General features: G+C 40.6%; 2 protein-coding genes and 3 long non-coding RNA genes across 9 annotated transcripts in view; all 5 read right to left on the bottom strand.

Moving 5' to 3' along the window:
* The window catches only part of LOC143415679 (uncharacterized), a 4624-nt gene extending 1461 nt beyond the window's left edge, over positions 1–3163 (bottom strand). The window contains exons 1-2 of the mRNA XM_076881041.1: positions 3054–3163; positions 1–275 (exon numbers count right to left, since the gene is read on the bottom strand). The exon at positions 1–275 is cut by the window's left edge and continues 88 nt beyond it. Of these exons, the coding sequence (XP_076737156.1) occupies positions 1–275; positions 3054–3126 (348 nt within the window). The 5' untranslated portion in view covers positions 3127–3163. The remainder of the gene's footprint in view (positions 276–3053) is intronic.
* A 10020-nt stretch (positions 3164–13183) lies between these two features.
* On the bottom strand, positions 13184–22226 carry LOC101468199 (ICOS ligand). 5 transcript variants are annotated; one of them, XM_076881048.1, is made up of 10 exons: positions 21880–22226; positions 20635–20994; positions 20408–20559; positions 17712–17793; positions 16040–16157; positions 15616–15651; positions 15201–15464; positions 14876–15121; positions 14604–14789; positions 13184–14480 (listed from the first exon to the last, which is right to left on the bottom strand). In XM_076881048.1, exons 5-10 carry the CDS (start codon positions 16071–16073, stop codon positions 14308–14310), a joined length of 939 nt encoding a protein of 312 aa, XP_076737163.1. In that variant the 5' UTR covers positions 16074–16157; positions 17712–17793; positions 20408–20559; positions 20635–20994; positions 21880–22226; the 3' UTR covers positions 13184–14307. The 5 variants fall into 5 exon arrangements, with proteins under 5 accessions (XP_076737163.1, XP_076737162.1, XP_076737164.1 ...); XM_076881047.1 differs by lacking the exon at positions 17712–17793; XM_076881049.1 differs by lacking the exons at positions 16040–16157; positions 17712–17793; positions 20408–20559; positions 20635–20994; positions 21880–22226 and having other exon boundaries at positions 13184–13296; positions 14397–14480; positions 15616–15887.
* An 8031-nt stretch (positions 22227–30257) lies between these two features.
* On the bottom strand, positions 30258–30802 carry LOC143415640 (uncharacterized). The gene is made up of 3 exons (XR_013096051.1): positions 30732–30802; positions 30407–30652; positions 30258–30320 (listed from the first exon to the last, which is right to left on the bottom strand). It is a non-coding gene; the product is annotated as an uncharacterized LOC143415640 (long non-coding RNA).
* An 88-nt stretch (positions 30803–30890) lies between these two features.
* Positions 30891–31684, bottom strand: LOC143415648 (uncharacterized). Its single transcript, XR_013096057.1, has 3 exons — positions 31581–31684; positions 31119–31154; positions 30891–30995 (listed from the first exon to the last, which is right to left on the bottom strand). It is a non-coding gene; the product is annotated as an uncharacterized LOC143415648 (long non-coding RNA).
* An 8186-nt stretch (positions 31685–39870) lies between these two features.
* On the bottom strand, positions 39871–42800 carry LOC143415686 (uncharacterized). The gene is made up of 3 exons (XR_013096115.1): positions 42552–42800; positions 40504–40842; positions 39871–39894 (listed from the first exon to the last, which is right to left on the bottom strand). It is a non-coding gene; the product is annotated as an uncharacterized LOC143415686 (long non-coding RNA).
* Between the last annotated feature and the right edge of the window lie 29289 nt (positions 42801–72089).

Raw genomic sequence — 72089 nt, 5'->3', positions numbered from 1 at the left:
ACGACACTCGTATGTTCCAGTGTCATTAACCGTCACATCCTTCAGAATCAGAGACACGTCTCCATCCTTCATCTGTCTGTCCTGCAGATCCACCCGGTTCTTAAAAGATGGATGCTGCTGATCTGGGTTAAGCTGCTTATCCCGGAACAGAAGCACATATTTCTCTCCCAGGTCAGCTCTGCTCCACTCGATAACTATGATGATGTTGTTATTTGGAGCTCGACATGGCAGAGTGACGTTTTTCTGTCCAGACTCAGCTGGGATGATTTTCTGATCTGAAAGAAGACAAAAAAAACCCAAAACAAAGCAGAGCAGAGAGGTTAAGGGTCACAGTACAATGTACAACTGTTCACTTCTACAGCAGCAAATCAGAGTGAAGGTCACTTATGTCAAACCTCATTTTTTTACTGTTCTAAAGTCCGGCTGTTTCACTTTGTAACCTACTTACAATAAATAAGGTGCTAATTTTGAACTGTAATAAGTGTTTTGGTGTTTGGTGCACTGGAGTTCTCTGCATTGTTTTTTTTTTTATGTATATCTTCCATTTTTCAGTAAGATACAGCCTCTCCATTTAAACCTATTCTATATCCATGTGTGTACAAATTCCTGCGTGCTATTTCTATTTATTCAAGAAAGAACAAAACCTGATCAACTAAACAAGTTTGTTCTTTAAAGTTTCAGCTTGTCTTAAGTTCTCTTGCAATAAATACATTTTAGTTGAGACTAAGAAACATGCAAATTACATGGAATCTAATTGTTCTACTCTTACTTGAAAAGTAAACTAAGGTTGACTGAATAATGTTCTATTATCAAAACTTCCTTTTTGCACTGTGCAATGTTATCTGCAATACCAATGCTTACATGGCATAATTTCCTTTGTGATCAATAAAGTTTTGGATTCAGAACAACTATTTAACAGGTTAAAGTAACAAAATGTTTTTACAGTGTTTAATCTGAGAGGTTTACTATAAGCCACTTCAACACAGTCAGGGTTTCTTCGTCAAACCTAGAACTCTGGTCAGAGACAATAAGTACCATGACAGTGATTATCAGCTTCCTTTGTTAACCCTTTCTGCTTCAGACTCAGTGTGTGCTCAAAAAACGTTGCTGGTTCACATGCTTTACTCTTCTTTTTTGTAACGTAGAACTATGACCACTGTCGGCTAGCTAGTCTTTCATTAATTTTAAGATTTTATTATTTATTTTGACCAGGCCTTTGCTGTTTCTACTCCTAAATTGTGGCACAAACTGTCCCTTCACATCAGGACCTCCCCAACATTGGACACTTTCAAAACCCTGCTGAAACCAGTTTTTTTCCTTGGCTTTAAAATCAGAATGAGTTTGTAAGACTTTTATTTTCTTAATCAAATCTTCTAATTTTATCATTCTTTTTCTTAACTTTTATCATGTCTTCTGCTGTTTTTATTTCTTATGAATATCTTAATTGTACAGAACCTTGGCCAACAGTTGTTGTTTTTAACCTCCTGGGACCTGGCGTCCACATATGTGGACATCACATTTTGGGTTATTTAGACCAAAATACTGAATTTTGCTCTACAAGGGCCTGATATCCACTTGCGAGGACATTATACTGCTACTGTTCTATCAAAATTTTAAACGAATATCCTCATATGTGGCTCTGATTTTTCTTAAAAACAAAAATAATGCAAAAAAAATCTTTTAATTCTTTGTTTTTACATTCATTGGGCCCCAATATGTCCAAATATCAAAGAGAAATTAAAAATGCATGCAGTGGAAGAGTTCGGGTCTTAGGAGGTTAATGCGCTATATAAAGTTTGACTTTAACCATAGCTCACTCCAATCACAGACATTGTCAGAAGAACAGATGATACAATTCTATAAAGAATATAACAATAAAAAACAGTATTATTATTGCTACTGTTTGGTTCTTTTAAGGATATTGTTGAGGTAAACATTAATTAATATTCCTTCAGCAAATAATCAGCATCATACGAAGGGCTTATGGTAAAGAAAGTAGTCAGAGAAAACGGAGTTGTTTTCACCAGGTTTCCATGACGATTAAAAGAGCCACCCTTATGACACTAAAAACTGACTTTCAGCTCAAGTTAACTTCTTAACTTGCTTTAATTTTTCTTAATAAGCACATCCCTATCTACAAAACATACTGTAGATTGTGAGTGTGAAACATTATCAGTGCTGACTTGTGATATAATCCCATTTACACCTACAGGCCAGTGGACACTCTTTCAGTGATGAGGATGTACACATTCTGGACAGGGAGGAACGCTGGTGTGAGCGCGGAGTCAAGGAGGCCATTTACGTGAAAAGGGAAAGACCATCTCTGAATCGAGCAGGGGGCCTAAGGGTACATCTGTCACCATCTTACAATGCTGTGATTGCAGCCATTCCCCAACTCTCTGTGAATGGTGATAATGGCCATTGGTTAATGATTAGTGGCTGTGACAATCTGTATTATCATTTTTTATTAAACTGACCTCTCAGCCCATTGTTCCTTCAGTGAGCTGGCTTCAGTCATTATGCAAATGTACTGTTTATAAGATTTGGGGAAACCTGCAGTCAGCTGAGACTGAAGAAGTCACTTGGATGAGTGACGAAATGTTTCTCACACTGTAACCTTTTTGGGATTGCAACTTTGTACTTAAATTGTTGGGTGGTTTTGCTACCATTGGTAGTTACGGATGAATAACTAGCAGAATAACAGACTATGCCACAGGGCGACAAACTATCATGGGGTGTTAATGGGTGGGTCTCCGCTCGGGAGCAAAACAAATTGTGTTCTCCCTTCTTTTCCGATAACTGCTAATTAACAGTGGTTAGCTCAGGGGCTGCTTCCACCCCAGACTTAACATTGGCATTACAAATTTTAAACTTTCACTAATGTTTACAAGCACTGCTGCCATCTTGGATTGTGATCTCGGGCTTCGTTCACTTTCTAAAGTTGAACGTGATCACGAAATTTCCCACAGAAAAATAAAACACGCTTACAAACCAACACTCCTTCTGTTTATCTCTGTGGGGGATTTCTTTAGTTTCCAAAAGTTAAATCTCACCTGCTGAGACAAACACGAAGACGCCGACCAACAGTGGAATGGAGCAAAGCGGAACATATGTTCGAGGAGCCATTTCCGTATTTAGCTTCCAAGCTAATACGGAAAGGTGGGTTCTCCAGGTGATGAAGTCATGTGACTTACGTCATTTTAAGTCACGTGACTCAGGTACGACCCAATAAACAGTACAAGCGCTAAGACCCAAGTTACACAGTGGGCCACTACTGACCAGCTAACCACGGATCATCAGGCAAAAATCCCCACAGGTTCTGAGGAGCTCCTGCAGGTTGATGGCAGTAACGGGGGAATGTCTGCTACAGTGGGAGTCACACTGGCTGTTCAGCGACCCCCCTGGCAATCACCTGTTGCTAGGGAAAAATTCCCAAGTAACAATTTTCCGACAGGATGACAAAATTCTCCCAGTAATTATTGTGGTTGCTAGCATACTGCTGCAGCTGTATTTGAAAGTACGTAATATTTGTGGACAAACACCACGCAGTTACACCCGATCTGTAACGAACATGAAACATGACAGGAGGAGAAAATAGAGTTTCCTAAAAGTTGGACTTACTTAAACACATTGGGTGTAGCGCTGAGGCACAACATTTACTTTGAAGACAAACCGTGTTGATCCTTTGGTTTGTGGGTCACTTTTTTATAATTTAAGGATTGGGATTTGTGTTATTGTGTGGGAGTGTAGCCCCATCTTTATTTTAACTGGTAATTATATGAAAATGCGTTTCAGGTCACATGACAGAGTAACGCCTATCTATCTATCCTATCAAATAGTGGAACAAATTAGTTTCTCCAGTGAGTAATTAAGTAACATTACTGCATTACTATCCCCACTAATGGAGATTCTGAAAAGAATAAGCAGAAGAGACTAGATGGACTGATGGATGGATGCCCTCTTATTGGGCATTTGAAACAGAGCAGCATATTTCTGCCTGTCTCCACAACATGTACTTAGCACACAGTGATATAGTAGCAACATCTCCAGATCTATAAGTTTGCCTGCTGCTTTAAAAAGTAAACTGGAGATTTCCTGCTGACCCACCTTAGCAACTTTAAGTTTCCTGGTAATTAAAAGTTACTAAGAAACTGTACTACAATTAACATATGTGATGACATCGGCCACACATGGGTAAAATCATGTATTCTCTTCATTAGTGTGGTTTACAGTTATTTCAGTAATATAATTCAGTAATGTCTGTACTTAAATCTAACAGTGATATTATGAAGGGCATTGCGTGTTTTTTCTAAAAATGTTTCTGTTATATTAATATGTTTTTTTTTTCTTTGAGTTACCTGGTTTGGGGAGGTGGCTGTTTCCTGTCTGAGCAAAAGGTGTGGCCAAGGGCTGAGGACTTTGAAAACACAATGCCTGCTCAGCAGCACCAATCAAGTGCTTGTCATAAACTGTTTTTATTTTTCTTCTTTTTTAGGTTTAGTTGTGTTTTTTGTGCTTGTTTTGTATTGGAGTTTGTTTTTGTTTTGTTTTGTTTATTGTGTGTAAATGGTTTGGGCAAACCGCTATAAAGGTTACCCTGCTGTCTCTTTGTATTTAGGTCAGTGTTTGAGTGAAGTTGCATCTGCTTTGCTTAGTTACATTTCTGGAAATTACTTTTCAAGTAGAGTTATATTTAGTTTACGTCTTTCGGCCCACTACTTTGTCCTTCTGAATGCTTTTTTTGTTTGTTTGTTTGTTTGTTTGTTTGTTTGTTTTTTTTGGGGGGGGGAGTAAAATAAAAAAAAAATTTGAAGACATTTTTCCTGTGTCCTCTATGCCTCTATGTCATGTTTGATTTTCTCAGTGTACAATGATCAATGTGATTGAAAAGAGACTAAATAGTTTGTGACACATAGAAATTGATTACACAGCTGGAGAAAATTGGGTGATGGAAGACTTACATACAAGACAGTCTAAGTTATTTATGTTAATTATTTACTTTTTTTGATATTATGATGAAAATAGCAGTTGTAATCATTTATACACTTTTTTGTATGAGACATGCAGAGGGAAAGGGTGAGATGGAGGCAGATGTGATGACCCCTAAAGGGAATAGCTGTAAGCTCACTTTTACAGTAATGCAAATATAAATGATGTTTTTTGGTGCTAATGTCACTGAATATAAATTAAATTATTTTTTTGTTTCTCTTTGCCAAGATACAACACCTACTCTTGGAAACCACCTGCAGGTGACAAATCTACTGAACAGCTAGGGCACCCCATTAGTTGCTCAGTGTGTGGAAAAAGAATCAGATTTCCCAATAATTTCATGATGGGGTTTGGTTTGTGGTCTGGCTACAGAGCAAAGGTCCAGCAGCCGGTTCTGGACATGGTCTTAGGGTAATTTGGTTGTCACAGATGGCAAGCAATCCAAGCACACCTTCGCTACTTTAGTAGCTGCCAGGGCTAGAGCTGATGCAACCTTTAACTATTTGTCAAATGTACAGACTCAATATCTGGTTTAAAAACACAGGGACTTACATGTAGGGTAAAAATTTCCAGTTTATCAAATCCCACCAAACAGTCCTTACCTTTAAATCTAAGCTCTCTTCTTCCTCTCCCGTCCTGTCTTTCTTATCTTTCTCAATCTCTGAGTGAAGCTAGCTCTGTCTTTTCTCTTCCTGTGAAATACAGCAGCTCGACCTTTAGCTACAAGACACTGTGAGACAAACTGCACACAAACAGTTTGTGTGTGTGCTGATGTTTGTTGAGGTGATTTAAACAATGCATGTGAAACGACCTGACAAAACATTACTCCCTTTACGCTCCTCTTTTGTAGTGTTAGATAGATGAGGCTAGATGTAGCAACTACAAATGAAGGACGTCTGCACCCAAGTAAAACAAAAATCCACCAACCTACTTTAATCCCTGATATGGTACATGACTTTGCCTCTTTTACCTCTTTTTATGTGACATCCCCGAGTGATTAATACATGAATAGGATTGCCTTTCATGTGTTACTGTTTAGGCTCAAATAGGTTTGATTTTTGAAATAATGAGTCTCTTCTGAAACTATTAGGAGTACAGATATTTGTTTCAAAATGTAGGGAGTAGAAGTAAAAAGTTGTTGAAAAATGAATGCTCAAGTAAAGTACAGATACCTGACAAGTACAAGAACAAAATATTTGTACTTTCTACTTCCTACCTCTGAAAGTAATTGAGTAAAAGCTTAACCACTAAATGCTTTACGTGTTTTCGACATAACATTCATCTGTAACCAGTAAAGTGAAGATTTAATCCTGGTTCTTACAGATTCATTAACGATCTGTTAATCCATCTGAAGCTCACAGACTTCAGTCGACCTGCCAGATGACCTCTCAAATGTAATTTTAAACACTTACTGTTGTTGTGAGAAATCCCTGAAACCCTCAAACACTCTTCTGATCATCAGTGTGGAAATGGAAATATTATCCACTGAGAGCAAATAGACAAAATAAAGAAAAAAGTGACCAAACAAGGATAGTGACCTTGGTTTGGTCACTGGCTGCACTACAAAGCCACAAACAACAATCAAACCCGTACCTCCCTGTCAGCTGTTTTCTATGACACACCTTCGACCAGTTTGACTTCATAGCATCACCTTAGCAACCACATTCGCTGACTTCTTAAGTGATTGGCTCAGAGCCTGCACATTTGACAAGCAAATACCACAAACATACCTAAAGTAGCAGAGATTTGACAGTGACAGGAAGTGAATTTGTTTTTCAAACACAGGAGTAATGTGCTGACTTTCCCATCAACTCTGTCCATGGATTTAGATGAACTTGGTCTAATAGCAGTAAAAATTATGTATGAATGCTATAATCACAAGTTAATAACAATGATAAAAGTAAAATAAGTTCATGTTTTAATATTAAACATACACAACATAGGAAAGACATCTGTCACAAAGCAGAGCAGCAGAAAGTAACAACTTTTTCCTTTTATACCTTCATCTGTGCAAAGTCTCATTACAAAGCAGCTGATGTTTTTTTGTACTACAAATACTACAAATATTTTCAGAGAATCAGTCTTGAAATACACAGCAGTGGGGGTTCAAATGTGTTGCCTTACTTTTTCAGTATTTTAATTCATCATAAGCACAAGTCCATTAGAAATCCACGTAGAAGGGTTTCTGTTAAAAGCTGAAATTAAACTATTTTTAATAACTCCAAGTCCAAGAATGATGGATTTCAACTTTTTAAGGCTCGTATGACCATGTGTGATAGCTGGATGCTCAAAACTAGTTTTAATACATGAAAGCGCCCATTTTTAGCTGAATTTCATTAACAGTTGGATCTCTGTTTCCAAGTATTCTGAATACTGACATTTCCTCTAAAAAGATCTGAAGCAATCTATGAAAACAGTTTTGTGGTTGTGGTGAAGTGAGTCACATGAAGAGTGTCACATTTCATTAAGGTCAGATCATGACAGTGATTATCAGCTTTCTTTAGTAACCCTTTCTGCTTAATCCTCAGTGTGCGCTCAATAACCTTCTAATGTGCGTCATGGTCACATCCCTGTCTACAAATACATACTGCAGGTTGCCTTTCATGTGTTACTGTTTATGCTTAAATAGATTTGATGTTTAAAGGCTTGCAGTGATGTGAAATAATGAGCCTGTTCTGAAAATGTAAGAACTAGAAATTACAGATATTTGTTTAAAAATGTAGGAAGTAAAAGTGGAAAGTTGTCAGAAAAAAACTACATAAGTAAATGACAGATATCTGAAAATTCTACTTGCACACAGTGACAAAGTATATGTACTTCATTACTTCCCACCTCTGCGAGTACCCAAGTAAAAGCTTAAACCAGCCAACAGTAAATCAAATGCTTCACACTCACTCCACAAAACATTCATCTGTAACCAGTAAAGTGAAGCTTTAATCCTGGTTCAGATGGATTAACATGAACAATCAGTTAATCCACTGAAGCTCACAGACTTCATCAACCTGTCAGATTATCTAAAAGACTGAAAGACGTCATTTAAACACTTACTGTTGTTCTGAAGGATCTCTGAAACCCTCAAACACTCTTCTGATCATCAGGATGGGAAACTTTTCCACCGAGAGAAAACATGAAAAATAAGAATGAAAAAGAAAAAAATCTTTGAGGACAGTGACCTTGGTTTGGTCTGTGGCTGCACTAAACAGCCCAGTGAACAATCTAACCCGTATTTTCCCGTCAGCTGTTTTATACGACACACCTTAGACCTGTTTGACTTCATAGCATCACTGTTGCAACCACATTCCCTGACTTCTCAAGTGACAGGATCTGATGCTCTGTATTTGACAAATACAATAAATATACTTAAAATTTATACACAGACGAGAGGTTTAAATCTGTCTCCTCTCTTCTGATTCTTTTGACATTTTGATTCCTCATAACGGAACGTCCATGATAAAGCCACATAAAATTTTCAGGGCTGAAAATGGAATTTGAACTGAAACCAGATCAACTCCAAGTGCACGATGGGATATATATATGGGACAATATCATGTTTAGAGAAATGTTACTAATTTAATATCTATGACATAGACCAACAGAAACACACCCTGTTTGATGTTTTTTCTGATAATTCATTGGTGAAAACTAAAAAAAAACGGCATTTTGGGAAAATTATGAAGACTCATATCACCATGTGAGGTAGCTGGCTGCTCAAAATTAGTTATAATGCATGACGAGTCTCATTTTGACCTTAATTCACTAACAGTTGGATCTCTGTTTCCAAGTATTCTCAGCACTGACATTTCCTCTAAAAGGATCTGAAGGAATCTCTAAAAAGTTTTGTGTTTGTGGTGAAGTGAGTCACATAAAGAGTGTCACATTTCATAAAGGCCTGCTTTTGTTATATTGTGGTCAGATGGGTTCACCAGTCAGTGTTTGTTGTTGGTACAGCTGAAATCTGGGTGTGTCGTTTCATATCATGTCAAATGTCCTGCTGTAAAAGTAAATTCGTCAAGGACTAAATGGTTGAGTGAAAATTAATCAGCAGCTTCTCTGATTATAGTTTCATTATTTTCCTCTTTATTCTTCTTCCACTGAAACATGTCAGCATGATCAGTAAAAGGCAGCAAAACAAATGTGGTAAAACTCAGCAGGAGAGAAGAGAGGAGGAACAAAGTGTGACCAGGAGGGACCAGGTCTGTTTCTCTGAGCTGGCATTGACTGAACAACAGTTTATAGTCAAACAGTAAAAGCTTTGAATAATTTGATTTGAAAATCGAATCTAAGGAGCTTGGAACGAAAAGCGCCTGGACTTCTTTAAGTTTCTTGAAGACGTTTCACCTCTCATCATTTCATACACTCAACAAAAATATAAACGCAACACCTTTGTTACTGCTCCCATTCCCCATGGGATGGACGTAGAGACCTAAAATTCATTCCAGATACACAATATAACCATCCCTCCCAAACAGTGATCACAAATCAGTCCAAATGTGTGGTAGTGGGCACATCTGCTATATTGAGATAATCAGAATCAGAATCAGAATACTTTATTGATCCCTGGGGGAAATTATTTTTTTGTTACAGTGCTCCATTATAACCAACATTAAGACAAGACAGACAATACACTAACTAAGAATAGTACAATATATACATATATATATACATACATACATACATAAGTCACTCATAAATAAATAGCTGGAAAAGAAACATGTGTAGTTGTAGCAGTAAACAGTGTGTTAAGTGGATGCGTTGTACAGGGAGATGGCCACAGGCAGGAAAGATTTCCTGTGTCGTTCAGTGGTGCTTTTGGGTAATCTCAGTCTCTCACTGAACGAGCTCCTGTGACTGACCAGCATGTCATGGAGTGGGTGGGAGGTGTTATCCAACATTGTCTTTATCTTGGACAGCATCCGCCTCTCCGACACCACCTTGAGGGAGTCCGGCTCCATCCCCACAACATCCCCACATAATCCATCCCACCTCACAGGTGTGCCACATCAGGATGCTGATCTGACATCATGAGTAGTGCACAGGTGTACCTCAGACTGCCCACAACAAAAGGCCACCCTGGAATGTGCAGTTTTGTCTCACAGCAAAATGCCACAGATGCCACAAGCAATGAGGGAGCGTGCAATTGGCATGCTGACAGCAGGAATGTCAACCAGATCTGTCGCCCGTGCATTGAATGTTCATTTCTCAACCATAAGCCTGTTCGCACTAAAGTAAAAAGCACCATCACTTATGCAGATGCCCTTTCGGCGCCAGCTGCAAGGCTGGAGCTGAACAACAACACCCTGATAACGACTGTGTTTAGACTGTTCTTCCCATTCCCTACAAGGCCACCTGGGTTGGCTGGAAGACTGTTTACTTAGCCTGGCAGGGCAAAGGACACTGTCTCAGCTGAACTCTGGACACACACACACACACACAGAGACATATATATACACATGCAGATGTACACTCATCCCCCCTCCAAACGCCTTCGACACTTATTCCCTTCTGATGCTGATGGTGGATCAAGGAGACCAGCGCATGCAGGCCCGGATGTACTGTCTAAATCGGCTGTCTCTCACCCTTTACCCACCCCTGTTGCTTGTCATGTGTTTCTTTGGTGTATTAAGAGTTTTTTCATGTACTATGTGCAGAGGTGTTTTTTTCTGTTCTCAAACTGATCTCCCTGTTGGAGCTCAGTCTGGGGGAGTTATTTTTTCTCCTTATCTTTCCTCACGTGGTGCATTTTCCATTGTTATACCTCTCTGACCTGTCTACCCCATGTGATGTTTGTGTAATGTATGGTCGGAGGGTAAGATGGCGCCGCCATTGCGTGCAATAGGTCGGCAGCCTTATGAAATTTCCCCTTGTGGGACTAATAAAGGTATATGAAATCCAAGAAGCTTCTTCAGTTCTAGGGTCAAATGGTGGAGAGTCCCAGACTTAAGCTCTGTGGGAGTGTCCCACCAAGACAAACGTCTTCAAGCAACTTAAAAAAAGCATAGACACTTTTCTTTCCAAGCTCCTTAGGCTATGATGGCCTGGATGACTGAGAACCTTCACAGACATATTGGAAGTTAAGCAAATTAAGCAAAAACATAGTAAAGGTTGTGAAAAGTAAGGATATTGAGGGAGCTTCAGCGTCCCCTGGTGGATGAGCAAATATGGTAAATATGTGTGCAGAATTAAATAAATAAACAAACAGATAAGTGTTTCACTCTCCGATAGTGCAGCTCCACTGATGGTGGAACTGAACCATCAATTCCTTCAATTAGTAATAAGTTACTTATTACATGTGCACATTATCATGTTTTTACAGTGACTTATCTGAAGGGTGTGCTATGGAGCTAGTCCAACCTAACCAGGCTTTCTTTGTCGCAGGTGATGATCAAACATAACAGCCCAGTTGTGTGACAGTGATGATCAGCCTTCAGCTTTAGCCTCTTTGTGTGCTCTGACATAAAAGTGACTGTTTGACATGGTTCACTTTTCTTTCTCAGAAAATCAATGAAAACACAGCTTAACCAATCAAATATATTGTGACAAAAAGAGCTAATAAGGATGTGCAAAGAACATAAATGTAATAATAAAATTCAACATTATCAGTGTTATCATAATTTACACTACTATTGTGTATATATTACCTCAGTGCATTGACCTTTATCTGCATTTTTTCTATATTAAGTTTCGTTTTTGCTTCTTTGATGTCAAGCCCAGAGTTTGTAAACAGTTCTTATCCTTATTGGACAAATTATTTCATCTGTTCAACACTGTTGCTGCAAAAAACAGCAACAAAAAAACCCACCAACTCTGAAGAAAAGCTTGAATCTTGTGTATACGTATTTTTACGCTTAATGTGTGTTCATCACAAGTTACCATGATGATTTAAAGGGACCTTTTACCACTTTAAGCATGACTTAGCTAACCCTTAAATCTAGCGACACAGTTACACTCTTCTATACAACAATAGCAATATTGTCACTTTCATCTGAGATGGAAAGTTACAAATTTCTACTTCTTCTTATTTCTACTTCAAGTTGGACGTCAGCTTTAAAGAGTCACCTCCATCAACACACGCCTCACAGTGCATAAAAAGTAGGAAACCTTTAATCTTACACTTAGACTGTTGTGGATTTGTGCTACCATCGTGCTGTTCTGGTAGTTATTGATAACTGGCAGATTGGTGACCTGTCCAGGGTGTAACCTGCCTTTCTATATTAGCTGGGACAGGCTCCAGACTATCCCAGCTAATACAGCATGGACATTCATGGCCTCCACCAAACAAGGTTCAAGGCCATGGTTGGATTTTTTCGTGGATAATTTTCCACACAAACTTTAGAAAACTGATTTACATTAGAACAGAGAGCTAAAAAGAAAATCACACCATCTGTAATTTTAAAATTTTCAGTTTATCAAATGCCCTCGAGCACATTTAACCATTAAGTAGTTACGATGGCTCCCTCTCTTTTCCCTTCCTGGTAAAGCACCTTTTCAGTAAAGCTAGTTAGATGCTACATCCTGCAGGAAGCACTGGGAGACTGCACTTGCACTTGTTCCTGTGCACTTGCCTCACAAGTATAAACGCTATAAATGATACAGCTGAATCAAAGGTATCGAGCCTATTTTGAAAATGTCAGTACAAAGACAGGAAGTGGTCAAATGCTTTTCCACAGCAGTCACAAATTCATGAGTTTGAGGTTTATCAGATGCCAAAACCCTTCAGCTCTGTAATAATAAAACTGCGGTGGGTTTTTTGGATGTAGCTGCTGCTGGTTGGTTTCAAGGTGAGAAAAAAATCTCTGTCATCAAACAGACACCTTTACTCTACTGAAGCTGTTATAACTACTGCATGATCCTGCTATTTTTAGTCTGCAGCTGCTGACTGATGTTCGCTGTGCACTAAAGACAGGTGGGTGTCAGCCACAACAAAACAGCAACAAATCAGATTTTCCACAGGACATATTTTAGAAACCCAGAGACCCACGTGAGAAACACAACTGACACCGACATTTTATTGATGCTACAGAAATATGGCAAAAATACACACACACATATATACATATAAAAAGTTTATATTGTTGATTTTGCACTAAAAGACAATTTTTTAACTCAGAAGCACGAGTCTTATTAACTAGAAAAAAGACATAAAAATCTCTGTGACGTCTGGATGTCCTCTGGTCTGAGGTGCGGGGGGGGGGGGGGGGGGGGGGGGGGGGGGGGGGGGGCAGTCAGAGACCAGCAGCTGGATGTCAGTGGTTGGACTGGTGGACTACTTCAATGAAGAGTAGATCACGTCTGGCTCTGATTTAAAGTCTGAACACAAACACACACAGTTCAAAAAACAATATTTCTGGCAAATGTTCTTAATACCAGTGTAGTTTAGAACAGTGAAATAGAAATAGTTCCTCTTTTGCATGAAAGAAAACATTTTCCTTTCCAAGCAAGAAGACGATTTGATGTACTGGCTTTAGTCAGGATGTGGTTAGCTTGGCTTTGTCAAAAGCTGGAGATTGAGATCAGCTGTACATCCGGTCGTCTGCTGTCTGATTGTCCATAACTGACACTTCCTGTTCTCACTGCTGAATTGACTGCAGGTGGATCACTTTCTCCACAATAAAACACAGAGAAATTACTGCAGTTATAACAACAACAGTACTTTTACATTACCGCACTACTCATTACAGTTTATGCAGCTGCATGAGATTAATGAAAATCTTTTAAATAACAGCAGGTTTTCAGAGTTTCTTTTTTTTCCTTCACTATTGCAAAACAGGATTTGACGTCAGAGTTGGAAGATGTTTCTAAGAAAAAGTAGGTGGATGGTCTTTTGATCATCCTTTGATTCAGACAGGCACATTTTACAACAAACCAAACCTGCAACACGGAAAGGTCCTCACAACATGAACAGTACCATGTGCGTGACATACTGCAGTGAGAGCTTTCATCAGTGTCAGACAGCAGTTAATGGGAATAACAGGAAGCAGCTGCTGTGGTTTTAAAAACAGAATTTTAAAGAGGTCACAGTTGTTAGCAGGATTGGAAAGAACAATTTTGAAAATCATAAAGAGACAAACTGAACAGAGCACACACACATCTGAGCCCAACCTGATTTATTGCCTAATTGTGTCACAGAAAGATGGTCTGTGGGGTCCATACGAGGAGGACCACTGGCTAAATCTGCAACACCAGGCCAAAGGTGGTTGAAAGAAAATGATGCTAAACTGTATTTGAACCAAACAACACTGAGATATACAGTAACGTTCATCCAGGGACATGAACCAGGTCCTTATGACTCTGCAACGTTAGCTGTGAGAAGTAACTGGATTAAACGCCTGATTGGAACGGAACAACTCCTCTAGCAGGATTTTCACGCTCCCAGCAGCTCCTGAAAAATAACCAAAGCAACAATTTACCTTTGTTTTGCTGCTGGCGATGTGATATTTGGACGTATGTGATTTCAGTGTTGACGTCACTTCCCATGTTTGCCTCGTGTTCAGCTGCAGTGAATTTAAAATGAAAAAAAAAAGAAAGACTAAAACTCTGAAAGAACATTTAATCTAAGCTGTTTAAAAGAAAAAAAAAACTAACAAAAACACTAAAATTAGAAGTCTGAGTCTCACCTTCACGTTTCCTGTGAACACATCGTCTCACCAGCAGAACCAGTAACACCAGTAGAACCACAACACAGACTGATCCAACACATGACAACACAGAGAGAACAGGAGGAGAGAGTGATGGAGGAAGAGTGATGGAGGTGGAACCAGGAGGAGGTGTGGATGTAGGTGGAGGTGTGGTGGTGTGTTCCCCTAAAATAAAGCAAACACAGTCATTAAGTTGTCGTCACATTGTGCATGTTGAAAGCTGCAGAAACACAGACAGGTGAGTGTGTCACCTGTGACAGTGATCCAGCTGGATGGAGACTCTCCATGACCGCTGATGTCACACTTGTAGAGGCCTTCATCAGACCTGGAAACATGCTGGATGGTCATGTGACCTGTAGGCTGCTTCCTGATGAGGGAGCCATCTTTATAGAAAGCAGCTGGGAGGTTGGAGGGAGTGGTCTTTGTTTTACAGAGCAGAGTGACGTCATCTCCCTCCATCACAGGGAGGACAGGACTCTGCAGGATCACTGATCCACCTCAACACAGAGACAAACTACAGCATTTCATCCATTTACACACAGCTTCATCAACACTAACTCCACACACTCAGCTTACCAGTGACTGTCAGGTTAACCATGTTACTGATGGGACCCTCTCTGGACTCACACCAGTAAACTCCACTGTCTGACGGGATGATGTAGCTAATGTTACAAGAAGAATTAACAAGTTTTCCCCACCCATCTCCACACTGAGTTGTGTTTCCTATATTTGTGTTTCTCCTCAGAGTCCATCCAGCAGAGCTGTCGTCCTCCTCACAGCTCAGAGACACAAAGTCTCCTTTAAAGATTTGAGAGCTGCTGGGACTCACAGTCAGACGAGCTGTGAGGGTTAAAATGAAAAACTGATGATCTGTTAAGAGTTTTTTTTTCTTTCAAAAAGCAAAAAGAGAGTTTCTGCAAACATGAACCCAATCAGGTCATATCAGTGAGCATTTCTCAGGTTTAAACTGTGACAGAAGAAGGTTACTGACCTTGGTTTGTTGTGCAGCTCAGCAGTGAGATCAGAACTAAAGAGAAATGACACTCAGGTTGATTTGAGGTGAACATAAAGAACAACTCCACTGCACCACCTTTATCTTAAAACGCAGCTCTTTATGTGAACTGACTACACTGTTGGTATTCACCAAATATTTATTATTAAAGTGATATATTTGTGTCCACTGTGCAGCTGTGTTGATATAATGAGTGAATGATTTGATCTTTTCACTGCCTGCTGTGTTTCCTCGACTCCTGAGCAAAGATAAAGAGTCAGTCAGACCTGCAGTTGGTCCTCGTGGTGTTTTGAACTTGAATTCAGCCTGATTTGTTTTTCGTGTCTTCTCCTCCATCATCAGTTATCAGGAGAGCAGACAGTCAAAGTACAAGAATTCAAACAAACACAGAGATTCTACTTACAGAGCAGACACAGCACAGATGTTTCCTTCATCATCCTTCTCACTCATTTGAGCTTTTTTTTCATTTCTGTCACTGACACCAAGTAAAGCCCGCCCTCTTCCTCTGAGCACCAGCTTTTCTATTGGTTCAAACACAGAGGTGGGGGACTCACTTATTTTCCTCTTCATTTAAAAATGCCAGTGTTAAACTATTCAAACCCCCTGTAGTGTTCTTTATATAACATAAACCTTACAAAAATTTCTTAAAGCTGCTACAAAACAAGTAGTAAAACATGAATGCATACGAAATAAAATGTAAGGATTTATTTATTTTTTTAACAGAATCTGGGTTTAACCAACACACTGATGACCAAGGTTATTATCGTTAACGAAAACTAACGAAATAACGAAAACTAGAAGTGAAAAAACATTTTCGTTAACGGAAATAAAAATAAAAACAAAAAAAGGAAAACTAACTAAAACTGTAATGAGTGTTCACAAAACTAACTAAAATTAACTGAATTTATAGCAAAAATGTGTTTAGTTTTCATCTATGTGTGCGTGTCATACAATAGTCAAGGGTGAAAATGAAGTTTAGTTTCCAGATTTTTTCTTGCTGTCTCATTATGCCAGCAGGTGGCAGTACGTTAGTCGAGTCGTCTGTGTTGCTGCTCCGTCCACGCGCAGAATCATGTCAGGAAAAGTCAGAGAAAGCGCCAGAGTTCAATTTGGGATTACTTTGAATATGACTGTGTTTTGGATAAAGCAAGTGTCTTGTAGTGGAAAGAGACGAATTATGAGGGACATTTCTAAAGGGAAAAAAATCCCACAAACCTTAAAGTGCACTTGAAAAGTTCACACAAGAAGGCTAACCTAGCTTACCTTGAGAAGGGAGCACACTCAACCCTCATCCCCAGAAACAGACGCTAACCCCAGGCAAGGCAGCGTGATGCATCCCGAGAAAACAGGACGGGGATATCTACACAACTGTGTGAGTCAATTGTCTTCAAAAAGTTTATCAATTCACTTGAACCAAAATTACGAACACCCGGTGCTGCAAGAGTTAATAGTCTCATTGGGGCCAAGATATACATTTTATAGTTGCCTGGTATCAATGGTTGTTCATCTGCCTTTATTTATTTATTTATTTAAAGAACCCATAGGTGGAAATGTGAGTTGTCTGTCTCTGCATGTTATCCCTGCGACAGACAGGGTGCAGGGTATGGTAGCTGGAATAGCAACATACCCAAGGATGAGCAGAAGAGCATGACTGATATGATGAAACTGGGATTTTGTTACACTTAATTATTGCAAACAAAACTAAAACTATAACTGACACTAAGGATTTTCAAAAAAATAAAAACTAAACTAGCGAAAAATTGGTAAAAACTAATTAAAACTGATATAAAATTGAAAATCTGAAGTCGAAACTAAATAAAAATAAAAACTAATGAAAATTGCAAAACTATTAAAATCCTGCTGGTGACTGACTGGAACACTATGATTCACATTTTACATTAACGCCATCCTCACACATGTTTATATATGACCACTAGAGGGAGATGTTGGACTTTAAACACTAACATGGATACAAGCAGATCCCCAATGAGCTTTCATAGTTTGTTAAAGAACAAATCAGCATGTGCAGTTCTAATGAAATGTTTACATGTATATTTACTGTAGATAAAGATTACCTTAATCCTGTGTTTAGGCTGGAGATGAATGAGACTGTGGAAAGTGTTAAACGGGGTGTGCTTCTTGATCAGCCTGTAAACACTAAAGAAGAGCTCATTTATTTCCAGAGTACAGTGAACATATTCAATAAATACATCGGCTCTGATGTTCAATCTTCCCTCTATCCTGGACCTGTACACGTCCAGGGTTAGGAAACATCTCTGCTCACAACTGTTCAAACTGCTGCCTTCAGGATGGTGACACGGAGCACTGTTTACTAAAACCATCCACCACAGAGACACTTTCTTCCCACAGGCTGTCACTCTGGTTAACAGTGTGAAATAACCCACTGTTATAACATTAAATTCATATGCACACTGCATTACTCAATTTTGTATAATTTAAGACTTTATTTTACTTCACTTTGCATATTACAAACATTTGTGGGAATGTTTTGAGGAAAACACAAACCGAGTACATGGTAGCTATGAAAAATGTAATTGAGTTTGAACATGTTCGCACGTTCACACCCGTCAGAGTGAATCATGTCTCCTTTTCTAGGAAAGGTTTTTTGGCTTCAATCTGATTCCAGCCCCAACAGTCTTTGGCTCCTGCTCGAAAATGACATGCACAAAATAAATGGAGTATTACTCTGCAATTAAAAACTCTGCATAAACAGTCTTGGTATCAAAATAAAGCTAACACTTGTGAGACTTCATGAGAGGTATAAATATTACAGCAGACATTTCTGTGTTAAAGTAACTGAGCGTGGAACAAGGGAAAAATACATTTTTTTCCTTGTCTAAATTTTTTGTTTTTGTATTTTATAGCATTATACCTATTTGAAAACATGCTGCGGTGGACAATAATCTTCAGAAAATCATCAGTCAACATGTGGACATTATCTGTGCAAAGACTAATGCTGCTGAAGTGGAACAAAGCTGAGTTACAGAGGTTTTAGTCAAGACTGCCCGGCCTCCTGCAATTTAGCAGAATCTGTGGGAGTTGAAATGTCTTAAGTATTAAACAGCAGAAATTATTTAATTTATTTTCATGATTAAACTTTTACTCATTTGGGCCAATAGAATCACAGTAACATCACTGCATTAAGGTTAATCCTGCCAATCACAAATTGCAAGGCAGAAACATACATAGAGCAGATGCATGACGCTGGTCATCGTCCAATGAAATCTCTTGTGAAAACAGATGATTTAAGAATTAAAAATAATTTTTAAAAAAAGACACTATTAGCACAGTAAGACTTTATTAACAGTGACACAAACAAACTCGTAATTATCACCAATACTTAAGTCAATTAAAAAAAGACCAAAGTGCCTCCTTCATGGAAGGAAAATAACTATTTACGCTTCACCACTCACTCTAATATTTGCTCTCTTTGGTTTCAAAAATCGCTGCAGTAAAACTTTGTATATCTCACTCAGTAGTATTTAATTAACGGATGCTAAACACTATCAGGCAGATTCATTATTGCTATCAGCCACAGTAACCTCCCCCACGTTCAGACAGTCACATACAGTGTTGATGTTGTCTGCTGCTAGTGTCTGTGATTATTCTGTAACAGTTTGTCTTTGGGAGCCAAAACACTCAAACTCTACTGGCTGTTACAAGGAAACTATTTGTAAGTCACATTTGAGTTTCCTTTTCTTTTCAAGAGCAGAAGAAACGTCTGCAATTTAAGTCCTGTCAGCATAGTTAGACTAATGTAAAGTTGTATGAAATTCAGGAAGTGTTTGATGCCTCCTTGTTGGATGCTCAGTATCATTAGCGTCAGCCTGTACCCAGATCATCTGTTTGCCCCTCGATGTTCAATGACAACAGTGAGAAGACAGAGCAGATCGACTCTGAGATCAGCCAAGTTGGATCCCGGCCTGATCCGGTTTAAATCTGTGATCCTTTCAGTTTTAGATCCGTGCAGCTCTGCGAGTGAACTCGGACATGGTTTGTTGAACTTTTACAGAGTAACAACATCCTCAGGCGCTCTAGTTCTGAGTCGACCCACTGAGACATGTTAAGGTGACTTTCATTGAACAATCTGTTTAGACTCCGAACCTTTGAAATATTGTTTGACATCATTGAATGAGTGAATCTTATTCTGTAATCTGTCATTTCAGCCTCATCCTCACACAAGTATTTACATCCGAGGAAACAGACCCAGACTGTGTGTGAGAGAAAGGTGTGAGGCGTCAGCTGGAACTACCAAACTCTGCAGTTACATGAAACTGATTTCATTCTGTGTTTTCATAAGGCTGTAATAACACTGCTGAGTTAGTCATGTGACAGTTGGTAGAAGAGCTTTGAGACTGAGAGGTGGTGTCAGTACTGTATCATGGGAAAAAACTTGTGTTTGGTTTATTTGTTTTTTGTGCTAATCCTCTTTCTCAGTTTGTTGTTGGTGCTAGGCATGTTCTTAAATTCTTAGTAATGCCAAGATCACTGAGATCTTACAATTTTTTGGTTATTTGGGCCTCAGTTATAGTTAAATGCTAGCAGAGTACATGGTGGGGGATGGATGGATGGGGAAGTTAATGTGACTGATAGTGTCTTTGTTTTCTACGTGTGGTGCTAACTAATCCAGAAAAATCAAATCAAATTCTCAACATGCTTGATGTCTGGAGGAGTTCAGCATCATCAGCTTCTATGTAGTGTAGATCCTCTCTGTTTCTACACTAATATCAGCAGTAGGAGAATCACTCACACCAGGAGGCTTCTGTGAGCTGTGAGTCTGTCGTTGTTTTTGTCTTCTGTGGATGAAAGGAACAACTCCAAGAAGAAGCAGTGATGAAGTGAAGAGTAAAAGGGCAACGATCAGTCCAATATGTCTAAACCTCTCTTCTCCTCCTGGTGGTCCTGCAGGTGAGAAACAGGTGTGAGTGTCAGCTGTCAGGTGGGTGATCACAGACACACTGAACTCTAGTGACTCACCTGAAAGATCACAGACACTCAGGTTGATGATGCAGATAGGCTCAGTCTCCAAAATGGCTCTCTTCCTGCGGTTTGTCCCTCTCATGAAAACACGACACTCGTACGTTCCCATGTCGTTAATCGTCACATCCTTCAGGATCAGAGACACGTCTCCATCCTTCATCTGTCTGTCCTGCAGAGCCACCCGCTGCTTAAAAGATGGATGCTGGTTGTCTGTGTCAAACTGCTCATCCCGGTAAAACAGGACATGCTCATTCTTGAGGTCAGGTCTGCTCCACTCCACCACTATGACGGATTTGTTTTGAGTTCGACACGACAGAATGGCACTTTGTCCAGATACAGCTGGGATGTTTATCACAACTGAAAGAGAGGAAACAACAGCAGCTGGTTAGTGTGAGGAGCTAGAGTGAGACCACTGAGCTCTGCTGAACACACACACGTTTATTTTACATCATTGGGAACGAGTTCGTGATCAGAGGTGAAATATACGTGTGTGTCTAACTATGCAAATATTAACAACATTTCTTACATTTTAGAAAATACTACACCCACTAATAAAAGCATTTCTTAACATTAGTGAAAAAATAGGTTGTAGTTTTCTTTTTCTTTTTTTAATGGTTTGTTTATTGAACGCTGACAATTTATTTATATTTTGTGAATTAAATATTAATTGACATTTATGGGTTTTAATTTGTATCACATTTGCTACATCTGACATTTATTTTGGCTTAAAATTGGGTTTTGAAATTTATTTGTGTTTTTATGGGACAAACTCTTGAGGAATTAATCATGTAAAAGTCTCAAAACCCCACAAAAAATCATTCAACTTACCTCCAATAAACATATACCTCCTTATGAATGACAGCTGATATTATTTGTTATTATTATAATTGCAATATTACTTTGCAGCGTGTTGCACAGGTCCAGAAAGCGTACATCCATATTTCAGAAATGCCACAAATACAAAATAATATATAAATCCGCAACACGTCCCCGTCACATAGAAACATGAAATAATTGAACTAAATACTCAGGTCTCGATGCTCATGGCAGTCAGAATAAGTCATTAAAAAGAAAGCTACTCCTGAAACTTCAACACATCTCAGACACACTTGGACACACACAGTGACAAGTCCTAACAGACTGCCGCCAGCATCATGTCTTCACACACAGAGACAATAATTATTAATATGGCAAAAAGACAGATCAATTTAAAAAGCAAAAGGAAACACAGCTAAATCTCACCTGCAGAGTCGACCACAATGAGGATGACAAACAGCAAAGTCGAGCAGAGCGACGCAGTTACAGCAGACATTTCTGATGTCTTTCAATAACATAACCCAAGTTCAAAAAAACCTGACAGCATTACTCTTCACTGACTGAAATGCAACCATCCAAAGGAGTCATGTCACAACTGTGCAACGTTAATAACAGTTAATAACAGAGCAGACTTGATCACACCTGAGTTTTTAACGGTTTCAGTTCCTGAATAATTTTCACATGTGACTTATCTCCATGTTTAACTGCAGCCTCCAAAAAACAAGCTGTGTTGGAGCCACAGAGAGCAAATCTTTTGTTTGTTATGGAGCACCAGGGAGGAGTCTCTGTGTGCATCTGATTACAGGGAAAGAATGAACCAGTGGAAACGCCCGCATAAACGCGTACAGACAAGCTACATACCACAGCAGTGAGGCTGTGAATGCAAATGACTGAGATGGGGTTTTTTTTATATTGCATTTGATGAAGCCTGACAGCTTCTTCATATGAATTCATTTATCATGATGTGCTTCACAGAGTCGCTGTTACATGTCGCTTGTTGTAGTTCATCTCAAGTTGCATTTACCTCATTTTTAGACTTGCTGAGGCCTGATGACTTTTGGTTTTTTTGGCATGTAAAACATGGGAATTAAAACAGGCTGTGGTTTCTTTTGCTTGTGCCTGCATAATAAAACATTCACATCTACAAATAAAACCCTTTCCACTAGGACAAAAGATGGCAGTAGGTGAGTCTGATCTGATAACACCTTTGACTTTTCACCATATTGTGAAGGAGGCAATTAATACAATACAAAATATTACACAGAGTGCACTATACTGGTCATAGGATGGGCTATACGCCTTCCAACAACTGCTCACACTGCACAGCAAATACACCGAACAATTACATCCACGCTCTTTGGTTCTGTCCACCAGTTCAGAAGTTTTGGCGTGAGATATGTGAAGACTTATCAAAGTGTCTGAAATGTGACATTCCAGCCTCCCCTTTAGTATGCTTGCTGGGCAACTTGGATGAGGTCTAAATAAACACAGCCTACGTTGTTTTTACGGCCCTATGCATTGCCAAGAAAATGGTCCTCATTAACTGGAAAGGTAAAAATAATCTTAATTCTAACCAATATAGAAACCATCTAATAGATCACATTAGTCTTGATACAGCCTCTGCCATCACATTTGATCAATCCCTTTGGGCTCCTTTGATCGGCTTCATCACCTAGTGGGGGTGGGGGGTCATGGTTTGGTCCTGCCTTCGCTATTGTGGTTGATATGGGGGCAGGGATGGCCTCAGGGCGTCTGGGGAGTCCCTAGGGACGTTTTCCCTGGAGGGCTCAGCCCGGGGGATGTGGCCATGACCTGGTTAGGGGCTCTAGTGGCTCTTAGATGGTGTTTTCCTTGTGGCTGCGTACAACGGAGATGGGGGAGGGTCTGTGCTGGCGGACGTTGGTTACTGGTTTGGTAGCCTGGCTGCCCCTGGGTGGGTCCAGGACGGGCGTGGAGGCTTGGGAGTCTGGGGATGCTCCGCCCCCGGTCTGGGGTGCTGGCTGGGCCTTGGGGGCTTGGGTCCTGGGTGTTGTGTCGCGGGAGCTGTGGGCGGGTGGGTTGTCTTGTGTAGTTTGGGAGATGATTGGATGATGGGGTGGGTGCAGTTTTCTCTGGGGTGGAGTCGGGTGGGCTGCCCCGGACTCTGTGGGGCTGAGCGGTGCTGCTGCTGCGGGCCCCGGTCCGGATGGGCCTGGGCCCCCTTTCCCTGGTGGGTTCCAGAATGTGGGGGTGCCTACTGGGGTCAGTGGGGGAGCTGGCCCCTCCCTTTATTCCCTCCCCATCCTCAGCTGCCTCCCTATTCCCGCTCTACCACACCCACCCACACACGCAGGGCTTGGGGTGCAGGTACTTCACCAGGGTGCAGGGGAGGCACTCCCCCTCTGTCCCCTTCTGGCCGCCTGTGCCTCAATTTTATTCTGCAAGCTAGACATCCACATTACTCACACTCTCACATAACACACACATATAGGGCCTTGGGGGTGGTCACGTTTTACAGCATCCAGAGGATGGTCGGTGTACTCCAACCCACCTCTGGCGCTGGTGCCCTACCCTCAATTTTAAAGGCACATAGACACTAAGGGTTTTCGGGAGGAGCCGTGCTGCTCTCCTGAGTTTTAAATGCACTTTAGAACAGCACACAGCAACATATGAGCGGGCGGAGGGAGGTTTGGGGTCTTCACTCACCCCGGTTCTGTTAGCCGTCAGGGCTGGGGGGCTGGGAGGAGGTGCTGGCCATCAGACTGCGGTCTGGGGTGCGGGGCCTCCCTGCTACTGCAGATAAGGAGGTGGTCCGCTTGCCTCCACCCCAGAGAGAAGGGTTACATCTCCTGGGTCTAGGTGCGGCTTGCCCCTCTGGGGGCAGGGGTACCTGGACCTGGTATATAGAGTATGTTTGGGGAGTGCGACTGTCTGTGCAGTGTGTATTTGTGTCTGTCTACACGTTGGGTGAGTGCCGAGTATTTGGTTGTGTCTATGGGGGTGGGAATGCACATTTGTGTCCGCGTGCGCCTGTTCGTCTGTGTCTATATGTCAGGTTGGGTCTTAGACTCAACCTCTCTGGGTACATCTCAGGCCCTCTAAAGTACGGAGGCCTATCTCCCCTCACCACACTCCCTGCTGGTCGCTGATGCCCTCAGACGTTGGCGTGTTGGTGGTCCTTGTCGACTGGGGCTGGGCGCTCATGTATGTACTGGCTCACTCCTGGTGGCCGATTGGCGGGGCCTGGCGCCTGTGGCCCGACTGGGCTCCTTCCGGGGGGTGGGGTGCCTTCAGGCCTCTGGGCCTGAAGCTTGGTCCTCTCTGGCACAGCTGGCTGCCGGCAGAGCCCACGGGCACGGCACTGCAACCCCCTCTGGCCTCTGCTCCGTAGCTGCTGGGTGACCTCTCGTTTGGGGCCCTACTCAGCTCTTCCCAGGAGGCTGGCACGGTTCCTCCCCCTTTGGTGGTCCTCCTCGGGTCCTTGTACTCTGGGGCCTCTGGATGTCTGGAGTTTTGATCTCCTCCATACCTGCTTCATGCCCTGGGGGACGGGGCTGTGGCTCCCCACACTCCCTAGCAGATCGTTACATGGAGAAACCTTTGGAATGCAAGCATGCTGATCCACACAGGTATGCACACAGGTGTACACACGGGTGTTCACAGACGCGGACTACACCTTTCTTGGCTGCTGCCTCAAAGCACATTGTGCGCTTTCTATCTTGCGTGCTGCACAATAGCGTTTAATATTTAGTATCTACTGATATCTACTGCTAGCTAATTTTTTGTGATGGTGCTGTTTTTTTTTTTTATTATGTTGTTCTTTGTTGTTTGCTTTCTCTTCTGTTTTTTTCCTCCATACAGGTGACCCAGGTGTTTTGTTTTGTTTTTTCTTTCTTCCCCCCCTTCTCACCGTCTCTTCTCCCCTTTGGTTTTCTTTCTCTCCCTCTCTTTCTTTCATTCTTTCTCCCTGTCCTATCCCCCAGTCATGTCTGTCCCGTTTGTAGCAACTGAAAATAAAATAAATTCATAATTATAATAAAGGTCAATCAAATGGACCAATATGGCAAGGCCATGATGATCCACTTGGTAAAATAAATCCGCTTGGCATCTTTCTTGGCCTCAAGACAACAATTCTGATGGCTATAGATCCAAACGGGACACACAAAAAAAAAAAAAAAAGAGAAAACAAAGAGAAAAAAAAAGAAACCCAACCTTGTGAAGTCCCAGCACTCTTGTGTTGGTGTTTTGAGCTCTGCAGCTACTCATTCAGCAGTTTCATGCTACCTCAACATGCAACGACCATGTAAATTTCCAGATTGTTTCATTTTATTTTATTTCTATTTATATAATGTACATGACCCACCCACTTGCTGCACATAATTTCCTCTTTGTATATATCCATTCCCTGTATATAAAGATCTGTCTTCTCTCTCTTTTTTCTTTGCACAGTCGAGGAGAGTATCACGTCACATTTCACTGCGTGTTATGCCTGTCCACGCACGTGACAAATAACGAATCTTGAATCATGAACGACCTCACTCTGTAACCTAGTCTGAATTTCTGTTGTTCCCACTTTGCAACAACAGAACGTACATTTTATCTTGGAACAATAAACTTAGGCTGGGCTCCAGCCACTAATCCAGGGGTGTTAAAGTTGTTACCAAAAAGTTGAACATAATTCAAAGCATATTCGTTGAAGGGTGTCAGTAGCATTCAGCTGAGGGGACACAGTGACTCTTTAAATGTGCATGGACTCCTAAAGCTCATTCTCCTGTCTGTCTTTGTGGTGTTATTATTATAGAGCACAATAACAGTAACAATAAGTCCACTGGTGGCATCCTTTACACCACTGCATATGATCCATTCACTGAGTTTGGTGAGGCTTGCATGCAGCTGCTCGGGCATGGAAACCCATTCCATGAAGCTCTCTATGCACTGTTCTCCAGCTAATCTGAAGATCACATGAAGCTTGGTTATGTGTAGCAACTGACTCTGCAGAAAGTTTGTGCTGACCACATTCCATGATTTTATATGGCAAACTTCATCATGGCTAAGTTGCTGTCATTCACTTCCACTTTGTAATAACACCACTAACAGCTGACTGTGGAATATTTAGTAGAGAGGAAGTTTTACACTCCTGTCACTATGGAAGTGATTGGAACACTTGGATCCAATGACTTGGATGAATACTTGGGGCTGTGCAGTTCACTTCTAAAACACTGTTATACCTCTGCAGTCCTACAATTTTAATAATGAAACAACAGTGCCATCATGAGGACAGAATCAAACATTGCGCTAGATAATTTTGAAGAAAGAACAGAGATGGGAAACAATAAATATCATGCAAACACTTCCACCACGAGAGCAAAATTACATGTCGTGTTATTCAGAAATAAAAACTATAAATAAACTATAAAATAAAAACTAAAACTATTCATTCTCAAACACACATTTCCTGTTCTCAAGCATCTCAGTGCACTTTGTTTATTCTTTGTTTTCTGCGTTCAGAAAATGTGTATTTTGTAGCCACAGCCAAATAAGTCAAGTTTTCCATCTCACACTTCAAAAGTGTATGAGACAGAACCTGTCCACTGAAAAGGCCAGGAATGAAGAGCCCCTCTGGAGGGCAGGAGTCCAGTGGTGAGTTAACAGGGCTGAAAGACGGGAGACAGAGTCCCTAACCAGCAGTCAGATGCGGTGATCCAGCGCCAAAACACTGGGGCGGCTCAGGTCGTCCTTGGCCTCCTAAGTCCTGTTGAAGCCTGGGGCTGGGCAGAGACGGACCTGCTGGTGGGTTTCAGATCAGTGTTCTGCTGCACAATCCAAGCATGTTTCAGCTTGGTACAAACAGATGATGGGACATTTTCCTTCAGGATTAAAAAAAAACATTGTTCATAAATTTCGAAAATAAAATAATAAAAATGGAACAAACGAAAACACACACTGGTATCTCATTTCTGTCTTTCTTTTTCTTTTTTTACATTTGTCAGAAGGTTAACAAACACTCCAGGTTTGGGTTATCTTTGTTCAATATTGAAATTAGTTTAAAATACATGTGTGACAAAAGTCAAGAAGTCGTCAGAGTCACAAATTCACGAGCTTCAAGTTTAGCAGAAACCAAAACCATTCAGCTCTGTAAAAAAAAAAATTTCTGTGTCAGCTGCTGCTGGTTGGTTTCAAGGTGAGAAAAAAGTCTTCGACATCAAACAGACACCTTTACTGTACTGAAGCTGCTCTAACCAAAGCATGATGATCCTGTTTTTTCTGTTTGCAGCTCTTTGGTTTTCACTGTATTCTGCAGACAGGTGGGTGTCGGTTAGCCACAACAAAACAGCAACAAATCAAAATTTCCACAGGACGTATTTTAGAAACCCAGAGACCCACGTGAGAAATGCAAATGAGAGCGAAAATTTGTTGATGTTGCAGAAATCCAGGAAACACAAAAAAGTTTCGTTTGGTGATTTTTAGCTTTTTCAACCAAGATGAAAATACTTATAAAAATCTCTGTAACATGTGGATGTCCTCTAGTCTGAGGTGCTGGGATGAACCAGTTAGAGACCAGCAGCTGGACGTTAGTGGTTGGACTGGTGGACTACTTCAGTGAACAGTAGACGACGTCTGGCTCTGGTTTAAAGTCTGAACACAAACATACACAGTTCAAACAACAGGAAACATGATTACAAGCTTTGTAGTTTAATCAAGACCTCCAGTCTCCACCTCTCTGCATCACAAACATTCCCAGTTCAGACTGATTAAGTGTGAACTGGGATGCGGTTTGAGGTTGAGCCAGGATGTGGTTAGCTTAGCATGGCAACAGGATGAGCAGCTAGCTTGTTTCTGTCCTAAGTTAAAGATAAAGAGCAGCTGTACCTGGGACTCTTTGTTCTGATGGCTGTCTGGCCATAACTGACGTCTTCAGTTCTCCCTCCTGGGTAGACTACCACTGAATCCGTCTCTGTAGAATGAAACACATCCAAATTACTACACGCACAACAACTGCATTGCTTTTATGTTATTGCACTAAAGCTATTGCAAAACATTCTTCTTTTTTGTAAAGTGGCACAGTAAAGAGATTAAGCGATAACAACTATGGCTGTTTTCTTATCTGAACTCATCTGCTGTGAAACAGTTGTACACATGGAAGGTTTCTTTGACACAGGACGACCACAAAGCTGCCATCCGCCGTAAATGCTGACTGATGTATTTCACCATGGAGCACAAAGCAAACATCACAGCATTAAGGCTGCTATTCAGCCTTAGTTCCAATCAGGTACAGAGATGTCTCATGTTAATTAGAATCTTCAGCAAGATTAATGTTTTTCTTTTTTTTCTCCACAGCACTAAAATGAATGCTAATGTTCATAGATTCTGGTTGCTTGCTTTAGTATCTAGCTAGCCCTCGAAAAGGGGAATGAGCATAAAGGGAGTAACGTTGTTTCAGAAGCAGGTAATTTCAAATGCAACATGTCTATCAACTTAATAAACATCAGCAAACACACAAACTGTTTGTGTGCAGTTTGTCTCACAGTGTGTTGCTAGCTAAAGGTCCGGCTTTGGGACCATTAGCAGCTCACAGGGACTGAAAAGAAAGAGAGCTAACTTCACTCAGAGATGGAGAAAGATGAGAATAGAGGAAAGGAGAGGAAGAAGAGAGCTTAGAGTTAAAAATATGTGTTATGTTTTATTCAAAAACTTCCTTGAAAACAATCTGCAGTTTAGGTTTGTCACATTGTGATGGATTTAGTGTGTGACTGCTGCACAGTGGTTGTGATTTCATGGTCAGAGTTAGCTTACATCAAATGTAGCAGAGACCAATTTGAAACTAAGCTGATGACACTGACATTCATTTACTAAATTTCACCTTCACACTAACTTTATCCAGTCTAGTATAAGGACAGTGTGTACACAGTGTACTGTAAGTGTATTGGACGGAAATCAGTCAAGATAGCGTTTGAAACATCTGCTCACAACTTGTTGAATTCAATTTACAGAGAACAGGAAACCTCAGGGCAGCAGATCATAGCCTACTGATGGGATTTTCCCCACCCTGAACCACCGTGTGAGGTTCAGTGTACAGATATTTTCTACTTAGATAAAAAATATCTGTACTTTTGCCACCTCTGGTATTGAAACAGAGACAGAACAGATTTTTTTCAGATAAACAATGAACAGCTCTGTGTTGAAACACCTGCAGCTGAAGTGTTTTCTTTCTATCAGAAACAGGATGCTGGACGACTGCAGAGCTGTTAGCTTCAGTTAACCACTGTTAAAAACATGATTGAGAAAATGTTCTCGTACCCATTTCATACCAAACTATACTCATAATGCACAAAAAGGTCACACATTTGCAGGTCCATTAAATTCTTCACTCATATTTTCTGTAAATATCCCCAAACTGTAAAGCTACACAGAAACACTCTTAGAAGAAAATCCGACAACTAAGCAGAAATTTTGAAAACATCCTCCTCGACATAATATTACCTCTCTGTTGTCTGATTGGCTGCTGCTGCTGATTTGATATCTTGATGGTGTCGTACATGACATGAGTGATGATTTCATCTTCTAAAACATCTTTATGATATTCTGAAATTTTCAAAAATGAAAAAAAAAATCTAAATTAAATATTTAAACAGAGATTAAACTTAAATTGTTACTGTGGTCATAATAAATGTGAACTTTATTCTACTAAACAAACTCAGACGTGAAAAATGAGGAAGTCTGAGTCTCACCTTCAGGTTTCCTGTGAACACATCGTCTCACCAACAGAACCAGTAACACCAGTACCACAACACAGACTAATCCAACACATGATAACGCAGAGAGAACAGGAGGAGAGGTGGATGTAGGTGGAGGTGTGGATGTAGGTGGAGGTGTGGTGGTGTGTTCGTCTAAAACAAAGCAAACACAGTCATTAAGTTGTCGTCACATTGTGAATGTTGAAAGCTGCAGAAACACAGACAGGTGAGTGTGTCACCTGTGACAGTGATCCAGCTGGATGGAGACTCTCCATGACCGCTGATGTCACACTTGTAGAGGCCTTCATCAGACCTGGAAACATGCTGGATGGTCATGTGACCTGTAGGCTGCTTCCTGATGAGGGAGCCATCTTTATAGAAAGCAGCTGGGAGGTTGGAGGGAGTGGTCTTTGTTTTACAGAGCAGAGTGACGTCATCTCCCTCCATCACAGGGAGGACAGGACTCTGCAGGATCACTGATCCACCTCAACACAGAGACAAACTACAGCATTTCATCCATTTACACACAGCTTCATCAACACTAACTCCACACACTCAGCTTACCAGTGACTGTCAGGTTAACCATGTTACTGATGGGACCCTCTCTGGACTCACACCAGTAAACTCCACTGTCTACTAAGACGATGTGGTTGAAGGTACAGGAAGAACCAGCTGATGTTCCCCACCCATCTCCACACTGAGTCCTGGTGTGTGTGCTTGTGTTTCTCCTCAGAGTCCATCCAGCAGAGCTGTCGTCCTCCTCACAGCTCAGAGACACAAAGTCTCCTTTAAAGATCTGAGAGCTGCTGGGACTCACAGTCAGACGAGCTGTGAGGGTTAAAACGAAAAACTGATGATCTGTTAGACTTTACATTGTGAAACATGAACCCAATCAGGTCATATCAGTGAGCATTTCTCAGGTTTAAACTGTGACAGAAGAAGGTTACTGACCTTGGTTTGTTGTGCAGCTCAGCAGTGAGATCAGAACTAAAGAGAAATGACACTCAGGTTGATTTGAGGTGAACATAAAGAACAACTCCACACAAACAGCTGACAAACACACAAACTCATCTCTCTGATTAATCTGCTAATTTTCAGTTTGATGCCAGCAACATATTTCAATAAAGTTTGGACAACAAGCGACTGAAAAAGTAAATCCCACAAGGTCATGTGTCAACTGTGCAGCTGTGTTGATATAATGAGTGAATGATTTGATCTTTTCACTGCCTGCTGTGTTTCCTCGACTCCTGAGCAAAGATAAAGAGTCAGTTCAGACCTGCAGTTGGTCCTCGTGGTGTTTTGAACTTGAATTCAGCCTGATTTGTTTTTCATGTCTTCTCCTCCATCATCAGTTATCAGGAGAGCAGACAGTCAAAGTACAAGAATTCAAACAAACACAGAGATTCTACTTACAGAGCAGACACAGCACAGATGTTTCCTTCATCGTCCTTCTCACTCATTTGAGCTTTTTTTCATTTCTGTCACTGACACCAAGTAAAGCCCGCCCTCTTCCTCTGAGCACCAGCTTTCTATTGGTTGAAATACAGGCATGGTGGAGGACTGACTATTCTTCATGGAAGGACACAATTTATCCAATTATCCAAAACAAATTTAACTATTAACAAACAGCCTTTTTTTCCAATTTTTTTATCATTTTTGTTTTTGTTCTTTTTAAAAAATCTTAAGCCAAAAACTTGTTCCTGAAAGCTTTAAATTGAAAGCTAAGATACAAATCAAACCAGGGAGTGCAGTAATGTGTTACACGTTACATGAAGGCTGCTGTCTGACTGCTCATCATAGTATCATTCGTATGCTGAGACATCAGTGCCAAAGAAACAATGTTCCTGCCTGATCTTAAAATATAGTTTTCAGTGACTAAACCTAAATAAGTGGGTTCAGATCAGATCTTTGCCCACAAGGAAAAATGGAAAGATTACACGATGCATGTGATTGATGAACTGCAGTGGCTCTGTTCTTTCACTGCAATCACGTGTAAAAGAACAGAGTCACCCCCTGCTGGTCATTAGAAAGAATGCAGGTTTAACATTAACAGGTTTAGCTTCTCCTTCCAAACCTGTGTTAAACACACAGGCCTATGTGTAATTCAGGTTAACAAAATGCAGAAATAGTAAAACATAAGTACTGAACATATAAGTCTACTATAATAAATAGCAACAGAAGAGAAAAAAGAAAAAAAGGCCTCAAAGAGTTCAGGGTGGTATCAACGATACTGATTCGATACTCTGTACAAAAATGTATTTTATTCATTGTATCTTTTATTTTGTCTCAAATTATAGCATCATAATGATTACAGGACATCAGATTACTTGTTCTTATCACTTAATAATGCAGTCCTCTCCTCTTTAGAGGAAAAATATGTCCACTCCATTTATGCTCAACCATTGTTGTGAGTGTGCACGCCAATGGGCTGCGACACATTTATACAGCCGTATTTCACACATGATTATGAAAGGTGTACGAGGAAGTAGTTCCCTCCAGGGGCGGATCTAGAGAAATTGTCTTAGGGTGGCATGAGGGTGGCAAAGAAATCAAATGGGGTGGCAAAATAAAAGCCTTTTTTTCAAACACATATGCAGGTGGTTACATGTGGTTATAATGATTCAAATGCAGTAATTATACATGTTTTTCATATAAATATAGTCTATAACGTAATTATTGTCTGTAGCCCACATAATTACACACTTTAGTTACATAAAACATGTGAGTTTTGATTCTATGTACTCTATAGCCTGTATAATAAATATGTAGCCCAATAAGTATAAAATCCAGAAAGCTACACAACATGGGGTGTATCATTTACAAACACAAGTCTAACTTAAGTTTCACTGTTTTTTGTTAGAAAACAGTCACATTGTTACAGCTTAAATTACACAAAATGTCAGAAATCTGCACTGTCATGAACAAAAATTTAAACCAAAATTTTCATGATTTGTTGGATTAACCCTCTGAGGTCTGAAATACAGCTGACCATTTCTGACTCCTTTTGAGTTTACGTTTGTATTTCACCCTCAAATTGTTTCTTTTTATTTTTTCCCTTGCCTTGTTTGGTTTCATTCTTTTCAGCTCAACTGAATTTAGTTTTTTTTTTTCACTGACATACTGCATTAGTGTTACTGATCTGAAATCACACAAAGAACTTAAAATCCTAGTAGTATTTTTTTACTGTAAAAAACCACACAGACATGTTGAGTAAATTTTTATAACTTGAATTGCAAATATAAATTGTACATTTTGTAAACATATACAACTATTTATCTAAAATGCAGCCAATACACCTGCCATTTTTTTTCATTTTCTACAACCACTTAAAAATATTACTAAAACTAAAATGAGAGAACAATCAGGTGTCACAATAAGATGCCCCACAAGTGATGTGTGCCAGTAAAAAAAGTTTGTCCACCAAAAGACAGAACAGCACAGGGATAAGATTAGATTAGATTAGATTAGATAGAACTTTATTAATCCCTCGGGTGGGTTCCTCTGGGAAATTCGATTTCCAAAAAAGCACAGCACCGACAGAAGTTACAGAGTTACAGAATATTATATATATATATATATATATATATATATATATACACACACACACACACATATATATAAATACAGAGACAATATAAATAAAATATACGAAGGGGATAAATAGAATAAATAGGAATAAAAATAAAAATACAAGTGAATTGCACATTTCAAGTATTGAGTATTAAACCTGCAGGCCTGACAACAGGAGGTGTATCATAAAACTTTCTACTCAGTGTTTACATTGCAAATGTGCCTTAGTGACATTCATTAGTGCCCTCAGTGACACACAAAACAAAATAACGACTACACAACACACTAAGTATACACTCCACACTAAACGTCACAAATCTCCCACATCTAAAAACTCTCTCCCTCCCTCGCTCTGTCTCGCTGCCGTTACCGTCGCTCCAAAAACTTTCCCTCTTCCTAAACAACCAAATCCCACGTGTTGACTTTTTAAAAAAAAATGGTCGACATGGCGCATTTTTCCACCAATAGGAAAGAGGTGGCTTTTTTTTCTTTCTTTACTGTTTTCGCGCTGTCCTTAGAAAAAACACTATGCAATATATTCAGTTTTAGCCTTTATATTCACTGTTGACTGTAACTACGCTCAAAGTGTTAATGCTATCTTATTTCAATAAACAACACTGTCATATGGAAAACTGGGGTGGCACTTGCCACCCCATGCCACCCTTCTAGATCCGCCCCTGCCAGGTAAAAAACAAACAAAAAATAAATAAAGTGTCTGAGGGGGAAGGTAGAGCTTTCCGAAATGTTTCCACAGAAGAGGTGACTGTGAAGATGAACAAACACTGTATTTCACAGAGTCTCTGACAGACAGCACAGAGACGCACTGACACAGTCTGAACAGGTTTGATGATAATCAGAGAAATTTATCATCAAACCAATGTCTGTCTCCTGGGGCCCGTTCTTCGTACGTCGCTTACTACATCCAAGATCAAATCATCGCGCTAACTTTGAGCTCGCTAATCCGGTTCCCCGAACACACCTGCTGTTGACGATTAGTACAGCTGGATGAAGTAATGTGAGATCACTGGGTGTCGTAAAAGGGGCTACGCATCGAGAGTAGAAACATTGATCGGCAACCCTCTGATTGGTCGGCGCAAATGTCGAAGGAGCGCGCTCGGTATTTTTCGGCAGCAGAGCAAGAACTCCTGAGTGAGGGATTTCAGGAGTTTCAGAGTTTAATTAAAACGCAAGGGAACACTGCAAAGGCTGCAAAAGCAAGGAGAGAGGGCTGGCAGAAAGTTGCTGACAAATTAAACTCGTAAGTAATTTAATAATAACAATAATAATGGATTGGATTGATAGAGCGCTTTTCAAGGCACCCAAAGAGCATGACAATGCCACTATTCAGTCACTCTCACATTCACACACTGGTGGAGGCAGCTACGGTTGTAGCCACAGCTGCCCTGGGGCAGACTGACAGAAGCCAGGCTGCCATATTGCGCCGTAGATTTATCATATCACACTATATTATATTATATTACATTATATCCTCTTTCACATTAGAGCCACGACAGGACCCACTAGAACATGGGAACAAGTAAAAGTGGAATATAAGAATATTCTGCAGAATGGTAATATTTATCACTTATATTGCTTTTCGTCTCTTGGAAAGAGACCCTGGAATACTCTGTTTGTTTGTTCATAACAGCAACCAAGAAAAGGGCAGAGCAAAAAAAGACAGGTGGTGGTCTTGCACCCCCTCGTCAACAAGTTGGTTAAGTGAATAATACCCTCACGGGAAAATCGATATCTCTCTACGAGCACACTGTTGCGCTGAGCTAAAGGATCCTGTCTATCCCGCAATATACGCCGCGATCTAATCCTGTTTACATAAAGTAAACCTGCTCCTGAGCAGGTTTACGCTTACGGATCTGTTGCTATGACAGCAAGTCCCGGATGAGCTTCGGAGAAGCTCATCCGGGACCATGAACTGTAACCATGACAACTGAAACTTTTTACCTAAAAGACTGAAAATGATTTTAGAAAAACACAGCAAACACTTACTGTTGTTGTATGGAGACCTGTTAAATCCTCAAACTCTCTTCTGATCATCAGGATGGAAAAAAAATCCATACAAAGATAAAAAAGTGTGAGGTTGGTATAATCCATCTGCTCTTTCTGTAGGTCAAGAAAAACCTGATAAAGTCCCAGGAAGTTGATTCTGTTCATCTGGACGTAAAGTTTTCATTTGGAGAAAAATATCATCACTCATCCAAGTGACTTCTTCAGGCCACTGACAACTGAAGTCAACTTTTTTGGATTTCCTTACCTGGATGACTGAGCATGTATCAGGACACTATGATGAACCTATCCTTTATGTTTATTTAACATGAGCAGTTAAAAAAAAGTAAACAATAAAAAAATAATAGAATGTAACAAGTTAATCTGTGGGAGAACTCTGTGCCACAACGCTGATCTAACTGACTCATTTCACTTTGACATCCTGTTTTAACAGACACATCCTAGTACTCAGAACAGAACCTAACCACCTACATTTAACCACATATGTAATCTTACTGCAGTTACAGGAAACGAACTTCAACTGGTTTCAAAGAAAAAGGGTGGATCGGTAGAGACAAACTTCCAATCTGTCAGTGATTTATCTTTAAGTTGTGTTGGAGCCACAGAGAGCAAATCTTTGTTCTTCATGAAGAACCAGTGAGACTGTTTGGACTGTCCTATGAAACATCAGTGCAGGAGTCTCTCAGTAGATCTGTTTACAGTGAAGACAAAGAAACACCCACAGAGAAGACATGGAAAAAGCAAGCGTCAGCAAATTGTCTGCAATGCATGCAGCTCCTGCAACACTTCCTGTAAATCACATGACTCATATAAATCATATCACTGCACCTAAAAGGCTGAAAGCTCATTTTAAAGACTTGATGTTGAGGATTTCTGAAACCCTTGAACACTCCGCTGATCATCAGGACTGAACAACAGAGACACTTTAGATCTGTGTGACATTAGTGCCGATAGCACTTATTCCTGATTGCTCTGGCTGTAGGCTCAGATATTTGACAAGAAAATCCCATGTATGCTAGTTATTGTTTTAGAAAGACACAGGTAGATGTGTAGAGACGACCTCACACTCCACTCTGTCTGTGTGTGAATGTAGATTTGATCCCAAAGCTGTTTATTAAACCACTCTTAAAGCTCTGCTGGTCAGGGCTCTTGGCTGAAGAAGAAGAATTATAAATAAATAATGTAAGAAAACGCACACAAAATATTTACTGACTGCAGCTGCTGAATAAAAGGAAAGTGAGATGTATTTCATGAACTGTGATACTAAGAAACTACTTTTGGATTTTTAAAGTGGTTACATTGCTCTTATTTGTAGAGCAGCTGCCATGCTGTAATACCCAGTTTCACTGTTAGATGGCAGCAGACTTTTAATGTCATTCATGGCCAATTTCAAGCTTCACTGAGAGGTTTAACAGGAGCTCTGAGTTCCTTCTGCAGTCCCTCATGGTGACTTTTCATGATCTCTTTTGACACTTCCATTGTGGCATATCTCTTTGCTAAATATTTCTTTCCATCTCGTGAATTTCGTGTCACAGAGCGTCATTCTGCTGCCTAACAGCCTCTCTCTCTGCTTTGGCGACAGCAAAAGATTCTTCCAGAGCTTTGCTGTGTTTGTATTTCTCCTTCAGTCCCCAGATTTCATGTTGTATAGCTGAGTTCTGCTTCCTTATTTCCTCTGTGTCATGTTTGATTTTTTTTTATGTTTTCTGCAAGATGTTTCTAGTTTTGTCAGTGAATGATTCTTGTCTTTGCAAAGAAAATACTTTGTCAACTTGTGTTGGAGAGAGTGGTGCAGTGCAGTGAAAATGCAGTTTAAATGACTGCCATGAAACAGTTGGAGCATGAAGGATGGCAGAGCTGGTGATGTTTGGGATCAAACTCATTTAAGAGAAGAAAAGATACGGGGTACATTTTTGTCATATTTTGGGAAATCTTTAGATGTCACTAATATGGAACATTTTAACATGTTTACATTGAATCTACTCATTATTGTTGTTGTTATATATTATTATTATTATTGTTATTGCTATTTTTAATGTACATTTTTTTAACACAAAAATATATAAAAAGTGTTACTATAAAAGTGTTACTTATAAAAGTGTTAAAAAGTCACTCCCTAAAGCTCATTTCCCTTTTCATTTAAACTGCGTGGTCAGTGCATAGTTTTATATCTCACCTGTTTAGATTTTGTTCAGGCGTAAAGTGAGGGTCATGACTGCTGTGACACTGTGGCGACCCACTCGAGATATTTGTCCTTTAAACTTGTTTGTTAAAATATAAAACTTTGTTATTCTGTCTGCACTCATTAGCAGGTATTGACCTGGTCTTTCTTGATTTTTTTCTTTTTAAATCTCAATTAGACTTTTTACCTGGATGTGCCATAAGATCATTATTCCAGATGTTAACTTTGATGAAAAGTCTCCCCTCCTTTGTGCACAGTGCTGATGGTGGCATATTTTAAGTGCACTATGCATTCACACGAACCAGTTTGTCAAATAATTTAGACACTTCAAATATGCTTGAATATATTGTGTGGTCTGTAATGAACCCAAATAAGTTAAATATGCATGTATGTTTTTCATTACTTACTTTCTGATACTTTAAATACAAATGAAACAGCAAAGTGAGCCTTTTTTTTTAAACTTTTTTTAAAAGTTTTTTTTTACTTTTTTTTTTTTACTTTTATCTTTTAGTGCTGCATCTGGATGAGAACAGAATACGTGCTGGTTGGGCAGAAAGGCTTATTAAAGTGAACTCAAACACAGCACACAACAAAAATAGCACATTAACATAACACAGAGGCTAGAGTAGCCTGGCAGTGAATTACTTAGTTATTTATTTAGAATATATTAGAAAATACAGCAAAAGTTCTAATACAATATACTTAATATAGTGATTACATAGATACTCATACAAAATCACTGTAGGCAGCGCTGTGCACAATAACTCTCCTCAGGACCTTCAGTCTCTCATGAACTGTAAATGTTTAAACACTCTGAGTGGCATTATTTATTATTATTTATGATTCTGTGAGAGCGTGTGGCTGACCCAACAACTACAGTACATTGATAACAGATTTTAGTTATGATAGCAAATGTAATTGTATTTTACCAAAACAATGAATTTTCTGTGGTTTGGTTCATTTGCGTGTGAGAAAGCGTTACAGACATTTCAAATGATTAAAAACGAAAATAAGAAATAGTAAACATGTAACATATTTTAAAAAAATCCAATATAAACAAAAAAATTGAGATCTGCTATGAAATTCGATGAACAACATCTGTTATTAAAATACAATCTGAAAAGTCTAGTTTATGGATGAAAACGTTAAAGTTGATCAGACTCCTCAGGCATATGAAACTTTTACCCTTTTATAATAATGTAAAAACACTGATTCAGTATTGTCCAATCAATCAATCGAACACTAACAAACAGATTATTAGTTATCTGTAATCCAAAAGACATCATCTGCACTCACACAGTCGTCTACAGTGTTTATGCTAACACAGTGTGAACAGGTTTGATGATAATCAGAGAAACGTGATGTAACCAGTGGCACTGGAAGATGTCTGCTATCTGTCGCGTGATTGGCAGAGAATTATTGAAATGTAGTTAGATGTGGAGGTTGGTTCTCTTCGGTTGAGGTTTAAAGAGTTGAAAATCATCAAATGTAAACGCTAATAGAAAGATCATAAGTTTGTATTCATTTAGATTGGGTTGCTGTTTGTGAGTGTAACATATAGGTTGATGCTGATAATTTTGTGACAACAATGTGACAGAAATACAGTGATTAGTGTAATGAACTGCTTTTTCCAGTAAGTAATTCCATAAGTAACTGTATTACTTTTTGGAAAAGTAACAAGTAACGTGTAATACATGATTGTATCTTTGTGTAATGATACAGCTTTTATATTTATATTAGCAGAGTAAATGCTTAGCCCTTGTAGGGGGGATTAATGTGGCCATGAGAATCACTTACATTTCAAACTGCTGCTAATGAACATCAGCAAACTAGTCTGAGCCCTGGCTCTGTTGTTGTTTACATCTTCTGTACATAAGCAAAACAACTGCAAGAAGAATCAGACCAAAAACTGATAGACCAAAGATGAGTCCTTCTCTTCATCTCTTGGCTGACCTGCAGGGGAGAAACAGGAGTGAGGTGTCAGCTGTCAGGTAGGACCATGAATGACCAGAATGAAGACCATATCCAGGTAACTCTTGGTTTTCAATGTTATGAAAGTGTTGTTCACTTCTTACTGTGAGCAGCACTGTGCTGGATTAGCAAGAGTGAAATTATTGCCTACTGACCAATCGTCTCCAAGAATAGTGTTACTTTACTTGGAAGATTTCTCTGACCTCAGAGTGGAGATAGCAAAATTCATATTGTGTTTTCTTTCATTAGTACAATCAGTAAGAAATATAGATTTTTGGATACAAATGTTATGGTTTATTATTATATTTTATGTTTTTGATTGGTCAGATGTTGTCAACTCCATTGCTTCATGTAACTATAGATAAAATGATAATCCCTGAGTTAAGTTATCAAGCTAATAACTACTGCTTGGTCTGACTGCCAGTAATGAAGCAAATGAATATTGGAACAATGCCCTGAGTATGTTGAATGCTTCATAGTAAAGGATCCATCTGCTTTCCATAACATCAACATCAACAACATCTTTAGATACAAACATCAACAACCAGGAAGCAGCTTCACCTCTGATCACACTCAACTCTACTCACTCACCTGGAGGATCAACAACACTCAGGTAGATGACGCTGATGGATTTCCATGAGCGTGTTTCTTTCATGACTACACGGCACTCGTATGTTCCATTATCATTAATCGTCACATCCCTCAGAATCAGAGACACGTCTCCATCCTTCATCTGTCTGTCCTGCAGATCCACCCGGTTCTTAAAAGATGGATGCTGGTCATCTGGAACAAATTGCTCATCCCGGTACAAAACCATATATTGTGGCTTCAGGTCAGCTCTGCTCCAATTTACAACTATGATGTTGTTGTTTGGAGCTCGACATGGCAGAGTGATGTTCTGTCCAGACTCAGCTGTGATGATTTTCTGGTCTGAAAGAGGAAACAACACAGAGCAGAGAGGATGAAGATTAAAGTAGAATTGTTCACTTTTACAACAGTCAATCAGAATGAAGGGAAACAAAGAAAGTCCAATGAGCTCTGCACATATACACATAGGTGGATTGTTTTTTTCTTTTTTTTTTTTTTGTTATTTAAAATAGAATTTATAGTATATTAAAAATCGTAACGCTAGCTGGATATAATTTTACTGTAATCAATTTTAGTATTAAGTGAACTAACAGCTGATGGAAGAAATCTTAATCACAAAAACATTTTTAATCATGAGCAAATATTTAATACTTCATAAAGTGTGATGTGCTGTGATGATGTCATTATCAGCTGGTATATTACAAAATATGATATAATTCACATGAATAACAACAGGACATTAAAGTGATGAAAGTTTGTTTTAACTTTGTTATTCCTTTAATAAAGTCTCTGTTCAGAAGACCACAGTCGTAGGAACAGCAGAGATACTGTGTAGGACCCTCAAACTCCAAGGCCTCTGGTAGAGGACCCAAACTTAAAGACTGCCCACAGGGTGAGTGGAGATTTATTTTTATAAATATAGTTATAGTTGCATTATTGCACATGGACATGGTCCAGAGTATTAAACTAACTTAATAACAACAGGCACCTTGCAAAGCGGCCTGAAGGTGGACTTCTAGGTAGCCAAATTGTGTGACTTGAGTCTTTCATGTCATTTAGTGAATCTGCTTATGTAGAAGTATAATATGAATTACTATGTTTTCTACGTGGCTAGTTCATGCTGCTAAAGCTAACAGATATGTTACACACTGGTAAGCTAAAATACATTTGGTGTTCTGTAGCATTACTGTGTATATTTACAATTGATATCAGGCACTGAAACGTATATGGAAAGATTAACCTACATAGGAGTACTGATTTGGATTTACTGAGGTCATAATCACTGACAGAAAAGGTCCGTAACTTCATAACTATGGATATACCAAATCAATAAGTCATCATACTGTTAACATGTAAACAAGGTCAATGCCTGTCCTCTTTATCTCAGAGAGAAACACTGTTTTTGTTTAAATACCTAAATCTCACCTGCAGAAATCGGCACGACGAGAAATACCAAAGTTGAGAAGAGCAGCATGCTTACGGACGCCATTTGCGTGCTTGTTCTAGTTTGAGTAGTTTAGAGGCACTTAGAGTGCTCTTAATGTCTGAGGATCCTGATATTTTCAGTAAATAACAGAAAATCCAAGTTTAAACCTGACTACATGAGACTAAATTTAAACTTTAAACTAAAATAAAGCTAAAACTGATCACTACCGCAGGGACATTGATGAGTCGCATTAAAGTGACGTGCAGAGTGACGTGTCTGAGTGCATCTATTGTTAAATTCTTATTCTATATTATTTTATAAAAAATCAGGTCAGAGTGTTTACCAGGTTCAGTTGTTATCTCCACAGAACAACACTAATTTTGTAAACCAGTAAAGTGAAGCTTTCATCCTGGATCAGCTGGATTAAGATTAACAGACTTTTGTCAACCTGTTAGATTACCTAGATGTAAGTAAATAAGTACATTTGATTTTTGTTGCAAATCGAAAACCAAAGTGCTTATAACTTAATTAAAATACAATAAATAGTTTCCTAAAAAAATATGCTTTTGAAGCTTTTAGTCTGGAGATAGTTCTGAAGGCTCAAAAACGTCATTTTAACACTTACTGTCGTTCTGATGGCATCTGTGAAACCCTCAAAGAGTCTTCTGCTCGTCACGATGAAAAATTATCCACAAATGTAAAACATTTAAGGTCAGTATCCACGTGTCTTCTTTTTCAGTGGGTCAAATGGAACCGCATTAAATTGTATTCCACTCAAGCAAAAAAAGGTAAAAAGTTCATGAGTTAAAAGTCAAAAGATAAAACATAAATTAAAAATCTAAAGGTAAAGTGGACGTTACCACGTTACCTTACAGCCACATATCAGGAAATGCACCTGTAGTTCCCCGTAGCCGTTTTATTTCACAACATGGACCGGTGTAACAGGTTAGTAGCCACACCTGCTTGATTCCTGAATGATTTTAATTTAATAACAAAAGAAGTGAAAACCAAACCTGACAAAGTGCAACAGCTTCTAACTGCAAACTTTTTCTTTCAAAGAAAGACTTCCTGATGATTAGTTAACCAACTGCAATAGATTAACAGCACTTGGCTGTTCCTTACTCCCTACAGTTTTTTAGGAAGCATTTATCTTTTCACACACTGGTTCTGCAGTTTGCCTTGATTTTTTGTTTTTTTTGTGTAATATTCCCATTCGTCACTCATCTTCTAAACAAACCCAGGCCCTCTTATACGCTCTTTAACACTTGAAACTGCCCCCAATTCTCAACTGCCTTTGCTGCATCTCCTCAAGCCACCGTTAATGTCACGGTTCTGGATCATTCTGACCCAGCACTTTCAGTTTCTTATGTTTTTGGTATTCTTCTGTATTATAATTTATGTTCTGATTCTTTAGCTATCCTATGTTGATTATTATCATTATTGTTCTATGTTCCAGCTTATTCTGGTTTAGGGTTTAGTTCTTAGGTTTTGTTCTTTTGCCCTCATGTTTAGTTTAGGTTTAGTTCTGTGCTTAGTCTTCTCTGCTCGTGTGTTCCCTCTGTGTAAGTCCGCATTTCTTAGTCTGCATCTTTGTGAATTGTTTCCTGTTTTATTTTGAAGGGTTATGTCTTATGTTTGTGTGTGACTTCTGAGGATTTTCAAAAGTTCTTTACTGAAAAAACTGATAACATCAGAGCACATATCCTGCTCCCACCCCAAGACCCTTCTGAACAACCTGCATGTTCATTCTTTTTCTCAAAATTTAAACCACTCTCATTAAAGAATGAACATGCATTATTCACTCTCATTATCCCTGTTTTAGACCAATCTCTAAGCTGCCATTTCTTAAGGTTCTAGAGAAAGTTGTCCTCCACCAATTATCCTCATTCTTAGACACACATAATATCCATCCATCCACCCATCTTCATCCGCTTTATCTGGGGCCGGGTCATGGGGGCAGCAGCCTAAGCAAAGAGGCCCAGACCTCCCTCTCCCCAGCCACCTCCTCCAGCTTATCCAGGGGAACACCAAGGCGTTCCCAGGCCAGCCGAGAGATATAATCTCTCCAGCGTGTCCTGGGTCTTCCCCGGGGCCTCCTCCCGGTGGGACATGCCCAGAACACCTCACCCAGGAGGCGCCCAGGAGGCATCCGTGTCAGATGCCCGAACCACCTCAGCTGGCTCCTTTCGATGTGGAGCAGCAGCTGCTCTACTCTGAGCCTCTCCCGGATGGCCGAACTTCAACCCCTATCTCTAAGGGAGAGGCCAGCCACCCTTCGGAGGAAGCTTATTTCTGCCGCTTGTATCCGCGATCTCGTTCGTTCGGTCACTACACACAGCTCGTGGCCATAGGTGAGGGTAGGGACGTAGATCGACCGGTAAATTGAGAGCTTCGCTTTTATACTCAGCTCCCTCTTCACCACGACGGACCGGTGCAGCGTCCGCATCACTGCAGCCGCAGCACCAATCCGTCTGTCGATCTCCGGCTCCCTTCTCCCATCACTCGCAAACAAGACCCCGAGATACTTGAACTCCTCCACTTGGAGCAGGAACTCAACCCCGACCCGGAGTGGGCACTCCACCCTTTTCCGGCTGAGAACCATGGCCTCAGATTTGGAGGTGCTGATCCTCATTCCCACTGCTTCATACTCGGCTGCGAACCGTTCCAGTGCGAGCTGGAGGCCCTCACCCAATGAAGCCAACAGAACCACATCATCCGCAAAAAGCAGAGATGAGATTCTGAGGCCACCAAAGTGAAAGCCCTCCGCCACTTGACTGCGCCTAAAAATCCTGTCCATAAAAATTATGAACAGAAACGGTGACAAAGGGCAGCCCTGGCAGAGCCCATCACCCACCGGGAACGAGTCCGACTTATTGCCGGCAATGCGAACCAAGCTCTTGCAACGGTTGTACAGGGATCAAATGGCCCGTAGCAATGGGCCAGACACCCCATACTCCCGCAACACCTCCCACAGGACACCCCGAGGAACACGGTCGAATGCCTTCTCCAAGTCCACAAAACACATGTAGACTGGTTGGGCAAACTCCCATGCACCCTCAAGTATCCTTGAGAGGATAAAGAGCTGGTCCAGTGTTCCGCGACCAGGACGAAAACCGCATTGTTCCTCCTGTATCCGAGGTTCGACTAGCGGATGAACTCTCCTTTCCAGCACCCTGGCATAGACTTTCCCAGGGAGGCTGAGGAGTATGATCCCCCTGTAGTTGGAACACACCCTCCAGTCTCCCTACTTAAAGATGGGGACCACCACCCCGGTCTGCCAGTCCACGGGTACTGCCCCTGATCTCCACGCAACATTGTAGAGGCGTGTCAACCAGGAGTTGTTTAACTGCCTCAGTGACTTCGCCCCCGGAAATTGGCGGGTCATTCCCCTCATCCCCAGACTCTGCTTCCTCCTCGGAAGACGTATCAGTGGGATTAAGGAGGTCCTCGAAGTATTCCTTCCACCGCCTGACAATTTTCTCAGTCGATGTCAGCAGCGCTCCGCCAGCACTATACACAGTGCAGGTAGAGCACCGCTTTCCCCTCCTGAGACGCCTGACGGTTTGCCAAAATCTTTTCATGGCCGCTCCGAACTCCTCCCACACCCGAGTTTTTGCTTCAGCCACTGCCCGAGCCGCATTCCGCTTGGCCTGTCGATACCTGTCGGCTGCCTCCGGAGTCCCACAGGCTAACCAAGCCCGATAGGACTCCTTCTTCAGCCTGGTGGCTCCCTTCACCTCTGGTGTCCACCATTTGATTCAGGGATTACCACCATGGCAGGCACCAACCACGTTGCGGCCGCAGCTCAATGCAGCAGCTTTGGCAATGGAGACGCTGAACATGGTCCATTCAGACTCAATGTCCCCAGTCTCCCTCGGAATGCTGTTGAAGCTCTGCCGGAGGTGCGCGTTGAAGATCTCGCGGACTGGGGCCTCTGCTAGACGTTCCCAGCACACCCTCACTGTGCGTTTTGGTGCACCGGGTCTGTCCAGCATCCTCCCCAGCCACCTGATCCAACTCACCACCGGGTGGTGATCAGTTGACAGCTCAGCCCCTCTCTTTACCCGAGTGTCCAGAACATATGGTCGCAGGTCTGGTGATACGATTACAAAATCAATCATCGACCTGCGGCCTAGAGCGGCCTAGAGTGTCCTGGTGCCACGTGCACTTATGGACACTCTTATGTTCGAACAAGGTGTTCGTTATGGCCAAACTGTGATTTGCACAGAAGTCCAATAGCAAAACACCGCTCGGGTTCAGATCAGGGAGGCCGTTCAATCACGCCCCTCCAGGTCTCGCTGTCATTACCCACGTGAGCATTGAAGTCTCCCAGCAGGACAACAGAGTCTCCAGGTGGAGCACCTTCCAGCACCCCACCCAGGGACTCTAAGAAGGCTGGGTACTCTGAACTGCAACTCTGCGCATAAGTGCAGATGACAGTCAGGACCCGTTCCCCGACCCTAAGGCGCAGGGAACAAACCCTCTCGTCCACCGGGGAAAACCCCAACGTGCCGGCAGCAAGCCGAGGGGATATTAGAATACCCACCCCAGCCCGCCGCCTCTCACCAGGGGCAACTCCAGACTGAGACAGAGTCCAGCCCCTCTCCAGGAGACTGGTTCCAGAGCCCAAGCCATGCGTAGAGGTGAGCCCAACTATATCTAGCCGGTAACTGGATAAATATCAGTCTGGTTTCAGAGCCTTCCACAGCGCAGTCTGCTCTACTGAAGGTGTTCAATGATGTTGCTTTTATCAGCTGACTCTGGAAAAAGTACAGTTTTAATTCTTCTAGACCTGAGTGCAGCATTTCACACTGTCGACCACACATTACACATCTTTTGTCTTAAAAATCTATTAAATCATTAACTTGTAGGACTTTATTCTATGAAAACCTTTATGAGTTTTAATATATTTTGGTTACATATAAATATTATATTTTCTTTTATGGTTTTAGAGGCTGGACTGTAGGGTAAAAAATAATTACATGGGCAATAAGAAAGGAGGTGACATATACAGCAGGTCTGAGTGTTTCACAGGTTCTGTACTTAAATGATGTCCACAGAACAACACAAACATAACCAAACTCATCCATCTAACTGGAGGTTCAAACCTAGATCAACATATCTACCATGTATGCAGATCAATACCATTTAATGCTTTAAACACAAACAGTGTCACTTTATCCTGGATTCTGTAATGCACAGTGAGACAGTGCAAGGCTGCTGTTATCTCTCTTTTTTGTCCTAGTCAGTAATCTGGCATTTGGCTAATGACTGTAGTATGCAGTGCATTACAGGTGTCCAGTTTACATGTGAAAAGGCATGCATAACCCTTACCGAAAACATTTTCAGTCTGGTGATTGTTCTAAAGGCTGAAAGACGTCACTGTTGTTCTGCAGGCATCTCTGAAGCCATCAAGCACCCTTCTGCTCATCAGGAAGGAAAAAATATCCACAAAGAAAAAACAGTGTAAGGTCAGTATACATTGTATACCCACTTTAACTTTACTGTATAAAGAGCTAACATCTCCAAAATGCTATGAGTAGTTAGTCATTATAAGAAGTCTTTGTGAACTGAAAATCAAGAATGTGGGATACTGTTTGTCCGTGATTTGGAGAGCCCCAACGCAGGGGAAAGTAATTCTGTCGAAGAGACCTACCTTGGCAGTTGTGCAGGTGAAGACAAAGGGAAGAAATTCTTCATCATATTTTCTAGTATTTGGCTTGGAAGAAAGTTGGTTTGGAAACATATTAAGCCAGTGGTTCTTAACCTGGGTTCGATCGAACCCTAGGGGTTCGGTGAGTCACTCTCAGGGGTTCGGCAGAGCCTCCGCCGTGACATGCATGCCTCATTTTATGCACCAGTAAAAAACATATCTATGTCTTGAATTTGAAAAAAAAATCATATTTTATTTTTCACTAAAGAGGGGTTCAGTGAATGCACATATGAGGGGTTCGGTACCTCCAACAAGGTTAAGAACCACTGTATTAAGCGATGCTGCATCTTCTGCTTTGCGTTTGTGTGGTAGCCCCGTTGAAAAGTTGTCCATTATGCTAGCAGTGTCTAAGCGTTCTTTTTTTAAAATTCATACCCCCCACACCCTTGAATGGCTCTACCCTAAGCCCACAAGGTTGACAAATGTTTCAAAGAGAGATTTTCATTTGATCCCAAATAAAAGAAGTGAAAACAAAGACCTGACAGAGTGCAGCAGCTGCTGACTGCAAACATTATTAATGATCTTTTTTTTTTAATTGAAGCTCTCAGACACTCGGCAGTGAAAGCATGAACCTGTTTCTACTGCTACTGCTTCACTACGTCCAGCGGGCTTAAAGCAGATTTCAAAGAGTTATCACAGGAGTGGGCCGTGGTCTCTGCTGCTGTAAATAACACATTATGATTAAGGCTTTTTTAGAGCAGGGTGTTACTTCTTAGCCAAAAAATGATAACCCTTGTTAAAACTCAACTTTAAATATTTTTTTGTATTTACCTCATTTTGACCCTTCTTGATTTGTTGCTTGATACATGAAACCTAATAATTGTAAAAGGTTGTGCTTTCTTTTGCCCATGACTGCACATGAGTACTTACGAGCACAAACATGAACAAGAGAGATGTTAGAATGATAAATAACAGTCAGAGGATCCTGGGATTTCACCCGAGGGACTGAGTTGATTAAACACACAAAAGACTGCACTGCAGTCATTTTTATTTCAGGCTAGGCTAAATGTTGTATTTGTGGCAAATCATTCACTACGCACACTAGCATCAAGGTCAAGCGACAGCTCTTTTGTTTGTGGCAACACATGCACACACACTGCGATTTTTAGCCTCTCAGCCCAGGACACAGACACTCCTTGATGGCTGCCGCACTCTTTTCCTGCTTGGCTCTTGTCACTGTGGGAAACACACAGTCAATCAATCTGGCTGAGTTCCAGCCCCGCCCTGACCCTGTCCCTGCAAGCTCACTGTGTCACCGCTTCGCACCGTTTCACCGGACACTAACATGTTGGGACTGGTTAGCATCCCTTTCACCACATGTTACATATAATTCTCTGCTCTGACTTACTCCAAACTTCTGTATAAGGAGCAGCTTCAGTTCAATTTAAGCTTTGAATGAGGTGAGACAGAATTAAGGTTAAAATGCTGCAGAAACATAATAAAAGCAACAGAATGATAACACTGAAACGGTAACAAATCAAATCACTAGAAATGGGAGGAACTAAAGAAGTGTAAATGTGTTTTCATTCCCAGTTACATCACTGATATGTTGCCAGTGAACCTGATTATTGTGAAATTTCCTCCAGCCCTTTCTTTTTAGTACCACTTACTTTTCTAGCCTTTTGTTTTCCACTTCCCAACTTTTCGAGACATTTTATGACTGTTAAGTTTAAGCTTTTCTCATCGTAAACATTTGAAATGTTTTCTATGTTCTGTAGTTCATAAAATATGGGCTTTTTTAAGTTGGCAGAGAACTGCATCCTGTTTCACATTTACATTTCAGAACAGTTCAGCAGTTTGCACTTTCATGAAAGGACTGTTTTGAATCCATCCATCCATCCATTCGCTTCCGCTTCTCCTTTTCAGGGTCGCGGGGGGCGCTGGAGCCTATCCCAGCTGTTTTGAATGTGCAGTCTAAATAAAATAAACCTCCACAAAAGGGTTGTTTTCATCTGTTGGGAATTTGGTTAAAGGATAGTAAAGGAGACAGAGAGGAAATGAAATAAAAGGAACTAAAGCTAATTATTCCAGTCAGAAGGACTCAATTAAAAACACCAAACACACTGATTCTGTTTGTATTATTGTAGTTTATTTTCAGTTTCAGTGTTTGTGTTTTAAATATTTTTTCTGGAGGTTTAAATATAAAGACAGTCATTTCAAGGTCTGAGCTCTCAATACCTAAGGCTACGTTCACACTGCAGGCAGAAGCGCATCAAATATGACTTTTGACCCTATGCGACCCATATCCGATCATGGTATGACAGTTTGAACAGCACTAATCCAATATTTTCAAATCCCACCTAAGTCACTTTCGTATGTGGTACTGAATCCGATGCATATCTGATGTTTTAGAAAGCGACTGCTGTTTGAACGATCATGTCGCATTAAATCCGTCTTTTACATTACTGACACAAGACAGACACCAATTATCAGCGCTGGAGAAGACAAATGAGAAAGCATGGCGGCGGAAACTGGAGACGGAGCGAGTCAATGTGCGCCAGATTAGAAATAAAATGGGCAGCAAAACACAGCTGATTCCCCATCACATCACACTGTGTTATGGAATTGGATTACATACGTGCTACATAGTTACTTGAGCATTTCTTCTTTGACGAAACCAGCAAGGAAGAATTTTTTTTAATCTCATCTCTCCTAATAAGGTATGCACTGTTAAGGTTCAAAATATTGGGGATGGAGACAAGAGAAAAAACCACAATAACAACACTGGTCCGGCCGGGTTGAGTCAAACGATGATTTAATGATCACACACGTGGGAGATGGACACTGATGCAGACAGCCTCAAAATCTCAAAATGGTGGAGCATTGCTCAAACTTTTATAACCTCTGGTGCCTCCACCTTATCATAAAAAGCCTAAACATTCACATGCTCTCTCTCACACAGCGCCTAAGCTACGACCTTGGCTCCCTGTTTATCTGCTCCTGCTGAAATGGGGCAGAAAACTCCAGCACACTCTGTTCTCTTCTACTCAGACAAATTAGACAATAACCTTCTGCGAACAGTATTTCTTATAACTCAGCAATATAATGCATCATAAAACAATATCATTCATTCACAACAAGTCAGCAATTTAATGTAATGCAAATCAGTTTAACTAATGCAATAGTTATCAGCTTCTTCTAATTCAGGAGAATAATGCAAACTAAAACTACATAATAATTCACAATCTTTAATTAGGGGTCTAACACGGCATAAAATAATATTATAATTTTACAATTCCCCCTGATGAGGTCATTAGAATAATGACCTCACAAACACCCTGTAGCCCAGTGTGGCCGGGTTCATCTCTTCTCACTCCTGAGGTCCTTTGTCCCCCTGAGGGGCAAACCATATGTAAGATGACCTCTGTGTTTGCGCAAGTCAGGTGCAAGACAAACTATTACTACAAGGATAGCAGGTCCAGATGACACTCCCCTGTTCTCCCACAGCTTTATTTGGTGTTCCCTTATACCATTCAGACGTAGACTAGAACCTCTGTCCGAAGAGCTCTTAACCTTTATTTTATTGCTGCAGCTACCAGTGTCGTCCAGATGGGTGATCCTCTGCTCTTAATTCCTCAACCTTAGGGGTTAGACAACCCTTCAGTCGTAACACAGATCAGGGGATTATTCTGCTCCGATTTCAAACAACGATCTGTGTATTCTCCAAAAAAAGGAACAGGAAGGTGTCCCCTTTTTGCCCAAAAGCCTCTCGAACTTCGTTGGTCTGGTGTTCCCGGATTTCCGCCAACCCCTTCATGGTTATTGCTGTGTTTATGGGATCCATCCTTTTGTGGTGACTAGCTGGAGCCCAAACGCCATGACCCTTGGACCCAGTTGATGTCTCGGCAGTCACTGTGTCTGACTCTGCTACGGAGGATCCTCGCATCTCTGTGACCTCGTCTGGTGTCTGTTCCTTTCTCTGTAAGAGACAGAAAACCAAAACACCTCTCTTCCTAACCCTAATAATCTAATGTTATTATCTACTGACCTTCTAGTGATTCAGAATTGGTCTAAAACATTCAGAATGTCCCAGGGACTTATTCTAATCATATCTTATGTGTGTGTAAGCAGTGTTTGCATTTAGCCCTCCGCACTCAAGGCATTTCTTACACTTTATCAGTCCGGACAGTCACGCCGAACGAAGCTTCTGACCTTCAAAAGGCCGAGTGCCAACTCGTTATAAGCACATTTGCAAGGTGTGTCTGAAAATTATTGAAACCCCTCTTTTTAACAAAAGACAAAAAATTAACAAATCTTCTAAACGCTATTCAGTTCATTTCAATGAGTAATGATTAAACATGAAAGTGATAGTTTATGCTTTTTCACTGATTCTCTAAAAGGTCCGTCTTCTCGGACCGCTATTAGCTTAAGCTTTACCATTCCTAAATTATTAAAGACACCAATGAAGTTATAAAATATTCAAATAATCCTTGTTTGATGTTAAAGCTCAACCTTCCCCCCCTTTTTTGACACATTCCAATGTGTCAAATCAACGGAGCTAGAACATTCAAAAAAAATTAGGCAGCTACAAAGTTTCCCAGACTCTTAAGGTGATCCGCGTGTAACGTTCTGACTCAGGTATTTAATATTTTAATAAATCTCGTTTAATTAACTGCCACTATTTAAACTAACCTTAAAGACATAATTTAAGAAAAGACCACAAAGAATAACATGATATCAGTGTTTTGTAAGCGCGTGCGGCCTTCTATGCTCGAAGCCTTTCCCGTCAATAGATCAGTCAGACATTCGCGCTGACTGTAGCTTTTAACCCTTATTAACTTGAGCACAACTCTACAATGAGCAACAAGTTGCAATATGTATAAAAATGATCATGGTTACACCTGCAATGAAAAATTATATCATTATCCTAACACCTGTAAATGGAAGATTCATCAGAGGTTATAACAATCACAGGAACACAGATGTTAGTATAAGGTCAAAAGCTTCAATAAATGATCATCGATGCAATGCTTGTTGCATGATTCTCATACAATAATAATGCTGACATTGAAAATAACAGTATAACACCCCCTTTTGTCCCGTTTCACTTGACACCTAAACGTTTATAAATGCCTCTCTAATTCTTGATTTTATTTCCCCCTTTTCTCCCCTTACTGACCACAGCAGGGGGATCTTAGTTTTGAATCAGCCATGAATCCAGCTCACCTGATTCATCAGTGAGCTCCACCATCACTGGCGTCTGACAGGGTGGTGCTGCATACTCTTCCTTTAATGTCACTATTTTCAACCTGTTAATTAAAGTGTTTAAACCTGAAGTCGACTACGTCCACAACAAGTCAATACAGCTGTAAATGAGGCCAATTATCAATCTATTACCAATCAATAACAACAGATAACTTCTATTTTATGCATGCTTTTAATCAACCACTCACCCAGAGGATCTCCAATCCCAGGAAATGCCTTCTCCTCCTTTAATGAGTCTGTCCTCCTTCCATGCCCTGGTAACTGGTCCATCCAGAGCCATATGATCTCAAATATACATACCACAAGCCAAACCACACCTTGGTCACACCAACCCCCCTTCCACCCCCAATATGTCCAATGCCATCCTAGTATGGACTGTCAAAAGTGGCTTTAACGCTGACTGTTCTGACAATCCATTTTATAACGTTCCTGGTCAGATTTGCCAATCTCTGCACCAGAGTTTTAAACGTTTCGCCATTTTCATTAGGTTTTATCTTTTAGTTAGTTTCGACTCCAGATTTTCAATTTTTTGCCAGTTGTAATTAGTTTTTACCAATTCTTTGCTAGTTTAGTCTAATTTTTATTTTCTGAAAATCCTTAGTTTCAATTTAGTTCTATTTGTGTTTTGCAAAAGTTAAGTGTAACAAAATCTCAGTTCCATCATATCAGTCATGCTCTTCTAATTATCCTTGGGTGTTGAGACTAATAACTATTAACTCTTGCCGCACCGTGTGGTCCTAATTTTGGTTAAAGTTAATTGATAACCTTTTGAAGGCGATTGTTTCACACCTTTTTTAGATGTCCCAGTCCTGTTATCTCGGGATACATCACGCTGCCTTATCTGGGGTTAGCTATTTTCTTGGGATGCGAGTTAAGTGGGTGAGCTCTTCAACGAGGGGGAGCGTGCTCCCCCTGATGAGGTCTTCTAGGTAAGCTAGGTTAACCTTCTTGTGTGAGCTTTTCAAGTGCACTTTTAAAGTTTGTGGGATTTTTTGTTTTATAAATGTCCCTCAAGACCCCCTGATGACCCAGTAATTCATTTTTGCGCACTGTAGTACACATTTAGTTTTTTGCTTGTAGCTCTCATACTCTACTTGCCACTCCTCTAAGTCCTGATGTTTCTTAGAGAGGACAACAGAACCTTTAAAATTATATCCCATATGTGGGGGTGTGGCCTTGCCAATTGTTTTTCCCACCTTTTCAAAATGGCTGGCGTGCCCACAAGCACATTTTATGGAAGAAAGAAAGGTAAGCTTGATATTTACAATTAAAATGTTTTGTTAAACTCAGATTTTTATTTTATTCAAAAAATAAACATCTGGTAAATAATTTCAGGGGTCTTTAAGAATTAGGCTCATTTACTTTCACAGGGAACATGACTAATTTATTAATGTGTGCTCTACACATTGGGACTTTATATTTATATTTATTTCACTTTTTCCTAATACCCAACTTTTGACAAAGGCGGAGAGAATTCTTAATACAATTTTTAAGGGAGATTCAAACATAGATTTTTCAAAATATGAGAGGGTCAGGACCCACTAAAAGCCACACAAAGATTATCGAGATGCAGTGGCAGATGTAATAGAGAAAGACACAGGGCCACCTGAAATCTGTCGTCCTATCTGGTGCAAAACCAACATGTAGTAGAATCTGGAATTTTGATTTTGAGTTAAAAATAAAATATGGGTAAAATGCAGAAATGTTTTCCAGTAAAGTAAAAAATAAGAGTCGCAATTATAGTTGAATCCATAACACCTAATTGTTCCTACGAGATCACGTCGTTGCTGAGAGTTATCAGTGATCTCAACGTGTGAAAAGAACTCACAGTATCTGGGGTTTAAGCTCCTCTTGGCTGAGAAACCTGGGACAAACATGTGAACAAGACCTGAATAATATCAGTAATGAAGACTTCTCTCCAAAGATCAATAAAAGGAAGCCCCAATCTGATGAGAGTCTAGCAAAATATGGTTCACTCCACTTGCCTGAAATGGTTAGCAGTCCAAGGCATTTCAGTTGTAGAATGATTGGGTACAACAATGAAACAGATGTGAGATGAGGGAAGTGCCAAATGTTCCTTTGTGTCTCCAAATAAAATCAGTACTTCCTCAGATATCCTAAATAAATTGACTTTTGTGAAATAGACAGTTCAGTGCCATCACTTATTCCTAAACCAATAGTTTACAGCTAGTGAAGTGTCAGTGACTTCTGGGTTGGTCCCTGATCTTCATCTTATGAGATTGTTATTTTAATAACACTTGATTCATTTAAAAGAAAAAAGAAAAAAAAGAAAAAAGAAAAAACGAAAATAATTTCTCCCTGTTTTTTCTTATTCTCTGGGTCTCAGGAGGACATTACGTCCCTCTCCACTACAAGACTCTTGTTATGTCTACAAAACAGTCATATTAAAATCATCCTCAATTCTATTCTGGCGCTGTCTCCCGACTTTTCCTGACCAGATTCTGCGGGTGAACGGAGCAGCAACCCAGACGACTCGACTAACGTACTCCCTTAATTTCACTATAGCAGGGCACGCACACATCAATGCAACCAAACACATTTTGCTATAAATCTAGTTAATTTTAGTTAGTTTTGTGAACATTCAGTACAGTTTTAGTTAGTATTCCTTTTTGTTTTGATTTTATTACCGTTAACGCAAATTCTTTCCACTTCTACTTTTCGTTATTTCATTTGTTATCTTTAATAATAATAATAATCTCCTCTGCACCCTTGAATAAACACCATTAACATGATCAACCTTTTGCTGCTTGTTTTTTCACCATCTTATTGAATCAACTACTTCATGCTTATGTGGTTTACAACATTATATTTATCTAAATCTCCACTTTGTGTCTAAATGTTTGAAGAATTTTTGAGGGTCAAATTTTGAGAATTTGACCATAGTGAAAGTTATGGCATTATCACCCCCTTTGGGGATTACCTGTTTCCAGTTTTGATGATATTCCTCCCCGTTCTTTATTTTTTTCAAGTACCCCTCTTCGGTGGCGAGAAACTGTTGGTGTGATCAAGCGGGTGCTGTAAAAACAAAAGCTCAGGACAGAACAGTCACCAGTCATGTACTTCATTCAAAATTAACAAATATTAAGCTTCATATTGATCCTCTGAGTGTAATGGTACATTTTAATTTGCACTTCTAAAAACAATATTTTCTTTATTTTACTCTTGTTCTTGTGCAGCACCACCCCTCAGCACATGCCCCTGTTATTTTATCTTACTTTTAAATTGTTGACTACTTCAAGAGAGCGCCCAAAAGACGGGGACCAGTGTTTATCATTACATATCTCCATTTTGAGTGTGGCTGTCTATCATTCCCCTCTTATTCATAGACCTCGATGGAGGGTTTTTTGTTTGTTTGTTTTTTTTTTTTTCTAAAATGAATTGACTCTCTATAGTGACCCACTATGGTTAATAATAACATGCTCAGTCATGAGTGGGATCAAACCTTTTCTTCACTTTAGCATTTAATATTCCCAACAATATAATGTAATACCTTAATTAAAACACAGCTACTAAAACACAATTTCCTTAATGCAAACATCAGTAGCTCAAAATTAGCAACCAAAGGGTTCAGTCTGCAGTTCACACTGCTGTGAAGCTACAGCTCTTTAGTCTCTGTCATTCTTCTGTTCTTGCAGACAAAACAAAGCAAAACAAAACATCCACCCTTCTTTTACAGGCTGGGTGAATTGTCTGTGGACATTCAATAATCCTAAAGTCAGCACCGTTTTTGTCTCAGTATCAAGTCAGTTAAACTCTTAGTCGTCAGTCCATGACTTTTAGTCGTCAGTCATATGCATACATCCACACACATTCATACCAAAAGTTGCTGATAATGGAGTCTCACGCGCAGCCTATTCGAGGCTCCATCACCAGCAAGATGACGTCATCATTTTAAAGGAAACAGCTCCTTGTTTGTTTTTCCTTCTTTGGACTGGATTGACTCGCTGCAATCCTTTTAGGCTTCAGGATCAGTGTCCCATATAAGTCAATTTTCTCCCAAGCTCATTATAATCATGGAGAAAAAATACTTTGCGACTGTTTTCAATAAGAATATTTTATAGCGCTTTAAAGTTCAATCTCTCAGGCCTGGATTAAAGAGCTGATTTGTTAAATCAGGAACTCACAAAATACCAAAATATCACCACCGGTGGATCACACCTCTCAGATGTTCTTATCTCAGTGCACTGTAACAAAAGCAAAAACAAACGTGAACAATAAAACACTCATATAATAACAGATACTGGGGCCCATTGCAAACATGTCCAAAATTCAAACCATCTTTCTCTCTCTTAGAGAAAGAGAACAATCCAAACCTCACTGATAGAATCAACCTAGTGTCAAACAAAACCCAAAGATCAACCAAAACTCCTTTTTGCACCAACAAAACATGTTGGATTTACTTGACTCAATAGTGGACACTAGTTACACACCAACTCTTTACCTTGGCAAAAACGTAAACAACTAAGTTGAATCAACACAACCTTTTCATAATCTCTTCGAAATAAAACTCACACCATTCATTCATCATTTTCGCTCTGTACCACTGCTCCTTGTTAGACTGTGTGAAGCACAGTAAACAATTCAGTGGAGGCTTTGAGCCATAGACAGACATCACGCACAGACATTGTTTTCATTATCAAAGTGCTTCAGACCATGTCCTCTAAATCTACACAAATGCCCTCTGCGTGGCATGAAATACATTTAAGCAATAAATGATCAATCAGTTCTTGCTGTTGTAACCAACTCCGTATTTGGATGTTTGTGTGCAGCATTTGTTAGTAAAGCATTCTTCATTGCATCAGCGTGTGTGTGTGTGTGTGGATCACTTCTCAGTTCATTGAATCAACATTTTAATTTGTGTGTGTGTGTGTGTCATTTCTCCCTCAATCAACGAGTGCATATGTTCATATGTATGTTTCTTTTCACTCTGAGTCGGTGCATGTAGATGTGTGTGTTTGTGTGGGTGTTTGTGTTCATCACTTTCCTGTTGTAGTGTTCTGGGTAAACCACGGCCTGAAGCGTGCCCTGGGTCCTGCCCTCCTCCTTTTCAGTCTGTTTGCATCCATTGGTGCTGCTGCTCAGAGTTCTGTCCATACTGGTTCTGGCCCCAATTGAGGCAGTCCTTTTCTCCAGTGTCCAGCATCTTCTCCTTATTTCGCTCCTCCTTAACTTGACCCTTTTGCTTCGGTCTTCCTTCAGGGTTTTGATACGCAGCTCAATTGTCTGGATGTCCGTTTGTTGCTTGCAGAAGTACGACTGCTGTCCGTTTGTTTGCAGGTGGAACGGCTGACATCCAGAAGGTGTATAGGAGAGTCTGCAGCTTCCACCTCCCCAGTGGAAGACCTCAATCTTTGTTCTGTTAGTTTTACACAGGCCTCAAGGCTCTCTGGGATCCCTTCTTGCACTCTCAAGCCCACGGCTGAGGTCGTAGTCGTGGTCCCATTCCACGGGAATGGAGTCCATGGTTGTTTGGGTGTCTCGGCCCGAGCGTTCAGTCCAGAGCTGGGCAGCCCAGGACGCTGAGCGATCGGAGGACGGCAGAGGCGACAGGAAGCCATCCCCCTAACGTTCGCTCCATAGCAGACCGGACAAATCACACTGCTCATCTAGCTCCAGGATGCTCCGGCCTGATTTCAAGTCCGGTGTCTTGGACTCCAAGCCTGATGGGTTCGATTTTCAGCTAGCTCCTCCTGGGCCATGCTCAGTTTCTGCTCTGATGCCTCGAGGTCTTATTGAGGGCAGAAACCTCAGAGTCTTTTCCGTAGAAATCAGATTTAAGTCCATTGATGTTTTCCTTGCTTTGCTCCACGGCCTTTTGCGGCTCTGCTGTTCGGCTCTTCTCAGAGGTCAGCTCCTGGCCGAGCCCCGACACCTGTGCCTTCAGCTTATTTTCTCCTGGTATTTTGTCCATTCTGAGGTGACCTCAGTTACTCCTCCTGTCCCTGGCACGCCCTTTTTGCTGCCCGATGGTCATTGTTGGTCCGTCACTGTCCTGCACAGTTTTAATGCAGAGTGGTTAAGGTCAGCATGGTTTTGCTCGGCCTCACTTTTCATCTGGGCTTGATGGGCGTCTCGTCACAGCTCTGTCAGCTGAAGCTGTCTTTTTCCATATGGCAAGAATGTAAAGAGTGTGTGAGAGGGGTGTGTCCAATCAGGCACAATGCTGGTGGCTTTGCGAGTGCCTCGTTTTCCAAATCCAGATGTTTATTTGTCACGTACACAGCAACAGAGAGAACAGTCTGTTGTTGGGATGGCTGAGGCCTTCACGATCTTCCTGGCCTTGGTCCAGCACCGCCTGCTGTAGATTGAGTGCAGGTCAGGGTGCTCGGAGCGGATGGTGCGCTCAGCTGATTGCACAACCCTCTGTAGTGCTTGTCTGTCCGGCATGGTGCTGTTCCCGAACCAGACAGTGATATAGCTGCTCAGGATGCTCTCAATAATTCCTTTATATAAGGTGGTCAGAATCGGTGGTGGGAGCCGGGCCTTTCTCAATCTTCTCATAAAGAAAACACGCTGACAGAAATCTCCCCGTGTAGTGAAACGGGCCTTGGATTACCGCTCTCCGTCTCTGCTGCATGAGATCATTTTCCTGCAGCACTGTTGACATTTTCAAGTTGTTGTTGCGGGTTCAGCTGCTTTAGCATTTGGTCAGGGTCACATCAAAGATGGTAGAGGAGAGAGCAAAGATGGTAGAGGGGAGAGCAGGAGTCCAGGGTCAGCCTCGGCTTTTCCGGGCCGACAAAGCAGCCTGTAATCAAGCATAAAGAGAAAAAACAAAACAAAACAAAAACAAACGAACAGGAAAATCATGTTGTATTGGCTGTGTTACTCAGAGAGGGGAAAAACAACGGGACCAGGCCCTGTGTCAGTCTTCTCTCCCCCTTTTTTTTTTTGTTTTTTCTCACCATATAATCCTCTCATAACCCACCAAGCTGACAGGACAACACAGGTACATGTTAAAATTCTTAAGATCATGTTTAAAGCACAAAAATGGAATTTTCTTTCATTTAGTAATCACTTGTATTAATCAATCAGAAGAAAACATGTCACAATTTGACTTTTATTAACCACTAAATTTGTCGTGTTATCACTGGTTGTGATTTTTTTTTTTTTTTTTTTGAAGTTAAGTTGTTGTCCTGCAACCCAGAGGGTTTATTTGTTAGTAGTGGATAAACTTTATTGTGTAACGGCGGGTGTATGTTAAGTTTCACTGCTTTAAAGTTGCTGGAAAATCTTCACATGTTCATGGGTGTAAGCTGTTTCTTCATTGCGTGTATGTGCGTTTGTACATGGGCTAATTTAACGTTTTTTTCTCAAACGAGGCATTTCTCTAGCACGTGCCTCTCTCTCACATTTCTCTGCTTGTGTGTGTTTTTGTTTCACCTTCTTGTTGTGATGCTCCAGGCGCCTTCCCAACCTCCACAAGTCTGTTGGCCGCAATTTTATGTGTAAAACTTCTCTTAATTTCTCCTTTAATTCTCTGCTAGCTGCTGTCTTTTCCACAGCTGCTGATTCTTGCTGAGTTTGGTTTCCATTACTATAATTTTGCTTCGGCCGCCGTGCTTGTGGGGGCAGTTGGTCCAGCCCCATAGCCACCTGTATCAACACACTGAGAGATTTATTTAATATCATTTTCATTACTGTTAAATAGACTAGCAGGCAAGACGCCCACCTTTGCACTGCAGACTACATGCCAGTCTCCCAACACACTCCTCTCTGAGTTTCAGCTTTAAACTCCAACATCATTCACACCCCAGTCATTCAACACCTTATTTGTAGTATCATAATCAGCAAAATCAGCGTTTTACTTACAGGCATGTATCATTGTTTGCAAATCAAAATTATAAAACTCAAAAACACGCTAAACAGGAAGCAAAGTCCTCTGTGCGCGTCACAGCTCATTTGCATGTTCACACACCGTCTAAAAATAGCTCGCAGCGCTGCAGTGCGCTGTCGTCACACACAGGGTCACACAAAGCTCAGACAAAACTCTTTTATTTTATATTACAAAGACGTCTTATATTTACAATCACTGACAGGCCTGACAGATTCAGCACCTAACAAATTTCGACAAATTTAAAATAACGGGTCTCACCGAAGAAAGTCCAACTTTTTTGTAATCAATTAACCAGTATCTGTTTCCTCCAGAACAGCCTATGGCCTGATTTCTAAAGAACCTAAACAATTTCGACAAATTTATCATAACGGGTCCAACCGAAGAAAGCTTCGCTTTTTTGTAATCAATTAAACAGTATCTGTTACTTCTGGGAACAGTTTCTGACCTAACTTCTAAATCCCTAACTCAATTTAACTTTGTCCAAACAAGCACATGACACCGTTTTAAACGATGAGGAGTCTCGGTAACTCCTAGCTTATTTCGGGATGCCCTGTACCCCACAGTTAAAGCCAAACTGAACTACCCCTGTTCGCCGACAGGTCAAGACCGCGCGTCCACGGCCAGGAGGGGGCGTAACCCCCGGGCTATGTGCTTCTTAGCAGACTTCTGGGCTGCCGTCCTATAATAATTTTCACCTAACCGATTTTGAGAAATTTTACCATAACGGGTCTCACCGAAGAAAGATAACTTTTTTACGACCAATTAAACAGTCTCTGTTACTTCTGGGAACAGTTTCTGACCTAATTTGTAAAACTATTAACCAGTCTCTGTTACTTCTGGGAACAGTTTCATATTTCTTCAACTTCATTAAATACTCTTAAGCAACTTTAACTGCATACCACACGGTGATTCTCATCAAAATCAAAACAGACACTCTACCAGTAATTTCAGTGAGTAGACTTTAATTTAGTCATATCCAATTTGGCACATTTTGGAAATAATTCAACAGGTAGTGCCTTACCTTTAGATAAGCCGGCTTTTGTCCACTCAAATCAGACCACTGGCTCGTGCCTGTCCGTTCGACAACCTCCGACCGTCCAAACTTTTAAATTCCACCCCAATACCACAGGACGAGCCCCCAAAATGTTAAGGTTCAAAATATTGGGGATGGAGACAAGAGAAAAAACCACAATAACAACACTGGTCCGGCCGGGTTGAGTCAAACGATGATTTAATGATCACACACGTGGGAGATGGACACTGATGCAGACAGCCTCAAAATCTCAAAATGGTGGAGCATTGCTCAAACTTTTATAACCTCTGGTGCCTCCACCTTATCATAAAAAGCCTAAACATTCACATGCTCTCTCTCACACAGCGCCTAAGCTACGACCTTGGCTCCCTGTTTATCTGCTCCTGCTGAAATGGGGCAGAAAACTCCAGCACACTCTGTTCTCTTCTACTCAGACAAATTAGACAATAACCTTCTGCGAACAGTATTTCTTATAACTCAGCAATATAATGCATCATAAAACAATATCATTCATTCACAACAAGTCAGCAATTTAATGTAATGCAAATCAGTTTAACTAATGCAATAGTTATCAGCTTCTTCTAATTCAGGAGAATAATGCAAACTAAAACTACATAATAATTCACAATCTTTAATTAGGGGTCTAACACGGCATAAAATAATATTATAATTTTACAGCACACAGTAATAAATATCACGAATGATAAGTGCCATAGGCAAGGCAAGGCAAGGCAAATTTATTTGTATAGCACAATTCAACAACAAGGTGATTCAAAGTGCTTTACAGAGACATTAGAAACAAAAACAGATAAAAAGCATGATTTAAAATTGATTAAAACAAGCAAACAAACAAACTAACTAAACACACACATTCACATTCACACCTTTTTGCGCGATCTGAACCCTTATCCCTTTTTTTTTTTGCTCCTCCCCTTTGTGAGTGTGGACGCTTCATCTCTTTGCTCTTGAATGCTTTGCTTCTTATATTGATTTTTATTGATTTTTATGCTGATTTTTTCCATTTTTTCCGTGTGAGCTTACCTGCGATAACTTCTGGACACTTGTAGATCATTAGGACTAGAGTGTTCTTAACAGAAACAGCAACATTTTATGGTTACCTTATCCTCAGCGCTCCGTGTGTCTGTGGCCTAGACACAGCTGAAGCCTGATTACAGCGTCTGGGCACCGAGCAGCCTCAATAGCCTGGAAAGGTGCTAACCGCTAGGCTAACTAGCAACAAGATGCCTTCCCTCTCCACAGATGACTACCACAGCCTCCTGCAGAAGATTGCAGTACTGGAGACAAAAATTCATCGCTTAGAAGTAAACGTGGAGGTAAATGGACTGTGTGGAAATGAAACAACCTTGCCTTTGATTCAAAACAATGGCGATGAGCAAGCTAGTACACAGCTAAGGAGCACAGATAACATGACCAAGAAAGTAGACTCTGTGCATTATTATAAATCCTCAAGTGATAATCCCCCCTTAGACTGTCTTGGTGCAAAACCAAGACATAAATCATGTCTCCTGGAAGGGGGAGGACGTATCACAGGCAGGGCACAGCGAGCTGAAATCTCTGAAACCGACTGGCCTTCACTTCCTACGAGACAGAGAAGCTCTTCTACCCCTGTATACGGGAGGAAACAGGACTGGACAACCGTGAATAGGAAGGTTAACAACAAACCTCCAAAACAACTGAATGTGAAACTGCAGAACAGATTTGCTCCACTATCAAAGGACCCTGGATCTATATCGGACAACCATCCATCTAAAAGCAGCGAAATAAGGTCTGAAAATCTGTTGAAAAGTGAAAGGCCACAGGGAAAGCTAAAGGCTATGCCTGAAACTCTGATTGTGGGTGACTCTGCCGTAAAGGATGTACAAAGGATGTGCGGTAAGAACACTAAAGTCCTCTGCTTTCCTAACGATATGGTCAACAACCTGAAGGAGAGAATTCTTCAAATTGCAGATGAATATCCAACTGTGACAAACATTGTTCTGCATACAGGGTCAAACGATGTGTCCAAACAACAGTCGGAGGTTCTGAAACGGGACTTTACTGGATTATTAAATACTGTAAACTCTCTGAATGCAGCTGTATTCATCAGTGGGCCTGTACCGCCGGTCAGAGGAGGAGACGAGAGATTCAGCAGGTTGTTTACACTGAATAAATGGCTTATATCAGCATGTGCTGACCACTCAGTGCATTTTATCGACAACTTTAATATTTTTTGGGAACGCAGGCATCTGTTCAAAGCAAATGGATTTAATTTTAACAAGTCAGGGGTGAAACTGTTCACCTCCAACTTGTTTTATTCCATACGTCATCCATCCGTGCTTGGTGCCAAGGCTGAGATAAACGAGGAGTTATCTCATAAAGAGGAACAAACAGTACTCCAAGAACAGACAAAGCCCAGCAGAAACCTTGAGGAGGAGCTCCATTTGCCCCCACCCGGGAAGAGCCTCAGAAAGGAGAGACATCCATGGCATCTGAGGAAGAGCCTCAGAAAGGAGAGACATCTAAGGCAAGAAGAGGGGTCCCTATTTGCCTCCAACTCTCTCAACAACACCAACGACCAGGACAAGGGACCACGACCTTCCCCAGTCCCCCAAACCCCTGACAGGCCATCACCCTCCTCCCCCTCCCTTTCTCCCTCCTCCCCACACCTGAAATTCACTGAGGAGATGATGGAGCGGGTCAATGCTGGGCTCAGATCTACCCCCCGTCCCAATCCCTTTTTGTCCCCCATAAACCCCCCACCAGAGCGGCCAAAGGTTCGCCATCGAGCCCCACCCTCAACAGAGCAATCGAAGTCACATTGCCCAGCCTCGCCCCCCTTAGTTCCTCTTCATGCCCTGTCTCCGCAGTCTGATATGTGATATGTGAAGGGTCCGGGCTGTGAGGATTATGGCAGTGATGACTTTTCCCAGGAGAAGCTGGGACCCTGTTTACTAGAAGGTTTTAAAATTTCTGTACTTTTAGGTGACAGGAGACATGTGGCCTGGTCAAAACACAGAGAGCTGCACTCTAAAAGATCTTTAAACATAGTAAACATACCTTGTGTGCCACAGACTGCTCCCAAACACGAGGGGACAAGTAATACCTCTAAAACACTTAAGTTGGCTTTATTAAACATTAGATCTCTAGCTGGGAAAACATTTTTAATTAATGATTTAATCACTGAGCACAGCCTTGATTTTATGTTTTTAACTGAAACTTGGTTGGACCAAAGTAACAGTGGAGCTGTTCTCATCGAGACGACCCCTCCTAACTACAGTTTTATCAGTGAGGTCAGGGCGAGCAGGAGAGGAGGAGGGGTTGCTGTCTTATTTAATGAATCATTTCAATGTAAGCAGCTATCTCCTGGAAGTTTTCAGTCTTTTGAATATGTGGCTTTACAGCTGAAGGCCCCATCCAAAGTTGTGTTTCTTAATGTTTACAGGCCTCCCAAATACTGCACAGACTTTTTTAATGACCTCAGTGAACTGCTGTCTGTGATCTGTGTTGATTTTGACTGTGTAATTATTGCTGGGGATTTTAACATTCATGTGGACAACCCTCAGGACAAAGGGACTAAAGACCTGAGTAACACTCTGGGCAACTTTGGGCTGACTCAGCATGTAACAGAGGCCACACATAATAGAGGACACACTCTTGACCTACTGATCTCCAAAGGCCTGAGCATTTCAAAGGTTACTGTGTCTGATGTGGGCCTGTCTGATCATTACTGTGTTTTCTTTGAAAGTAAAATCTCAGCCCACACAAATATATCAACAACAGTGATCACAAAACGGTGTATAACTGAACACAGTAGTGCAATTTTTAACCAGGTCTTCCCATTAACACCTGACCTGCCCAGAGGGTCAGTCAATGAGCTCGTCAATAGCTTCAATGCTAACATGTTAAATGTAATGGACACTATTGCTCCCATTAAGGTGAAGGTTATCTCTGGAAGGAAAAAGTCTCCATGGAGAAACTCCACACTGGTGAAAAATGAAAAAAGAGAGTGTAGGAAAGCTGAGCGCAGATGGAGAAAAACAAATGACATTTATAAAGAGAAACTTCACAATTATAATTTACAACTGAGGAATGCAAGGAGGTCCTACTTCTCTGACATCATCACTAAAAACAGCCATAATGTTCGGGTCTTATTTTCTACAGTTGACAGGCTAACAAACCCTCCTGTGTCAGTGGCAGCTGAACTTCATTCGACCATGGCCTGCAATGACTTTGCCAAATTCTTCACTGAAAAAATCCAAAAAATTAGACAAGCAATTGGTACATCAACAGCAGATCCAGGATATGTACTGTGTCCACCAAAAAACTGTTTAAACACCATGAAACAGTTTCAACCTATTAACAGCAAAGACCTGGAGGACATCTTAGGTCAACTGAACTCCTCCTCCTGCTGTTTAGATGTCCTGCCAACAAGTTTTTTCAAAAAGGTCTCAAAGACTTTAGAGTCAGACCTGTTACAGATCATCAACTTTTCTTTATTATCAGGTGTGTTTCCAGAATCACTAAAAACTGCTGTAATCAAACCTATACTGAAAAAGGACAATCTTGACAAGACACAAATGAACAACTACAGGCTGATCTCAAATCTCCCGTTTTTAAGTAAGATCATTGAAAAAGCAGTTTCCCAACAGCTCAGTTACTTCTTAAAACAGAATAATTGCTATGATGCCTTCCAGTCAGGTTTTAGACAGAACCACAGCACTGAAACCGCTCTGACCAAAGTGTTTTATGACATATGTCTGAATACAGACAGTGGAAAAATGTCAGTCCTAGTTTTACTGGATCTCAGTGCAGCATTTGATACAGTTGACCACAACATATTACTCAAACGACTGGAGAACTGGACAGGTCTTTCAGGAACTGTACTAAACTGGTTCAAAACATACGTAGAAAACAGGAAATACTTTGTATCAATAGGTAACTTCACATCTGAGCAGACAAGTATCACATGTGGAGTTCCCCAAGGTTCCATCTTGGGACCCCTTCTGTTTAACATCTACATGCTCCCACTGGCACAGATTATAAAGAACAACAAAATAAACTATCACAGCTATGCAGATGACACACAAATATATATCACAATGTCACCAGGAGACCGAGGCCCTGTACAGGCTCTTGGTAAATGCATTGAGGAAATCAATGACTGGTTGTGCCACAATTTTCTCCAGCTAAACAAAAACAAAACTGAGGTAATAGTCTTTGGCGCCAAAGAAAAACGATTACAGGTCACCAGAGAACTTCAATCTATACATCTAAAAACCACAAACCAGGCGAGAAATTTGGGTGTAGTGATGGATGCAGACCTAAACTTAGAAAAACACATTAAGACAATAACAAAGTCAGCTTACTATCACCTCAAGAATATATCAAAAATAAAAGATCTGATGTCTCAACAGGACCTGGAAAAACTAGTCCATGCATTCATCTTTAGTAGGCTTGATTACTGTAACAGCATCTTTACAGGTCTACCTAAAAAATCAGTCAGACAACTACAGCTCATTCAGAACTCTGCTGCTCGAGTCCTCACTAAGACCAAAAAAGTGGACCACATCAGTCCAGCTCTGAGGTCTTTACACTGGCTGCCTGTCCGTCAGAGGATAGACTTTAAAGCTCTGATGCTGGCCTATAAAGCTCTGAATGGTTTAGGACCAAAATACATCAATGACCTCCTGACCCAGTATGAACCATCCAGATCCCTCAGGTCATCTGGATCCGGTCTTTTATCAGTTCCCAGAGTCAGAACCAGACACGGAGAAGCTGCATTCAGCTTTTATGCTCCTTATATCTGGAACAAACTCCCAGAAAGCCTCAGATCAGCTGAAACACTCAGTTTATTTAAATCCAGGTTGAAGACTCACCTGTTCTCAGCTGCATTTGAATAAAGCACCAAATCCACACTTTAAGCTTAAATTTCAAAACTTACATTTAACTACTGATTTTATCTACTGTTCTGATTTTATCTGTTTTGATTTTATATACTGTTGTTTGTTTGTTTGTTAATTAGTTAGTTAGTTTATTTGCTTGTTTTATTCAATTTTAAATCATGCTTTTTATTTGTTCTTGTTTCTAATGTCTCTGTAAAGCACTTTGAATCACCTTGTTGTTGAATTGTGCTATACAAATAAACTTGCCTTGCCTTGCCTTGCCTTATCGTAAGGGGAGCTACCAGTCCTTCTGTGGACGAGCTACTTTCTATTTTAAATTCCCTGAATTTAAAATACTCTCTAGACTCAGTCTAGACCCAGCTGGGGAGCTACCCAGAGCTCTAAACAGGCTGTAATACAAATAAACAACAATACAAATCCTATAATCTGATTTCTGTCTTTCAGGTTTACTACCAAAACCACTGAACTCATTTGCTGAGAGTTCAGATAGGAGCCTGTAAGACTGTACCTCAGAACAGTTTCTATTGTAAGGACGAGACAGGCATCAAAATCAGAATCCTTATTGTCATTAAATATCAGACGTTCAGCAAACATACAAGTTAAATGCCCACGTATCTGTCTTTGTAGATTTATTACTTCCTCCCTGCATGCCTCTTTTTATCTGTGCTACTTTCCCACCGTCCTTCCCCTCCTTAATGTTTTTCTTTCCATCATGTTCCTTCGTTCAAAACGCCGTTCATTATTAGTTTGTCCTTCTGACCTCCTCCTTCCTCCTTCTATTCATCTGCTTTGTCCTTCTCTGTATCTCTCTCGCTCTTTTAATTCTCTTGCATTTCATCTCATTTAGTCGTTTGGTATTTAACACACTCATATACAGGCGCTCGTTCACCTCCAGACGAGGTCATCAGATGATGACATAATGATGGAGGGTCTGTGCTGAACTCTGTTTGTGCTCGGCAGGTCAGCCCGGTGCCGTGTCATCGTCAGGGTCGTTTCTCCTGCAAGCGACCCTGCGGACGACCTCTGACCTGTGGCAACCACTCCTGCAGCAGAGAGTGTCATCTGGTTAACAGCGGCAATCCAGTAAGATGTTTAGATGTCTGTTAATGAAATCTGATGAAATAATAAATGATGGCACCAACAGAAACTGCTGTTCCTCTGTCAGCCACTTGAGACTGGCACCAAACGCTGGGCGGTCCCCAGAGACTGTATATAACAGATGGATGTAGCTGCTAGGGCAAATAAGTCACGATAATACCACTGCAGATATTTTTTAAGTATATATTCACATTTCCTGGCAGGTACAACAATAGCAGCTCTGGCAGTGAGTCAGCCTCCAGTGGCAATTTAGAAAAAACACAGTTACTTTTGGATACGTCCACAAAAGTTTGATCCTTTGCACACATCTAAGAAAACTCCTGCTGATGGTGGAAACAACAAACACACCACTGAGCACCACTGGACTGTGAAGCAGGAAACTACTGACCCAGCGAGTGTTGGTGGAGCGCTGTAGTTGTATTTCAAATGACACTGGATATTGGTGACAAAAAAGCAGGGCCGTAAACAGCTGGTTATACACAGCAACCCAAGAGTACGACATCCCAGGGAGGAAATGTATTATAGTTTTGTTTTTTTATGTGACAAACGACACGTTTATGATAACCTGACTGTGCGACGGGTGTAACAGGTGAAGGATTGCAGTTAAACAGGCCTTTACATTACAGTTAATCCATCGCACAGGAACCTGGTAACTGGTGCTCTAATATTCAAATAAAATCCTCAAATTTCACCAAAACTGGAGCTCAGACGTCTTGAACCACCTGTTGGTAAAGTTAAACACAGCAGCCATGTTATTGGTCAGATAATTTCATTAAAAATGCTCCAATGTGCCAAGGTCACGTCCAGGGACTCCAAATAGCTGATGTCATCATCCACCTGTCAGTTAAAGCCAGGCCCTTAATAATACAATCTGTAAGCCCAATTAAAATTTAAACGGGTAATTTATAAAGTACAGTAGAGTTGTTAAGAAGTATGAGGCACCTTGTGCTTTTGCAAACATCTAATTACATGTTAAATATCTTATCTGAGATGTTTATTCATAAGAAGTTTCATCATCAGTGTCAACACTTTTTCATGCGTTTACAGTGCAACTCTTCTTTTTATTAAATTTCCTTCCATTGCTTAAGGACTTTGACTGATATAAATAAACAAATAAATGAATAAATAAATAAATAAAAGCTTTCTGTAATCATTGTCCTGACCATCTTTTGAGCACATTTTACTTTGAAGTTTGGAATTTGTTTTTTCTTCAACTTTCAATACTCTAAAAGCAGACTTTAAATGTGATCCTGAACCACTCCCAGGACAGATGAGATATATAATCGCTCCTGTTTGCTGTGCTGAACCTTTGCTGCCCTGATGTAATACCCAGTTTGACCAGTGGATGGTAGCAGACTTTGAATGTGTGTGTGCTGGTTCAGAAGGTATGAGTCAGTAAGAGCCACGTGTTGATAAGTTTGGAGTTTATGAGACACTGAAACACTTAATCTCTCTGTTTTCATTATAAATTACTAAGTGTTACACTCTGAATATTATTCAGATTGAAGCAATTTAAATTTAAAATCCTTTCATCAGTCAAAGAGTAACAATCTGCTAACAGCAATATGGTCACTCTACTCTGTCTACATATTTGATCAAACACATTTGAAAATGTTTATAACAATTTGCTGAAGTTTAAATGAATAAATTTCAGGATTTTTGCCTACAGTAGTGAAACTTTTCCAAAAGAAAGCCATCAGATTTTGTGTTTCATCAGATTTGTAATGGCACCGGATATCGGTACCCATTCCTAATTGCAACATGGCATTTTGGGGCAAAATGGGAACGTAAATAGTGTATAGTGTGTATGTGAGGATTTTGAATTCAATTCTGGATTTGAAGGGAAGTCAAAACAGGAGAAATATGCTCTCTCTTTCTAGTCCCTGTCAGGACTCTTGCTGCAGCATTTTGGATTAACTGAAGGCTTTTCAGTGAGCTTTTTGGACATCCTGATAATAATGAATTGCAGTAGTCCAGCCTGGAAGGAATAAATGCATGAACTAGTTTTTCAGTGTCACAGCGTTACTGGAGGCCAAGGTAATGCCATCCAGAGTAAGAATCTGGTTAGATACAATATTTCTAAGATTTTCAGGGCCGAGTACAATAACCTCAGTTTTATCTGAATTAAGAAGCAGAAAGTTAGCGGCCATCCAGGTCGTTATGTCTTTAAGACATTCCTGCAGTTAAACAGAATTGGTCCTAGCACTGAACCCTGTGGAACTCCATAATTAACCTCAGTGTGTGAAGAGGACTCTTCATTTACATGAACAAATTGGAGTCTATTAGATATATATGATACAAACCACTGCAGCACAGTACCTGTAATACCTACAGCATGCTCTAATCGCTCTAATAGGATATTATGGTCAACAGTATTGAACGCTAAGGTCTAGCAGGACAAGCACAGAGATGAGTCCACTGTCAGAGGCCATAAGAAGATCATTTGTAACCTTCACTAAAGCTGTTTCTGTGCTGTGATGAGCTCTGAAACCTGACTGAAACTCTTCAAATAAACCATTCCTCTGCAGATGATCTGTTAGCTGTTTGACAACTACTCTTTCAAGGAAGGTTGGAGATTGGCCTATAATTAGCTAAGACTGCTGGGTCTAGAGATGCTTTTTGAGTAAAGGTTAAACTACAGCTAGCTTGAAGGCCTGTGGTACATAGCCGATCATTAGAGATAGGTTGATCATATTTAAGATTGAAGCATTAATTAATGGCAGGACTTCTTTGAGCAGTTTTGTAGGAATGGGGTCTAAAAGATACGTTGATGGTTTGGAGGAAGTAATTATTGAAGTTAACTCAGAAAGATCAATTGGAGAAAAAGAGTCTAAATGACTTAGATGATCTGAATCTGAACACTATATAATACCGACTGTAGCCTCAGCAGAGGTAGCATCTGCAGACCACAGATGGTCTAAACATCTGCAGAGGATCGAGAGTAGATATACTGGATGAAGAATTTTAAAAATAAAGCTGCAAGGCAGGAGGGAACGAGGAATATGCATACAAAATTAATGGAAAGTAAAGGAAGGCATGTAGACGTTTGATCTGCTGTGGTGACTGCTAAAAGGAGCACCTGAAAGAAGACAAAGAAGAAGAGCATCATATAAAATCTTCATCATCTTCTTGTGAGTCTGTGTCAAGGTGTGGTAAGTTCCCACATTGTGCAGTAGATGAGCAGGTTATTACAGCAGTTTGGTAACAGGTTCTAAAGTCATGGTGGAAATCATCAAGTGTATATGTGATGTGCTTATGGAGGATAGAGCCAAAGGCAAGGTCTAACCAAGCAGCATACAGATCTGCTTTGCTGCACTTCACTGTCTGGATTAACTCCCAGATCACTGCAGATT

This window comes from Maylandia zebra, unplaced genomic scaffold (assembly GCF_041146795.1).
Source record: "Maylandia zebra isolate NMK-2024a unplaced genomic scaffold, Mzebra_GT3a scaffold02, whole genome shotgun sequence".
Lineage (NCBI taxonomy): Eukaryota > Metazoa > Chordata > Actinopteri > Cichliformes > Cichlidae > Maylandia > Maylandia zebra.
This window is presented reverse-complemented; position numbering and strand designations above follow the sequence as displayed.

What these genes read in the sequence shown, in the direction of transcription:
- LOC101468199 (XM_076881046.1), bottom strand. Translation starts at nt 15,691, where the DNA reads ATGTTCACCTCAAATCAACCTGAGTGTCATTTCTCTTTAGTTCTGATC. An exon ending in CAGCTGGATCACTGTCACAG is followed by an intron (nt 14,790 to 14,875) that starts GTGACACACTCA and finishes GCTTTATTTTAG; the next exon opens with GGGAACACACCACCACACCT. An exon ending in TGTTCACAGGAAACGTGAAG is followed by an intron (nt 14,481 to 14,603) that starts GTGAGACTCAGA and finishes AATTCACTGCAG; the next exon opens with CTGAACACGAGGCAAACATG.